Source organism: Ciconia boyciana, chromosome 2 (genome assembly GCF_034638445.1).
Source record: "Ciconia boyciana chromosome 2, ASM3463844v1, whole genome shotgun sequence".
Taxonomy (NCBI): Eukaryota; Metazoa; Chordata; class Aves; order Ciconiiformes; family Ciconiidae; genus Ciconia; species Ciconia boyciana.
This window is the reverse complement of record NC_132935.1, coordinates 122,030,441-122,101,190: the sequence shown is the minus strand read 5'-3', so window position 1 is coordinate 122,101,190 and position 70,750 is coordinate 122,030,441. Positions and strand designations below refer to the sequence as shown.

The 70,750-nt window shown below is 46.0% G+C and overlaps 1 protein-coding gene and 2 long non-coding RNA genes across 8 annotated transcripts in view; 1 reads left to right on the top strand and 2 right to left on the bottom strand.

Annotated features, from left to right (window-relative positions):
- The window catches only part of LOC140647079 (uncharacterized), a 3,196-nt gene extending 323 nt beyond the window's left edge, over positions 1-2,873 (bottom strand). Inside the window, exons 1-3 of one of the 3 annotated variants that reach the window (XR_012040659.1) lie at positions 2,269-2,873; positions 2,017-2,167; positions 1-1,489 (exon numbers count right to left, since the gene is read on the bottom strand). The exon at positions 1-1,489 is cut by the window's left edge and continues 323 nt beyond it. This is a non-coding gene — a long non-coding RNA (uncharacterized lncRNA). Of the gene's footprint in view, positions 2,168-2,268 lie in introns of all 3 variants that reach the window. The other 2 variants (XR_012040657.1, XR_012040658.1) reach the window with 2 other exon arrangements.
- A 7,891-nt stretch (positions 2,874-10,764) lies between these two features.
- LOC140647078 (uncharacterized) lies at positions 10,765-16,910 on the bottom strand. The gene is made up of 3 exons (XR_012040656.1): positions 16,713-16,910; positions 13,156-13,254; positions 10,765-10,992 (listed from the first exon to the last, which is right to left on the bottom strand). It is a non-coding gene; the product is annotated as an uncharacterized lncRNA (long non-coding RNA).
- Positions 16,911-30,069: 13,159 nt separating this feature from the next.
- POMGNT2 (protein O-linked mannose N-acetylglucosaminyltransferase 2 (beta 1,4-)) lies at positions 30,070-66,541 on the top strand. Of its 4 annotated transcripts, XM_072853897.1 has the most exons (4): positions 30,070-30,298; positions 32,620-32,747; positions 57,485-57,672; positions 64,229-66,541. In XM_072853897.1, exon 4 carries the CDS (start codon positions 64,321-64,323, stop codon positions 66,055-66,057), a length of 1,737 nt encoding a protein of 578 aa, XP_072709998.1. In that variant the 5' UTR covers positions 30,070-30,298; positions 32,620-32,747; positions 57,485-57,672; positions 64,229-64,320; the 3' UTR covers positions 66,058-66,541. The 4 variants fall into 4 exon arrangements, with proteins under 4 accessions (XP_072709998.1, XP_072709999.1, XP_072709997.1 ...); XM_072853898.1 differs by lacking the exon at positions 32,620-32,747; XM_072853896.1 differs by lacking the exon at positions 57,485-57,672.
- Positions 66,542-70,750: the final 4,209 nt, after the last annotated feature.

Sequence of the window (70,750 nt, the reverse complement as noted above, 5' to 3'; positions counted from 1 at the left end):
AATAATTAATGCAGCTGATTAAAGGCGAAGATTACACATTAACAAAGGAAGATAAGCATTTAATTTCCAGCCTTATTGCATTTCAGACTTGAATATTGGTTCCAAAGCTGGCTGCAGACTTATTTGCCTTTCTATGTATGTATATACATAATATACATATGTACGATTACAATCTCCTGCCCTGCTTTAATAATATACTTAATTGCTTTCTGGCCCCACCCCAAGCTGCCTAAATTCATTTCACAGGGAAAAGATTATTTGCTGTTGGCCTTTAGCAAACAAATTGCCTGCCATCCTTAATCTGGGTAATAAAAGGTACTGCATCAGCCTGCTCGCAGTTCTGCACGTTGCATCTGCTTCCACACAAAGTATTACTGACAGCTATTTTCCTTGTGCCATCCCCAGCAAATGGAGTGAGTACGTAATGTAAAATGTAAACCCACTAGATGTGCTGAGAGTCGGATTCTTTGTCTTCCATTACTCTTCTGTGACACTAAGTAAATTATTTGCATATGATATTTGCATTACATATTACATCTACCATGCTATCTTTTAAAATGGCATGCATTATAATAAATGATAAATATACAGGTGCAATACTTTGATCAGCTCACATGTTTGCATATATGCATATTTACACATGAAAGCACACATGCGCACACGAAATACGCCCGTACATCCACGCATCTGCAATCATAGAAACGATGGCTATGGTTCACACTGTTCATGTCAATAGGCTTTTCCCCCAAAGTATCATACAACGGGACACAAATTGAGCTGGAAAGGGGAGAAGACACATAAAAGAGAAAGAGGGACCAGTGTTCAGGTCAGATTTTTCCATCCGAGAAGGAGTCGCTGATGTAATATTTTTCATTACAGGAGGGCACCAGGAGGCAGGATTGACCAAGGATGGGGGGAACTTGCAGCCCTTCACTCTTATCGCTTTCATGTGGGGGACTGTGGGGAGGTAAAAGGTCCACAGTGGTATAAACATCATGGATAGGCAATTCCCAGAACATCGGGTGTGAGGCTGCAAAGATGAGAAGCACATTGCATCCTTTAAAAGTAATCCAGCGGGAGGAAGGAGCTCCTGAAGATATCGTAATCTCCTCCTTGGGGTGCACGCTGTGCATCTGTGCTTAAGCATTTAGGCGGCTGTGAGTGTCTTTGGTGGAAGAGTACAGGGCACTGAAAGCTTCCAGATTGCTTTTCTTTTTTTTTTTTTTTTTAATATATCAGGAGGAAGGGGTAGGAGGTGACATTTTTTCTCCAGTAAATATCAGACACATTCCACATTCGACTTACCAGAAAATAAGGACAATGCCAGCAAATGTCAGCACAAGTTTTGCCATAGCCTCCTTTTGTACTGGTTTTGTTCAGCTCCCCATCAAGTCAGATGGGGACTGATGGGGTCAGATGGGGACTCCCCAACAGCCAGAAAGGGCATAAAATCACGAAAGGCGGGACATGGTCAGGACTGGGACACAACCTGCAGCAGAGAAAATCGATCAAGGTTGGTCCCCAACATTGGCAGACACAGAGGAGGACGGGATAGATCGTGTATGGGTTTGGTCCTTTACAGCTGGTCCCCATTTAAAGCCAGGCAGATATGAAAACATATGGGATATTGCCGGCCTGTCTGGTTTAATGATGGTAAAATATCATTCCTCACTCAAGCAGTGGGGGGTGGGCAGCTTCTCAAAGGCAGGAGGTAAAGGCAGTAATTAAAGTAAATTAAAATACGCTGATGAGCTCAGGAACAGCAGGGCAAGAGGGGAGGTGGGTGCCCAGCAGGGGAGCGCTCCCTCCGCTCCTCAGGAGAGGAAGAGCTGCGCCCGCCCCTCTCCAGCCCCTTGTATCTCCCGAGGAGAAGCATCCTTTGCCCACGATGTGAAGCAAGAGATTTCCTCTGTGGTTGCCCCTGAGCCTTCCTCGCGTATGAGCTCTGTGTTTGCCTGCTGGGTGCTCTTGGGCGTGGGCTGAGTGATCGAGGCAGTCGTGCTGTTCCTCCTTCACCTGTGCTGTTTTCCAAGATGGGCCGAGTGATGCTCAGCTGCATCCCTGCTGCATCTGCACCGCGGTCGTTCAGTCGTGCCAGGAGCTGGACCCGGACAGCCTGGAGCTGCCAACGTACTCACAGGCACGTCCCGCAGCATCATCCCCACGGCTGAGCATGCATCAAAAGAAAAACAGTGAGACTTTCCTTGTACAGGGCGATGCTGTGCACGGCATGGTAACAGAGCGTCGCACTGATGTGGCTCTTTCTACCTGTATCTCCGTTGCCTCGTTGTGAAGTGCCTCGGGTAGATCAATGTGGTTAGTGCTGCACTGCTGGGCAAAAAAAGGCAGGCAAAGGTAGGGAACGGCTTCTGCAGGAGCATGGGCTGGATAGGCTGGGATGTACGGTATCGGCCTGGAAGAGAGAGATGGCTGCAGGGCAAGGGTGAGTATGCGAGAGGTCTGTGAAAGAAAGGGAAATAGGAAGGAACTTTAATTCCTTCTCACCAGAATTAAAGTCATATTAGGCAGCAGGTTTAAAAGAAGCAGGGGAAAAAAAGGTATTTCAGCACTTAGTTGCCCTTTGAGATTGTTGGCACAGGATGGTGTGGGTGCCACGAGCTTTGTAAGGGGTCAGAAAGCAGCTAGACAAATTCAAGAAAGCAAAATCCTTCAAGGGCTGCTAAACACACGGATGTCACCCCAAGCCGGTGAAGTCCCTGAGCCAGCGGGTGGGATTGCCCTGGGCAGACTCGTTGCATGCCTGCACTTTCCTTACGCCCTCCCCAGACGTCTGCTCAGGCCGCTGGGTAGGGGCTGGGGGGACCGGCTGCCCAGGATGGCTGTTTTCTGTCCTTGCAGCCTGCTGTGCTGTTCTGACATTCCTCCCGAGTGAATCACCTCGGCCAGCTTTGCCTCCTGGAATTAGACATTGCAAGGGCAGGAGCTGAAGGGACCTGGCGTGCTCAGCCCGTTGGCCGAGCAGGGAAGTTCCCCCCCACCCCAAGCTCCACCAGTCCCACACTTTGGGGAGGCCCCAGTGTATTTACATCCCTGCCACACACGAAGGCTGCAGTGAGTAATTGCATGCTAATGAACAGGCTGCTTTGCAGATTGCAAGATACTCTAGAAGATGTTGCACACATTTGTCACAGGGCTCCTAACTTGCTCTGGCGCTTTTTTATTCCCGCTTTGGGAGTAAGGCGGCCTCGGTTTTGCAATGGAATATTTTGCTCCTTATGAGTAGCGTGCGCAGCAATGATTAATGGCAGATTTTAAAAAGCCAAATTAAATATGAATTTCAGAGTTTCTCATCTGGCGTCTTTCGATGCCATTTCATTGTGCAGCTTGATGCCACTTAAAAAAAAAAGTTTCATGAAAACTTTCTGACATTGCTGCAGCTCCCCATTCCTGTAGCTCTGAGCTGAGAAACACCAAGGCTACAAGCAGCCCTGAGCTTGACTAAGCTCACAGGGACAGAAAACCAGAAAACTTCATAGCTTGGTGCTCAGACCTGCTGCCTGTTAACAGCAAGGAAGCTGGTTTTAATTTTAGAGGTGCAAATTAAACCGTATGGGCACAAATTGCGAACAAAACCTAAAACACACAGGTGAAACTCCTAAAAACTAACGTGTATAAGAGGAAAGGGAAGGCAGGCTGTGCTGTCTGGGAAGAGGCTCCCGGAGCCTTCACTGCAAGAGCCCCCGGACGCTGCCCCAAGGGAGGTCCCCGAGGATGCTTGCGGGCCAGCCAGGGGCCGGCTGGCTCATCAGGTTCCCAGTGGCTTCAATTGCGCTGCATCTTGGATTTTCCTCCTTCCTTCCCCTCTTTCTCATAAAGCGAGTCCCTCGGGACAAGTGAGGGGTCACGAGGAGAGGCACACTGCCTTGGCAAGCCCTTGCAGAGCCCCAGAGAGCGGAGGCAGACAAGTGATTCTCTGGACTTACCCTTTATCTTTCCAGGTACAGCAGCCATGCCTGGCCAAGGGCTGGCTGAGGACGTTGTTTCAAAATCATGCTGGAAAGGTGAAGGTGCTGCACAGCATAGCCCTTGCCCAGGGCTCAGCTGTCTTCTCCGGCTGCTGGCTTCGTGTCTGGGCTGGCAGAGTGGGGGGCAGCAGGAGCTGGTGGAGCGGCCGTGCACGCTCCCAGCCGGCAGAGGAGACCCAAGGGAGTGCTGCTTGCTTTGGGAGCGGGAGAGGAAGAAGAGGTGGTGGGTAGAGGTCCTGGGCAGCCTTGCCAAGGCGAGGAGAGGCAGGGGAGGTGGGCTGGGGTGTACCCGTGTGCGGTCACACCATCCCTGCTGTCACGGGTGTCCTTGACTTGGACCCCTCGGGACCTCCCGTGGGATGGAGCTGGGGATGCTGGACACACCGCTGGCCTACCCGCTCTGGGTAATTGGGCCATTCTCCTGCCCAGAGGCCATGGCCAAAGGGCAGGTGAAAGGGGCCAGATTTGTCCTCACCAAGTTCATTGAGCACACAGGAGGTTTGGGGGCTGCTGGCAAGGCAGCCACGTTTGGGGCACGCTGGGAGCTGCTGGGCTCCAGCTTTCAAGGGAGGATCATCTGCATCACTTAGCATCGGGGCTCAGCTTCAACTTTAAAATCTTAAAACCTAAGAAAAGCTTTTTCTTTCACTTTCTGTTGGAGGGGGGCTCAGACTGAAGCCCTGGGCGCACGCTCTGGCTCAAACTTGATATATAAATGCAAATCTGGGGTTCCCAGGCTCCATCACTACCCAGGGCTGCAGCAGCATCCTGGGCGCAGGCATTAACAATGCTGGGAGCGCCTGGAGCCGGAGCTGGAGAGCTGCTTGCATCTTGAGTTTCTTTACTTCATTTATTCTTAATGAGAACTGGAGTTGCCTGTGTATGTAAATCACTCTGACTATTGTAGTTTTACTACAGCACCATCTGCTTTCGTGGGACTTTGTGGCCATAAAGACGGTGGTTGCCACGAGTGTGCATGTGCATATTTACACAGGGTGTACGGGCCAGGGAGCTTCAGCTCTTCGCAGGCAGCAGCCCTGCTGGGAGTCTATATAACCCAAGAAACTCTGAATTTGGAGGCAGTGCACCTCCGCACACAGAACAGGTGAGGGACCTGAATTGTTTCAAGACAGTGACTGGAGCACTCGTTAAAAGGACTACGTTTCTCGACACCCCTTGCTCATAACAAAACCACCTTCCGTGGCACCAGTAGCCTGATGCCAGGAATTTTTCTGCCCTAAAAGCTTTCTATTTTAATGCTTTTAAAAATGGCTAGTATAAGAGAAGGGATGGGTATTCTTTCCCCCAGTTTAGGACTTTAGAAAAAAGCTTGCTCCGGCCCAGGCAAGCAGGTTTCTATTCCTGAAACTGGCGTTTGCACGAGGGCTGGAGCAGCAGTGGGTGACTGGTGGAAACATTGGGTGCACCCAGGCCTTAGAGCATCCCGAGTGGAGCCGGGCAACATTGGCCCTGGTGAGACGAGCGAGCCCTGGACTCCGGAGATGAAGCACAAAGACCTGCCATTGGAGAGAAGTGCGAGAGGAGTGAAGGAATAAATCTCTTAAAAGAACAAGGTTTTGTATAGCCAACAGAAATAACATTTCAGACCTGCAATAACACATAGCATTAAATTGAGCAGAGTGTTTGAGCTGCTAATATATCTCGTTGTCATGTTTCTTCTAGGTTTGCTTTGTGCTGAAGGGATGCTGTCAGAGAGCTGAAGCCAGGAACTTCAGGCTTATAAAACAAAAGGGTCTTTTAAATTTTTTTTTCATTATTTCAATAAAATAAAATGTCTGTTGCTTGTTTAAACATCCCTGGCTGGTCTTGGGAAGAGAAACCAAGCAGGGGTCTCTGACGCAGGAGGAGCAGAAAGCGTCAATGGCAGCTGTGTGTCCTTGTCCCGGCCGAGCAGGACACGAAGCATAAGCCCACCGCCTCAGCCCTGGAAACAACATTGCATCCTGAAACGTGCTCGGATAAACACACATCCCAGGTCCGAAGGGCAGCTCAGGTGAGGACAGAGAAGAGGAGTTAGGGGGCTTTCATCCCCTCCCCAGCTTTAGCAGGAGGCCTCTGTGTTTGGTAATATTCTGCATATCTCAAAATGCAACTGCCGTGCTGAAGAAGTTCAGGGTTATTTTTAGGCATTTGGGATTGTTTTTTTGTACCCAAAAGCTCTCTCTAGGACTACAAACAGGAGGCCAGCTGGAAAGCTCGGGTTTTAGGTTTGCTTTGGATGGCCAGCGCTTCCCAGAGAGCTGGGGAGGCTTTGCCCCAGCCCCTGGTCCCCCAGCAGGGCGGTGGCACCAGCAGCAGGGGTGCTGGCCGTGCAGGCACCCCACATCGTGGGGACAGGGCACGGGACCGCTGCTGGCCCCAGGGTTTGGATGGGGAGCGGGGATGATGTCCTGGAGCACCGTAGCACAGGTACCTGCGTGGCAGCCATGGAACATCTGGAGCAGGTACCTGCGCGGCAGCCATGCCATCTGGATTGTGCTTTGGGATGGTGAACTGCTGCTTTCCCCTGTCCCTGAAAGAACCAGGATGGAAACATCCTGATCTGATCTTCTGGGGCTTTTTGCTGATTTGGTTTCTTTACGCTCGACGCTAACGCTCTGCTGGAAGGTGCGATGTCTGTCATGGGGGCTGGCGTGTATCCACCAGGGCCGTGCATGCAGCCTGCGCAGCAGCTCAGAGCGATGGTTGCAGTGCCGTGGCCGTGCCCCATGTGAGGGTGGGAAGACGGAACGCCGTGTTTCCCATCTGCACTTCTCACAGTGATTATTTACAGCCTTTTGAAGAGATGCCAAAGATTTTTGTAAAAAATGATCAAAGTCTTTGAATTGGGGATGGACCTCTGAAAAGCCAGGTGCTACCTCTGGCAGAGCTCGTGAGCTCAGCGCAGGAATCGCTGGGTGAAGCTTTACAGCTGAGTTGTGAGGAGATAAAACCAGATTATGGTGATGGTCTCTTCTGGCCTGAATACCGATGGGTCAGCAAGTGAGAGAGCACCAGGCTTTGCAGGGAGCGGGACAGAGCCTGGCTTGGTCAAACCAGGGCACGGGGGAGGCTGTGCCGCCCTGCAAGGTGGAAACAAGGCTGTCCCTAAAGCGGTACCTCCTCCCAGGGACTCTCCACCAGTTTTGGCATCCGGATGGGGATCCACAGAGGACATCGGAGACGGGAGCTGCGGGACGCTGTGCAGCGCAGCCCTCCTTCGCACTCCTCGGCTGAGCTCGGAGCTGTGCTTTGCCCGTCCCGCTTGGCAGACCCGGGGCATGCAAGGAGACGGGCGGGAGGGAGGAGCTCCAAAAGTCCATTGCTGTGGCTCCGCTTTTACAGCCAATTAATAATGAATCACATTTGAGCAGGCTGCAAACCGAAGGTTATAGCATTGCCAGAGGAGGAAAACCCAGCGGGAGCAGGTGGCAGGAGAGCTGACTCCAGGTACTGTCAGCTACGCCGGCTCGCAAGCAGATGGCACAGAGAAGTGGAGGCTCTGAATTAGTGAGGTTTTGGTTTATTTTAAGCAGGGGACAAAAAGCACTATGGAAAATTGACCCAAGGTGCATGCCCGTAGTCGTGATTTTTCCCTGTGTGTTTCCGCGGGGCTGCACTAGGTTGTCACCTCAGGTGCGGTGCAGGTTCCAGCTCTATATTTACCACACAGGGAGATAAGCCCTGTGCTGCTTGCACGTTACGCCTTCCACTTTGTGGTTACTACCTGCCAACAACAAGCGGGACGTTTGTTATAAAAGAGAGACATTTTTAGAGCAGGAGGCCGATTGCCGGTTGCCTCCTGGTTATCTCTGGAGAGGCCAGCAGCCGTGCACCAAAGCATTCCCCGACCTCCGGAGCAGGCGGCGGGAAGACGAGGAGGACTTTTCACCTTTAAACTTTTCCATGAAGCGTGCCCAGGTGACTCGCAGCAGTAAAAGCTATTCCCAGCACAGGCTGGGTGAGGACAAGTGCCGGCACAGCTCTCCGGCAGCCCATAGCTGGCATAGCTCGGCCCCGCGGGGAGCATGCTGCTCCAGCCCCGACTCCTGCACCAGGCATGCTGCCCCGTGCTCCTCCTCACAGCGTCTGTTTTGTCTACAGGGTAATATTTTCCATTTGGTGCATCCAGAAGAAATACAGCCCAGCTGGGCTGGAGAGTCCCCTGCACCCTGACGCCTTGGGGCTGCAAATACCCCCGCTCCAGCAAAGTCCTGCCGCCAGAGCTCTGCGTTCCCCACCGCCCCGGGAGGCAGGTCCCACAGCCAGTGATGGCGTTTTTGCCTCCAGGCACCCCTAACACTGGCTCCTCAGGGCGGATGGATGCTGGGAGGAGAGACAGCTTTGCCCATCTCCGGGCGGATGGCTGAGAGCTGGGGCGAAGCGATGCCCCAGCTAGCTGTGGAGCTGCCAGGCCTCTGCGCTGGCAACCGGGGAAGGTGGCAGAGGATGCAAGTGCCATCCGTCCTGTGTATTAAAGTACAAATTGCCTGACTGGGGTTGTGTGCCTCTCTTTAAGCCAGCTGGTGGAAAGGAAAGCCATAGTCTGAGGCTGGCTTTGGGCTCTTCTGCCTCCTCAGGGCTATATCCCACGGTGTATTTTTGGAAAACATGGTTTTGCACAAGGGGAGGTTTCCCGACAGGTTCTCCCCCACTTTTGGGTAGGAGGAATGGCTCAATGTGCCAGACAAAACCAGCACGGCGGTGATGGCCTTGCTGAGCAGGAAGGCTGTAGGTGTGCAGCTGCATAGCATGGCGAGCAGTTTAATAAACTACCCATCCCTCACAGCGAGCTCAGGACCGGCCCCTCAAAAATGGCAGTAGGGGGGGAAACCCGGGGTGCGTAGTGCAGACCCCCGCCATTGCACATCTGCCTCGGCTGTCGCAGAGCAACCCCGTGGCTGCTGCATGAGGGCATCGCGCTTGTGCCCACCCAGCAAACAGCCTGCCCCGGCACGAGGGCATTTGACCCGGCAGGGCTGATGGCCAGCCAAAGCAAACGGCAGCGGATGTGAAACTCATGGCCCCACAATGTACTGAGAAGAAGAGTGGAGGAAGGAAAATGAATATGTGCCAGGGAAGCAAAAACTACAGTGGGGAGGGATGTTGGTATAATTAAAACTAATTGCCTGGTGTGGCGGTGACTCTAGTTTTGCTGTTTATATCTTTTCTTTCCAGGTTCTGCCTATCCCAGATTGCAGGTGCAACACAGCTTCCTGCAAAAAGCCGCAAAGCAAACCAGCAGCAATGGGAAAACTTCCCTGGGTGCCTCTCCCATGCCTCTGGAAGAGTTGCACGGCCCGACCTTGACACACACAGCAAAGAGAGCAACCTTGCAGCACGGCTGGGAAGCCGGCAAGCACAGCAGCAGCACCCGCTCCTCCCCAAAGGCTCGTGAAGAAATTCAAGCCCTGATTCTGTGAAGGACATGAGGGATCCTGATTACGGACACACCTTGCATAATCATGACTGGGAAATTGCCCCATCACATGAGGGAAAGCATGGCGAAACAGAGACGGAGGCAGAAAATAAGGAGCTGGGATCATTTTCATCAGGATAGCTGTAGGAGTGATTCGCAAATTCGTTGAGAAGGCCAGTGGTGTTTAATGTGTGCCTTAATGATCTGGAAAAAGAGGTGAGCAGTGAGGTGGCAAATCCACAGATGGCCCCAAATTGTTTAGTTCCTTGGGATGAGGCTGTGAAGAGCATTTTTATGGTGAGACCCCTGCCCAGGAACCTGGCCCCAGATTTGGAGTGATGAGGGGGTCCCACTCATTCAGGGCACCCTTTGGTGGCACCCTTTGTATTCTGGCTATAGCACACAAGGCAGCGGGGCTTCAACTGCCCCATCTTTCAGATGGGTCCCAAAATAAAGCATGTGACAGCAAATTTTTGAGTCCTCCACCAGCTGGAGAGCATGTACCCTGGGGTGCAGTGTAAGCGGAGTAACAGGCATGGGGGGCAGCTGTGCGGGTAGATGGGGAGCTGGGAATGAAGAGATGGGGAAGGTTTTCCTGAGGCCCAGCCTCTCAACTGAGGTCTGAACGAGAGGGGCTCCCATGCCCTTATCTCCTTAACTCTGCCCCCATAAAACCACCCTTCATTTATCAAAACCAAAGGAGGCTGCTGCTCTTTTCTAAAAAACAGTGAGACTCTCATCCAAGGCTGAACTTCAATGCACCACCGGGAATCAAAACAGGCAGTTTTGCTGGGCCAGAAATGCCTCCTTTCCCATATGTTCCCTATACAGTCGAGCGGTGGCCAAGGAGGGGTCGGATGGAGCTTGGAGCAGGCTGCATCCCTCCACCTGTGTGCCTGTCGTGGCCCCCGCCGGGGCCTTGGGCTCTGTCCAGGCGGCATGCATGCCCGCTCACTGACAGTGAGTTGCTGCGTGTTGCACCTTGCCAAGTCCAAGGAATGCAAAAAGTCATGTGGAAATATAATGCATAATCAGAGCTTAGTCATATATATATATCTCTCTCTGTAACTAATATATTTATATGGAGTAGGTATAAGAAACAGTCATGAAACATTGGAGAGAGGAATCAAACACTCTATGTCACAACATTTTCTTTGATTTTTCAAAGCCTGCGCATAAAATGGAGATAGTGCTTTACACAGTGGTGGCCTGCTCGTTGGTGTTTGTAAGATGCTCAGACATTGCTAAAGTTGCAACCACACAAGCAGGCAATGGAGTGGCACTGTGATCCTTTAATAAGAGTCTCATTAATCTAAAAATTAAATATAAGGCATTCCAGATTTACTGAGAATGGAATGGAATGGAATGGAATGGAATGGAATGGAATGGAATGAATGGAAAAGAAGGAGAAGAAGAAGGAGAAGAATGAGAAGAAGCAGCTTTTTCCTTCTTCTTTCCCATCGTTTCCACTGCCTTAAGCCATACTGTGTCTGAGTATCTCCTAGTTATGCCGGCATGCCTGTTCCAGCAGGTCGCAGAGGCAAAGCCCAGTGCGGTCCTGCACCTTGGAGCGTGTGAGGGATGTATCTGCAGAAACAAAGCTGGGTTTATTGTACGGAAGGTGATCACTGTCACTAGCTGGAGGGTGAAGCAGCAGCATGTTCTCAGTAAGTTGGCTTAATACCCTTACCCATTTTCCTGCTGGCACCCATCACTTGAATGCCAGGCAGGATGAAACAGACAGTCATGTGCCCGTGCTGGCCAGGGGAGGAACCTTCAAAGCTTTTCCCACCTCAGCACAGAGGTAGCTCATACAGAAAACTGTGATTTGTTGTCTGCTAAAGGTTTGTACACCGCCCTTAGCCCTGGCACTGGTCTGGGCCACGCTCAGCCTCTGCATTCTCCAAGTGTGAATTTTGAAGGTTGTTCTTCCAGGAGAGGAATCATCTGCTCGATGGTGCTGTTTTGCTTTCCTCTGACATTATAGCTCTTCTGTGGCCCAGTTTGCTTTGCTTGCTACTACAACCACACAGTATGTTATCAGCACTTAATAAATGCCACAGCCATCTCGAGGTGAGATAAAAGATATGAAATATGAATGCATGACTGGTTTTTTGGTTTGGGGCTTAATCTATCATGGCATCTCAAAAGGTGGCATGTTTGCTGCTGTTTAAAATTTGTGGTTTACCCTGTGAAATGGGATCCCTGCTGTTTGCTAGCATTTGACATAGTAAAAATGACTACTGGAATGCTACAGGTCACTAAAGGATGTTGGCAACAAAACTGCAAACATTTGCCACCTTTAAAAGGCTTTTTTCCATTCAAAGCTTAATATTTATGATACCGTAGTATTCTAGATTTGCACAGAAGATAAACAGAGTTGCTGATTTTGGTCTCAGCAAAGCTCAGTTCTCATGAACCTGATGATAGACAGCAGCATGGTAGTGCCATTGACATAGTTTTATGCTTGGTTGAGCTACTGGTGACTTTGATCTCTCCATTTCTGCATGGTGCCCACAGGATAAAAGTGGCCTCTCTGCTCCCCTTTTGGGGGAAAATGCAAACATGTTCAAATTTAAGCTGTCCTAAGTCAACCAAAGCCTAGATGGCTCATTGAGCTAGAGCAGTTAAGGCACATAAGAACATGGTGTGGCTAACATCTTCAACCACCTTTGACCCCATGGGCCAGATATGCATTTATAGAGGGGCAGGCAGCGGAGGCAAAGGCGCAAATGAAGCCTAGCGGTTAAAAGCACATCTCCAGACCCATAAAACCTGTCATGCACCCCTCTGTACAAATACTGCAGTCCAGAGGCAAAAGCAGTGGAGCTGCAAGGATTTCACCCAGCCAAAGTTCCCTTACAAAGTAGGCAAACTATTGGCAGCTACAGCCAAAATGTTATGTTGCTCCGAGCACGCAATTGCTCAAGGTCCATTTGGGGTAGGCAGTGATCAAAGGGACAGCAATGGCAGCTCAGTGACACACCTTGGGCCATGAGGTGCCGCAACCAGACATTGAGTGGGGTCTGGCAGAAATCACAGCAGAAAGGCAGTAACTGGCAATGTGCAGGGGAGGGAAGGGAGTCGATGGGTGCAAGGAGTCAGAAAGAGGGCACAGCAACCTCTCCCCCCATGGTGACTGGCCACCAGCGCCATAGACAGTTGGCAGTGCCCATGTCAGGCCATCCGGCTGCGTGGCATGAGGGGTAACAGGGCTGGAGAGCAACCCCACTGCCTCGACCCAGCTTACAGCAGAGGAGCAACGAGTAGCCCCAGGACCCACACCCTCAGCATATGAGACCTGACAGCTCAGCTGAAGTTCCCTCTACAGACCCTGGCCTGATCAGGTCCAATTCGACCTCCAGGTAAAGCTGTACAGACGCTTGCATCCTTCCTAAGGCAATGGGGGGCTGAGTGAGGCAGGAATACCCTCATTTCCCTTTCATTGTCCAAACAGCCTTTGCCCTGGAGGGGTTGCACAACACCTGCCTGCCGGGACAGCTGGACAATATCCATCAGCCTGCCTTGGCTGTGCTGCAGGGAGTATTTCCAAAAGCAGCTGGGTGACATAGGTCCTCATATCGTCTTGCAAGTCAACAGGACTTGTGTTCCTTTGAAAACTTTTACTCTGCATGAACGAAGGCCTTTAAATATTTTTAAAGCCGCTCAAGAGGCACATAAATATTTGGGTTCGGTCAGCCCTATTTTAGACAAATAAAACTACCTACAGGGACCCTCAAAGATGCTCACATCATGCCAAAGATCAGTGTGGGGCTGATGCCTCCTCTGAAGGTTGCTTGTTTGATCCGTTCGCTGTTCTGATCCCTCTTTCCTCCTCCTCTTCAGCCCCTGCAGAGAAAAGTGGTGACATGATTTATAGATGTATTTCAAGGTATTTGAATATTTCCAGCCAGCTACGTCGTTCCTGCTACCTGCTCTAATGGCTGCTGTGCCGAGGGCTCTCTGAACAAAGGCTCAGGACAAATGAATCCTCGTCTTCACTCCCAAGAAAGGTTTAAAAAGAATCACCTCCTCCTTCTATTATTTCCTTGTCTTGTTATTTTAATTTTTTCCCCTGTGCAGACAGCAGCAGTAAGCCCACTAGAGAATGAATGAATATCAATGAGATAGGGCAAAGATGGAATACACAGCAGTTTTTTCCCAAAGTTACAATGAAAATGCCTACAGGGAGGTGGCACACGCAGCAGACAGCACACACACACACATACACACACATATACCCTATTTTTTGAAAACATCCATATTTACTGAAAAATATTCCTATGTGGGCAAGTTTCTAAATGTCTATTCAAGTTCATGGCGCGCACGCTCTTTTAGCAATTTTATATAGTGATTGCCTTCTCTCTGTTACAAACAGAGGGCTGCAACAGGCTGGGAATACCAGAAAGTCAGACCCAGGCTTTGCTGTGAACTCCCAAATCAAGGACTGTTTCTAATTATAAAATGCATTACTCGGGTATTAAAGGAATTGATTCCTTGCTGGCAGGGAAAAAAAGAGAGAGATGTGTTTCTAATGGAGGACAGAGACAGAGAGGGAGAGACAGTGCATCCTCCCTCCAAACCTTTCTGTTTGCCCTCTGTCTGAGCCCAGCCATTTGCCCGGGGTGCCTTTCGGCAGCACCCCCTCCTCTGCAGCCGCGGGGATGCCCTCGCAACTCTCCAGTTTTATTAAAAACCAGGAGGGAACCGAGTGTTTTAGTGAGACAGGGACTCAAGCTCAAAGCTGGGGCACAAAACCAGTGTCCACAGCAGGAGCTGGTGGCTCCCCGGATACTTTCTCTGTTCCCTCCGGCCCCCCTCCTTTCCGTAGTCTGCCAAAACAGAGGAACAACAGCTGGGAGTTACAGGACATGTTCCCCTTACAAGGCTGCCCAGGTAGTACCCAGCTCCGGAGGCTTTCATGGCCTCGGTGAAGGAGGAGTGGCACAGCCCTGGCGAGGGGCAGACCAGAAAGCAGTGTTTTCCATGAAGCTGTGAGCAAAGAAATCCAGCCCTGCCCTCCCCCACCGAAGTATTCACAAAAAATAGCCAACTTTAAAAGGAAATTTTAGTTAAAAGCTAGTTGATAACACAGTTCTTGAAAAACGCGAGTGCTAGGCTTTGCACTGCAAAGAAATGGCTCGCAGCGGAGTAAACATTTTGTGAGCACCGCCAGCATTTCTTGCAATGGAAACAACATTTCCCATGGAAATTTCTGATGGTGAAAACAGGCCTTTCTGACGGAGAAGCATAAACAGAATTGGCTTCTGGTTTCGGTTCTTCGCAAGCTGCTGTCCCCTTGCCAGGCACAGCAGGGGCAGGGTAGCTCCCAGGAGGGCTCTGCAAGGGCTCATCAGCCCAAAGCTCTGCACAACTGCCTCCTGAAAACCACTGTGGGACAGGAGGGACAGAAGCAGTGGTGCAGTGCATCCCATTCTGACAACGCTACGTATGCAGCGGGCAAAGACACGAGTACCATATGCATGTAGGGTTTGAGGATGCGATGGGGAGGGAGGGCTGGGTGGCTGCGCAGAGGGGCCGGTCAGTAGACAGCAATGAGCTGGACTACAGGGAGGGGGAAAAATATTGGGAGCCATGAAGCACAGCACAAAAGCTTGCCAGCAGCTGGTGCAAGGGGTCGGGATGCTGTTAAAAGAGGGGTAAAAGAGCTGCTGGGGGAGGGAGGACCAGCAAGGGAGCCCGAGGAAGGACGGAGGAGGCTCTGCCAGGGCGGCAGCGCGCACAGATGCTCCTGCCAGCCGGTTGCGACACTTCTCTCATCCAAACGCTTGCTGCTGCCACATCTGCTCTAAGTGCGAGACCGGCTGCGAGCGTAAATGTGGCTTACTCTTGTGGCTCCAAGCAGAGGCGGAGGGGGCTGCAGGAGCACATCAGCAGGCTGGGGGAGCGCACAAGTGTGGGCAGGAGATGCTCCCTCTCTTGCAAACCAGTCCTCATATTAACTCTGCAAGGCTGAGAGTCAAAGAGCAAGAGGTTGCCAAGTTTTGGCAGAAAGTACACTTTTTGCAACTAAGCAATGTCGATTGACTTGTGCTTTGTATGTAAATACTTCCCTTTCTCTGACTATGGTGGCAGCCCCGCTTCGGGGTCATCCACACCTAGAACGCTTTGAGCATCACTAATAGCAAACAGCAATTTAATTGTTGCTTCTGTCGTGACCGAAAACCATTTTCCCTTTATCTTCTTTCTGAGCTGCGTAATCACCAGAGAGCTAAGAAGCGGTGGTTTGTTTGGGTTTTTTTTCTTTTGTATGATAAAAAACTCAATGCTGCCCTCTGTCAGAAATGCAGCAGTACTGGTCTTAAATTGCTTGTCCTTAACAAGTACGATGGGTTCTTTCCGTGGGGCTGCTTTTAACCATAAATCCCCCTCATCACATCTGAGCCTGCTCATAAAGACGAGGCGGCGATCCCATTGCTTTCCGCTGCACTGTTTCATGTGCTAAACATCTGACGGTGATTAATAACACACTTCAACTGCTCAGCTATTTACGGTGACGGCTAACCTAAGGATGACTTAATGAAAAGAAGACATATTACTGCCCAGGTAAAAAAAAGAAATAGTGCTGTTACCACTTGTGTTTAGTGCAATTTAAGTGGAAGAATACATGGGCTCTCTTTTAAATGCTCATTAACCTAGCGTGCAGGATAATTTCCCATTTCATGAAGGCCAAGTTGAGGGCAAGCCCCCCATGTATACTGGGAGAGAAACTCCCCCCAGTCTGGCACAGCCCCCTCAGCTGCTGTATCTCAGTCCCTTGCAGCATGGCTGTAAAACATCTGTATGGTGGTGGTGTCCGTCCTGCCTGCCTGGGGCGCAGGGCTTGTGCCGTCTGGACCTCTGCCCAGGGCTGGGTTTAACACACCAGGAGAAGCGATTGCCTTTAAAGGGATAAAATACAGCTCTTAGCAACATATCTATCAAATAAATGGCTAAGTCCAGAGCTGTTTGGTCCCAGCACACTGTGCTGTAGTCTCTTAAGAGCAATCAAAAAAAGAGTGCCGTTACAGGGGATGCTGCCTGGCTAAGTCACCTCTCAGTGGGGGCTGGCGACGCTTAAACACTGCAGACTTACAGATCGCTACCTGCAACCCCCAGCGAGCGGGATGCACGCACCGGCCACCCCACAGCTGCCCCCGGAGCACATCTGAGACACCTTTTCTCCAGCACCGTGTCCTGCAGGCACGAGAGTCTCTCTCTGTAAGTGTGTGACAGCCGTGGAGGGGATCAGATAGCCAAGAGGGCGATGAGAGCCTCCCTTCTCCTTGCACCCCAACACGACTCACCTTTGCACTCCTGCTGGGGTCACCAACATGCAGTCCGTTCACCTCCCTACGATGAGATGCTACGGGGGAGCCCACCTTGCGGGCACTCTGCCTGCAGCCAAAGCAGGTCTGCCCTCGGAGGCCACTTCAGACAGTACGGCCACGCTCTCCAGTGCGGGCTGACAAGGCCAGCAGCCAAGGGAAGGAAATCTGCACTTGTAAAACACCACATTTGGTCTGGAGCCACAAGCACAAAGCACCAGGATGTGTCGCTTGTCAGGCGGGTGTTGCCCTTGAGAAAGTGCAGAGGTCTGGGATGAATTTTCCTGAACACTGACTGAAGACGCTGCAGATTTCACTTGGTTTCACAATGAGTCACTGAAACTCGAGAAAGGCAATTCACTGGGGAAATCAAAAGGAGTAATTAAGAGAACATAGTAATTAAAAATGTATCCTAAGAGATCCTGTACGTGACATCCGCACCAGACGGAGAAGCATGCCTTTACCCACCCCAGGTTACACGAAGTCTGGGGAAAGCTGTAGCCACAAAGTCGCCATGGTTACAGATGCACAAAACTGAGAGCGACGAGACGTCCTGCTCTGCCACGGCCACAGCGTGCATCTTCAAGCTGCAACTATTTAATTGACCCTGGATTATGCAATTAAAAAAGAAAGAACCCCAGAAAGCCCTAATATATTCAGGGATATAAAAGTAGACAGATTAGAGAAGAGATTTTAATATATGCACACTGTACAGGGTGTGGGGAGGAATAGATATTATGTTATTGGACTGTAAATTGAGGTACTCATTATGCAGTCCTCATTCTGCATCCAACACTTCTGCTTAGATTTGTTTATAACACCTTCTGTCCTAGAGATGCCTGCATTTAACACACTGATGTATTACGTGTGTATTTGTGTGCACGTATACTAAGATGAAGTTGTAATACATCATAAACCCTACGTACTAATTATCACATGCTAATGTAGCAAATTAACCATACGTTAGTTTCCATTAAAAGCAGATTTCCTTTGCATACAAGGTGCCAGATACAAACCCATGTGGCCTGATCAGAGTGGAAATGATGGGTGCATAATAACCACTTGAATACACTTTCCATGCTATTTTGCTGACATAAATCCTGGTAATGAAAGTATAAGAAATCACTGAGGGTTTTAACATCACCGTGTTTACTGCACATGATAAGGAAACTGGATTTCACTGTCTGAATGCATTCCCAAGGGCACACTGATACACAGACATGGTTTTAGGGTAGTGGTAGTAAAATCCATCCTCACTTTTCAGATTTCTTAAGGTGGCTTGCTATTTTCCAAACTCTAGCTTCATCTGATGCTGAAGGGCTGCCCTGAGTTAAGGCGTAAGCACTGCCACAGCAAACTTAGCAGGCAGTATCTTGACTCTATAAGCAAGTCTATAGGCAGGAAGAAGCTGTCTGGAAACACAGGCTGTTCCTATAGTAAGAAATAACTCACCTAAGGGTAGGACCAGAGCCAGGTCCTATCTCTGTTCCTGAGGCTCCCAGTCCTCAGGACTGTATCGACCCACCTTCCTTGTCCCAGTCACCGGAGAGCAAGCAGCTTTTCTGTGGCAGTGGGAAGGCTGTTCCTCCCTCCTCGAGCATGGATACACATGGGACAAGCAAATTACATCCTCATGCTCGTACTTCTTGCACAGATGTGTCTCCTAGCTATGATTTAAGGCTTGCTGAAGGTGCATGGATGGAGGTACAGCAGCTTCCACTGAGCCACAGGATTGATTGCATCTCACCAGCAGTTTACAGGAGTGCTCTTCTGAGATGAGGCTGGCTCTCAGCAGATGCAACAGGACAGCTGGCCTTGTTTCTGGGAAGAGAAGGAAACTAAACAGCAGCCTTTTTGCTCAAAAATCTGAGAGCTTTCTTTTCATTTTCAAAATACAGGTTTGTCATTCCTAAGCTATGGATATGCAATATAAAAAGTAAAATGGTTTTCCTTGGAAGCACTGGAAACACCTGCTCTATAGATAATAATGCATCATGACACAGAGCAACCTGAGTTTCAGACACTGAATTTCAGTAAACCTGTTACAAGTAGTGGTTTGTAGGCAATGAATTTACTGGCAGCATTTGGCAGTAAAGGATTACAACTGCTAGGCTGGTAATAGGACTCAGGCATTACATAAACCCTGATTAGAAAGGGAGTCATTTGCCTACCTGTACATGATTACACCTTAGTCATGTCACACTGCCGTCTCCACTCAATTTCCCTGTAAGTAAGGTGACCAGGGACTGTCATATCTGCCGTGACATGCGTCTGCGAGCGTTTTGGTGCGAGCTGTGCTGTGCGGTGCCCCTGCAGCTCCCACGCAGCCCATGCACACGATTCCCTTGGGCTAGACAGGACAATCCATGGGCTTCTGTGGCAGTTGAAATGGGTGCCAAAAATTTAACTTTCAGCTACTGGGGCTCCTTCATCCTAAAAAACAAGGTCTTGGGACCAGCCTGTTCTCAAAGTCTGAATTTTTATGAGCAGTTACTTTCCTCTGTGCTACCCCGTCATTCAATCATCCAGAGCATCACGCTGCCTGTCTGTGCTCCTCACACAGGTTCTTGCTGCTTGTATCAGCCTTGTTGCCTTTGCTGGCTATTTAAGACATCGCTTTCCCCTTGAATTGTTCAAATGTCAGTAGGGGGCATTATTGTCTGTGGCTGCCTAGTCTCACAGCACTGCCTGTGATTCTTTATTTTATTCTAATGAAGACTGTGTCCATAACCAGATTGTGTGGCGACTAGAGAACTAAGCCCACTTTGGTGGGCAATCCTACCAGGAGTTAATGATCCTAGTACCAAAGCCACAGCTGAGAGGCTGGGACCATAACAATCATACTCACTATCTATTTGAAGAAATGATCTGTAGCATAAATTTGTCTATAATACTCCCATCAGTAGAATCAGATGTTTATAGCTCAGATGAGTTTTGTGGGCACCTTCTTTGCTGTTAAATATCACTATGTTTCATAAAAAGGAAGAGAAAAGGAATATAGTCTACTGCAAGTTAGATTCAAAAATGGAAACACGACTTGAGGTTTCCACATAGAAGAGTGGTATTTTGCAATTTTACTTTTATTACACTCAGGTTTTTAAAAGAGCCCAGATCCCATTCACCTCCAAATTTTCACAATGTGTCAGCACTCAGTGTCTCTCCTCTGGCCAGATTTTCTTTTCCTAATCTTTGACTTCAGAACTAATAAAGTCGTCTTCAACCATGACCTACAGCAGTGCTCTGACATGAGCTTGTGCTTGTGCCTTGGATCCAATTCATTCATGTACAGAGGAACTAGCAGAGGGATCTATGTGCCACTAACACCCTGAAAATAGGACTTATGGGGTCTTTTTGCATACTTTAGCCTTGAGACCACTAAGAGGGGTGAATTTCAACTCAAAATTGGACTTCATCGTCAAGCTAAAATGTGATTGCCATGCCTGGGCTTTACTTACTAAAGATTTCTATTACAGCCCCAGGACAAAAATGCTAATCCAATAGCTTTCATATTTCTAGAGTCTCTGTCCCATCTCATTCCCCAGCCATATTCTGGGGTCTGCTCTGGGTAGAAGGATATGCTGCAAGGAAGGCTGAACGGATGGCCCCATGTTTCTTTAACAGTTGTGTATTTAGCCACTAGCCACTATGAAGGAGTTGGAATTATTTTTATTGCATAGCCTTCTCTATGGAATAATTCAGTCATTCACTCCAAGAAGGAGCAAAGACTCCTCCTTTCCTCCATCCCTGCTCCAGTACTCAGATGAGACCCATCAGATCTGCACCATGCACAGTGAAGCAGTGCAGAGGATTATTCTGTCCCGTAAACTGGAACTTAGTTGGGGACGCCAGCCTCATCTAGGGCAGCACAGGAACTGCCATCAGGAATAACCCCTCAGGCCATCTCATCTGGTGCTCTTGCCAAGAGAGAGACCAACACCATCTGACTTGGAAAAAGAAGGAAGAAAACCTAATAGTGCTGCTACAAAGGTTAGCTTTGGTCTGGCACCATGAGGACTGGCAGCTTCTAAACGCTTTGAATGGTACGTTGCTGGTGAAAGTAACTCTCGGCTGTTCCAGCTCTCCATATGGCAGCGGCTTCTTTCAGACCGATAATAAAGAAAGCCAATGGTAAAAAATGGGCAATACTAGAAAGCTGCAAACAATTCACACATTTAAATCAAGCTCAGGTGAAAGAAGCAATTTCCAAAGTATTGGTTTGCATATTTACTGTATTGTATGTATCCCATACCAAGAATCACTCATTCCTCCATACCAAGAATCACTCATTCCTGGCAGCATTCTTGCCTGTGAAGCACAGTAATTGCAATTACACTTCCTAAAGAAGTCCAGCACTTTACCTTAAACAACGCAAACGCCTTTTGCCAAACTCACCTGCAAGGGACTATTTTTGATGAAATGTTTGAGAAGTCACGACAGCCATCAGGTCTGACTTCAGTGTAAGCATACCTTCACATGATGCATAATTTTTGCGCGTGGAAAAGAAGATTAAAGCTCTTTTACCACCGGGTGCTACTCTATAAGCTAATTACTACGCTAATGTGCAGCTGTTCTTTTGATATGACCTTTTTTATACTCCACACAGCGGGCTGTTTAGGTTTTCTGTGAAGAAAATGGAAAGAGACCCAGTGGGTGCCTGAAGTTCTGCATGTTTGTTACCCACTTCACTCATCATAACATCATATGAGTTGACGTGCCTGTGATTTCTTTTTTTTTGAAGATCTAATGCAGTCACTAGGAGTTGCCACTGCAGCGGTGCTGTCGGTGAAAAATAAAAGGATTGAGGAGAGAGGACAGGTTTAAAATCTACAATTTAAATCCAAAGGGCGCAAAAGGAAGAGCTTAATTTTCTATATCATTTCAGGTGTGAAGCAGAAGGTGACCCCACGGAAATCATTTTAATAACATAAATGAGATGGGATGTGTCATCTGTAAGTGAGGAAGCAGGGGGAAGGCAGCCGCGGTTCACAGGGGGCTGCAGCTGCGGGGAGACAGAACGGCTTCAGACGGAGCTGATTCTTCTGTCAGCACAAAACGCAGGAGGGGAGAGCTGGGGCACGCTCACAGGCAGCAGTGCTTTGAGAGAGGAGGGAAATGATGCTGTCTGAGAGATGCTCTGCCTTTCTGTGAGATGAATGCAAGGAGCCAAATTCCCTGCCCAAAATACAGGGACAAATGTTATATGTTTTTGGCTACAAGAAAAAAAAAAGAAAAGAAAAAAGAAAATTAAATAAAAATAAAGAAGGGGGGGGGGGGGAAGAGTGCCCAAGTTGCTGTTGCCCTGGAGACTCACCATCCATCCTATGTATAAATTCTCCAGTAAACAGACAGGTGCTGAATTCATGTTACAACCTTGAGGTCCTGTGTTCCCAGCAGAGCAGAGCCTTATTCTTTGTCTTGTTTTCATTTCTTTTGCTGTGTTAGTTAAAAATTGAGTTCCTAGGAACATACTTCCTGGGGCAGGCAGAATGCAACAAGGGAAGCCAGCTTTAATAACAAAAGGGGCATTAGCTGGCCGTAGCCCTTCCAATTCACTATTCTCTTCAACTCATGCAATACCTAGGGCTGCTATCGAGGAGGGCACGGTTCTAGTAAGTCGTGTGCAAGTTCACAGGGACCAAATATTCCCACTTCAAAGCAATGCTACGCAAGGATTGGCAGTGAGCATGTTTGCCTTCTGGCTGGCCCAGGTCAGGATCACCTAGAAAAATGAGACAGCCGGTTTCCCTTCTCAGTCACAGTCAAGCCCTCAGAAGAGGAGACAAAGAGAGCATTTGCTTTATGATCACTTTGGGCACCTGAGAAGAAAGATCTGAACCCTTTCAGGCTGGAGCCAGCCAGCCCAGCCTCCTCTACGATGAGACCTGCTGGGGGAGCGGAGGGAGAAGGGTGGATCTACCAGCAGTTCCCCAGGAGGCAGGCAGTGGGGATCACTGATCAGAGAATTGGCCGTAACTCGCGCCCGCTCAGTTTTGGGAACCACAATGTTTGTGCTTGCATGAGAACAACTAACAAATTGCTGAAAATGAAAGTAATCTGTCAGAAGGAAGACTGGAGTGAAAAGCAAGGATTTCTTAGCATTAGGTTTGGTGTTTCCCATTGTTTTTCAGGACGGACACAGCTCCCAGCTGCAGCCAGTGGAAAGCTGCAGTCTTGGAAGGGGGTATAATGCCTCCTCACTTTCATAGCCATGTGTCATTAAACGAAGGTGATGAAAGTTAGGCTATGCTACACTGGGACAAAGCTCACATCATACAAAAAGCAGGTACAAAGAGCAACAGGCCGGACTGCTGCCACAGCTCAACCGTCAAGTGAAGCAGGAATGGTTATCTTCTATGTCCCGACCTCGTACCTTTGCTATGGAGGTGTAAGACATAAAACTGTTTGCCTTACCTCTAAAATGACTTCCTAGAAATAGGATATGCACCCCCAAAACCGTACGTGAATGAAGGGCATCATAGCTCATTAGAGATGCAGAAGGGATTCAGAGAGTGAGGATGATCTGCAGGATAAATACTCTTAAAAGAAAAAAATCAAAATTCTATCCTGTGTGATGGCTCAGTACCAATGTCAGTAATCACTCAGAATTTCAGACGGGTGACCTGGAAGAGATGGCTGAAGAGAGACTGTCCAAAGGACTGCTCATCTCAGTGAATTTCAGATGTCAGCAGGTTAAACTTCAGCATCTGAGCTAACCAGTGACATGGTCACCTGCTCAAATTAGGCATCCTAAAATACATTCTAGCTGCAAGCTACCAGATATTTTCCTGAGAGGTACAGATGGATACTTGGGAGCCACAACACAGGCTTAAAAAAAATGGAAAGCAAATATTCTGCTAACCACAAGTGGCAGAACTGTTAAAAATCCTGTCCCGAAGAGCTCATGAATAAAGGAAAGAAGCTCTTTGGAAAGAGAGATGAAGCGTGTGAAAGCTGAGGTCAACCACATCTTTACTTGTTATCACCAGCCTGAAGAATTAACCACTCTTTTATTTTGTTACAAACAGTTACGTGTAGAGAAAAGGAAACTACTCCTCTGTGAAGACTTTCTTTTGTTATTTTATTAAAGAACAAATGCCATTTCAAGTTACCATTTGCTGATGTTAGTTTTGTTTCTTGAACAGTAGCAGGAAGCCCTGTGGTACTGAAACCCAGCTGATACATTGCCCTGGTACTTTTAGCAGTAACATGTAAGTGGTATTTTATTCAGTTTACAAAATCGGGTGCTTAAGGTTTGGTGAAGGCAGATCCGTAGCCTTAATGCATCACTTTGTGACTACAGACTGGAATCAGCCTTTACAGATGCATAGTTTACAGGAACAGGTGGAAGGAATAGATGGGGCATATTATTAAAAAAAAAAAAAGTGAATTGATAAATTATACTTCATGATATATAAATAAGAAGGTAAGACCAGGTGTATCAGGCCAAATCAAAGGTCTGAATTTATGAAGTCACAGTTCAGGTTGCAACAGTCTGGTGAATACAAAGATACATTGCACATTTTTAGTAATGTCTCTTACCAACAGTAATCCTCATGGAAGCAGGACACAGTCCCATGTTAGAGGAATTCCTGTCAGCAAGGACGGGAGGATGAAAGAAGTCGTGGTGATAGGAGCCGCTCTTTATGGAGAGCAGCAGATGTGAGAGGGTAGGTCAAGGCACACAGGGCTGGGAAAACTGAGTTAGACAACCAAGAGGCAGGTACATCATCAAATGTGGGGGTCATTCTCAATGACAGGGACACCAGGCACTGAAGTTGGAGGGCTCATAATGACAAGACAAGGTTAGCAGGTCTCATAGCCATCCCGTATGGAAGAAGAGTGATGAAATGCATCGCATTCCCCCCGCGTTCAAGTGATCACCCCTCTCATGCCCTGCCAGTGGCAATGGCCAGCATCGCTCCTGCCACTTCCAAAACTGCCTCTGGGTTGGACATTGCTCAGTGCAGAAGGGAACCGGTCGCTTAGGACCTGTGTAATGCTTCTCATGGGATCCAGGCCCATGTTCTCCCATTTTCTGCCAGACAGCTCTCCACCTCAGCAGTTAAATGCGTGACGGCATTGTCATCTTAAACGGGCAGATTACAGAACACCAGAAATAGCAGAGCATCATCAATTCAGTCACTGAATGACACGAAGTACTAAGAGTGATGAATTTTTCCTACCTGGACAAGAAAAGATTGATTTGAATAATTGCCCAAGAATATTCACATGACACTTGAACACAGTTGCTGTCATGATTACCAATGTCTCTCTTCCTCACAGCAAGTCTATAATTGGCAGGAGTGTCTCAGATAATTTATACAGCAACAAGATTTTCACACTTTCTCAGTTCTGGATAGTTGCTAATATTTCATGAGACAGTCACTTTATCATACAAGGGAGCTTTCACAAGCTTTTGGCACATCTATTGATGCCGACTGTCACTGAGTTTCTCCATTTTCCTGTCTTTTTTGTTCATTGTCACTAGTAACTACCTATTCCTTCTTTGTATTGTGGAGGTTTGTATTTAGTCACCGTATTGGATTAGGGCAAGTCTTTTTCTGTGTTTAAGAGGAACATCTGCTTAAAGTCCATATATGAATCTCTCTACAATCCTGTTACGAGGGAAAATTCCTTATTTCTCAAGTACCTTAATAGCTTGCCTGTACCGTGTTGTTAAATAAACAAATGGCTAAATAAATAAGGTGTTTGCTTATCTAGCTGTCCTGCATTCCACACTAAGCAGACCACTCCAAAACCAAGCAGAAGCTGCCACTCCACAAGGAGCTAGAAAAGAGCTACCCTCTCTGTTGCTTTGCTGTCGCACTGGTGCAGATTGCCACATGCTGCTCACTTCTGCAGTCAGTGGGATCCGATTGCGAGCGGTAGAAAGCAGGGGTCGGTGCCCTGGTTGTGGGACTAGTAACTCTTTTTGTTCTCTTAATACCACCACAAAACTACTGGATAGCTTTAATTGACATTCTTAAAAGTTTTTCAATATCTCTTTCAATAGAATAGTCATGGTTGCTTACCTGTTTAACAGCACATGTGCTCATTTCACCTCGTTTTCCCTGCAACAAGAGAAACAAAGCCTTAACCTTCCTTGGCAACACCAGCAATTACCCAACCTTTGAGCTTTAGGAGCGAAACACTGGGATCAGAGCTGCACTTTCAGAACACCAAGTGCCCTCACCACCTCATAGACACAAGTCACTTCAGTGGCAGCATTGCTCAGCAGCAGGGTTTTTTTATTTCTTTTTTTACTCTTGCATGTGTTTGACAGCAGCATGTGAAAAATTGATACCGGGGTAGGTACTGATCATGATACAGCTATTACTGGCTGTTGGGTACTCCAGAGAGTGGGGCCACTGCTTGCATTTTCCAAATGAGAGACAGCTTAATGAAATCTTGCTCTTCGGAGGCAATAAAGTGTCTATCCCCTCCAAACAAATTCATACACCTGAGATAGAATGATATGAATATGTATAATTTCTTTAGTGAATTATGTGAATTTGTAAGAGAGGTTTGAGGCATGTAGCAGTTTCAAAATCCCTTGTTCAGCTCTCTCTGCTGTCCACGTTTAGAATATGCCAAGCCGATGTGCAGAGAGTTACATGCTGCCTTTAGTCCCAAATGGCTTCACTGACGTTTTTGGCTGAAACGGTGCTCTTTGGCAGCAGCCAAAGAGTCTGATCATACAGCAGCACACTCCATGGATGTCGCTTATTACCTTTTACAAGACTTGAATCACTGGTGCTCATCCAGTTTTACATACTGGCTGGTTGGCCCACAAGCTCTGCTGAGCTGTGACTACACCACAGGCAGACTGCCACATCCTTTGGGCTTGTGTGTCCCCCTATCTCCATCTAATAAAATTTACAAAGCTGACATTTAAAAAAATCTGGGTGGCTCAATCCCAGCAAGATCCTGCCAACAACTTATGTAGATGCTTCTGTCTGTCCTGGTAGAGAAAGGTTAACAGTGCCAGTGCCCACCAAGCATTCATTTGTACAGCACACACAGACATAGTGAAAACCAAGGGAGAGCAGAGGCATCAGGTAAACACACAAAAGAGCTGAGGCAACATCGCACAGAAACACACAACAAAGAAGCTGGTGGATCTAGTTGGCTTCACTGAGCAAGGCTTGGAGTACTGCAGTCCAGCTTGTTGATGTTCATGAGCAGGCACATCAGCGGCTCTGCTGGATGGCGGCAGCTTCCAGGATCGAGCCCTCTGATATTTTCTTATTCAAAGAGGCTGCACATACAAAGGCAGCTATAACCCAAGTGCAGAAGGTGAGGTGAGGACATATGAGGTGGAAACATTTCAATGTTTGCTTGAGGTTGGAGAAACAGCTATGTCTATTGGACTGTAAAAGGTGGCTGAACTGTTCTAGCTCCTAATTGCGAGCCCATCCTCTGCCTGTGTCTCTAAAAGCTGATTTATTCCCTGAACAGTCACATTGGAAGTGATTCGGGCAATGTAAGTGTGTGGTACCATGTTAAAACTCAAGTTTGGGCCAGGCCTCTAGCTGCCATTACACTGGTTGAGAGTGTCTTATAGGTCCCATGTCGTATCTACCAGCCTTGTCCAGACGTCTTGGGCAACCTAAACTAAAATGGCACTAGGCACCTATGTCTGGCGACCTGAAGTGACTGTCTCTGTCATTAGCATATTCACACTGCTTTCACTAGGTATGCCCTGTAAAACCTTGTATTAAGCAAAACACTTCCCTACCCCTTACAGGCGGTAGACTTAAACAGATGTGGGTCTATAAACTTGATACTCCAGGAATAACGAATGAACTATTTTGCATGAAAAGTTTATCAGATTATGCTCTTTTCGCATTGCAGGTTATTCTGAAGCAGACATGACAATAAATCATGGCAAACCTATGAATATTTCATAGCAACACATTTCAGCTTATGGGTGTTCTTTTTTTTCTTGAACGATTATGTCTGTGTCTTTGGTCATTCATCGTCTGCGATATGTGACCGGCCACTTAATTCAAATTACTGTAATGTCTGGCTTTTTGACTGGTTCATTAAATATTTCATAACAAGGAGGAAAAGTAGTACTGCAGTTGACATTTATGTGAATATGCAAACAGGCATTCGTGAAATCTTTGTTTCCAGGGAAGGTTTCTACTCACAAATGCTTTGGAGAAATTAATAGAGAACTCTAAATATTGTTGAAATAGTGACTTTTTATTCCAACAAATGTTAATGAAAGTGAAAATGATGATGATGATGATTTTGTACCGTTGCTGTAGTCATAAGGATGCGGATCCAGCATTCTGAAATCTCTGTCAGACTGGAGTGTAACTCACAAACTTAATGAGAAATGGAGTAGATGGGATCTCTTGCAATGGACTTCATTAGTGTAATAGTTCTTGAACAAATTCTGGAAAACGAATCTCAGAAGCCTGACATTTGCCTTATCAGTCCATGGGAGCTCAACACTAAAGCTCACAGAGACTGTAATGAAATTAAATTTAGAGTAGCAACAAACATTTCTGAAAACCCTCAGTTCTCATGTGTATAACACACTCTCTTATAACACAAGATAGTTCTTTGGATCATTAGCTACAAAATCTGCAAGACAGAAAAAGAGGCTGGAGGAAGGAGTACTAAGCTATTAAATTTGATTTCCCCCAAATGACTATCAGCTTTTCAGGGGCAAACATTTCAACGGTTAAAGTTTTACATTAATTTCCTGCACGCAAGTTTAGCAATCCTGTCACTCTGGGAGCACTTAGTTATGCATACAAACACCAGCTAATGTGAAAGATGCTACCAAGCCATTAATTGTCCTTCTCCTTGATTGAGAGCACTGCGTGGGTGTGGAAATGGAAAGCTCCCATGAGAAATCAAAAGTCTCAGTGAAGTCAATGACAAAAGCGCCGTTGACTTTGGGAGAGGCTGGGTCAAGCAGAGGTGCTGTACGCACACATGTCCACATGCTCAGCTGATTCCACCTCTTGTATTGGACTCAGGATGTCCTCGATGGTTTATTCAAGCTGTAATAATCTCAGGATTGCTCTGGTGAAGTCTGACCTTGTTGTCTCACAGACTGAGTTCGTTACCCGGTGTGCAACACCCAATATGCACACAGAGCCGAGATACCGGTTTATTTCAAGTTTTGCACAAGACCAGGTGCTAGGTGGTAGCTCCACAAAGCTAGCACACTGCTCGTTCGTGCAGGTACAGTATTTATACAGTCTAGTTATACATATGCATAAGTAATTACGCAAAGCAGTTTTCTATTGGTCTACATTTTCTTGTCTCAATCTTAAAGCTACAGTACTACTTTAATATTCTGAGCATGCCCAAAGGTGAGGGGTCTCTGCTTGGGCCGGGGTCTCCAGCTCAAGGGGTGTGATTTTTAGTATTATAATGAGGATAGTTCATGTAAGGGTGCTCCTTATCACACTTCTGCTAGCAGTTTCAGATTGTCAAAAAACATCTTAATTTGCTTACATATTTCTCCAGGATGTGCTTTACTCCCAAGGACAGGAATCCTTGATTAGACATTCCACGTTCCAGTAGGAATCCCCCTTATCAACTTTAGGTATGTCTTGGCCTTCCATTGTGTTTAGAGCACTCATCGTAGCTAAGTGCTTAGGTCAGACCCATCTTCCATACGTACTTGTGTAACACTGAATCTGATTGACTGCGGCCTTACCAAACCTCACGACGTGAACGTGACCTGCCGCTGCTGTTGCACTTTCCCTGGTGGGAAGAACCTTCCTCCGGTAAAGATGCAGGTGTCTGCTATCTGTCAGGTTTTCCTAGTGGATTTGAAGCCATGTACTCATAATAAGGATGGTTGCCCTCCACTTTAGCATCTATATTCTGAGCGGAAGAAATTGAGAGACCAGGGAGTGTGGGCAGCAAACAAGGCGGCTCTTGGGCAGAGGAAAGCTGAGGGTCAGGGAGGGACCCTGAGGGACAGGGGAAGGTCAGTGTGGGAAAGCAGTGGGAGGACAGCAGAAGGAAGTGGAGGTTGAAGGAGATTTGGGGAAGAGATGAGGAGCGGGGGTGAGGAATGCAGACGACTGGGAAAAGCAGAAGGGTTAAGGAAGTTGACTGGATGGGCAGGCAAGGACTGGGCAGCCTGGGGAGAAAGCTGTGAGGGGAAACCACCGCAGTGAGGTGGGAGCAGGGGTGACTTGGGGGCGGCGAGAGGGTCTGTACTAAACACTCCGGCAGGAAGCCCGCCCTGAGGAGACGTGGCGCCCAGGCAGCCGCAAACTACACCCCCCAGAACGCCTTTCGCGGCGCCCGGCACTGAGCATGCGCAAGGGCTGCCGCGCTCCCAAGCATGGCGGGCCAGGGGCCGCCCGCCCCCCTCCCGTCATCGCCCTCCCGCCGCCGCCGGCAGCGCGGGGAAGGCGGTGCCGCCCCGCCCCGCCGCGGCCCCTCGGCGGACAGCGCCCGCCTGCGAGGAGGTGGCGGCGCCGCCCGCCGCGGGCGGGGAGGCCGTGGGGGCGCGGTAGGGGCGGCGGGGCCGGGCCGGGCCGGGCCGAGGGGGCGGTTGCTGCCGTTGGCGCCGCGGGCGGCAGGTGAGGCGGCGCAGGGCGGCCGTGGGGCGGGGGCGGCCCGGGCCGGGCACCCGCAAGGGGCGGTTCGCGGGGACCGGCGGCTGCCGCCTCTTTTCTGAGGGGAAAGCGGGCGAAGGGGAGGCGGGGGACTGGGGCGATGTCTCTTGTGGTCGGCGGCGGCTCCACAGTGGGGAGTGGCGGGGCGGAGGTCCGTGTGGAAATAACCCACGGAATCCCCCCTAGGGTTGCGCAGAGCGGAGCTGACACTTCGGAGGTGGAAACCTTTCTTCTCCGAAGCCGGGGAGCGAAAGCGGTCCGGCCCGGTACCGGGGGCAGGCGACGCTGTGAGGGTTAGCTCTTGTGGGCAGCTGCCTGCACCACAGAAATGCCGTTCAATTAAAACTCTAATAACCTTCCTAGAGGTCAAAGACGCTGCAGGTTTAAAGCCTTCCAGGGCAAGTAAATATGTAGTTATGTTCTCCCGACAATTTTCATTGATGGCTGAATGCCTCGGGAACCCCCCTAGACACCTGTCTTCAGCTCTGAAAGCTTACCGGTCCTTGTGAATTTGGCCCCTGTGGATACGGATGCTGAATTTATCGCATCCTTCCCCTTTGAATTATTGTGTGCTGACTAAGCATGGTGGAAAAGTTTCTCTTGCGTATGTCAGCTCTGAGTGCGTTGCACATACATGTTCTGAGGTCAGGCTTACAGGTCTGTGTGTCCCCTTGCTTCCTTCCAGCCCCTCTCAATTAACCCAATGTTTAAATGGGTTATGAAGATAATGGCTGCTGCTTTAAAAAAAAAAAGGTAAAGAGGTACCCTCTTCTCTGGTGATGAGAATAATGACTGTATGTGAACAACTGGTAAAGGCAAGGGAACATATTGGTGTTTTCACACCAGTACCATAGTTGGATAACTCTTGACAAATGCTGACTTTTAAACGGTGACTGCTGATTCAGGAGAATCTGTTGACTTTGGTAATAAAACAGTAGTGGCTCCTTTTAATAATGATCTCAAAACACTTGAACTGATAGATTGGCTTGTTAGCTCAAGCCCTGACTTAGCTGAGAACCAGAAGAGCTCTTATTCTCTGGGACAACCTTGTCCCCCAAACAAGCCTGACCTATGCTAAACACATCAACTGTAAGGGTGTTTATTTTGCAATGTCATTTTCAAAAATGTGGTGGATACCAAATATGTGAACTAGATACAGGAAAGCTGCTCTGCAGTCTGCTTTTCTGCAAGGGCACATTTTTAACAATTTATGGTTGCAAGGTGGCTGTTTTACTTGGAGTCTCACTTTTGTGTTTTAATTAGCTGTCATCAGAGCTGGAGTTCAGCCTCCAACACTTGTGAAGTATGCCACGAACATGCACTCTAGGTACCTGGTTAATGTTTTGGGACTAATTACCTAGAGCCCATTCTCTATTAAGCAATGTACAAAATGGATTGATTATATGGAAATCTTTTTCCAGTTAAATTTCCAGTCTCCGGAGTCGCATCTCACTGTGGACTTACTGAGATTTGCTTCAATCATCTGAAAATTGGGTATTCACATTCCCCTTATTCTCACCCCCTTCTCTTCTCTTAAAAATTGTTGCTTTAAAGTCTTCAGTAAGTGCTGTTGGTTTAAACAGTTCCCTATGACAGCAGCCCACATTTAGTTACTGTTCCCCAGAGTTTTTAACAGATTTACGTCTGGCCTGTGCTCTAACACAACAAGGTCTTTAGGAGGTGTTTTAAAACATAGAGGCTTAAAGATCCTCTACTAGTAAAACTATCATTTTCTTCAAATGAACAGCGCTGTAGATGACTTCTCTCAGCAGAAGACCTGCTTTCTATTTAAAATGGCTTTTCCAGCCAGAGCATATCTAGACTGTGAAGGAGCGGATTTTTCTAGGAAGTAGTGGGAGGCAGGAAAAATCACAAAAAAGAAGGTGGTGCAAAGGAGAGCATTAAACCACAGAGCTAGAACCAGATCAAAGTTTCTGAGCTGTGCAGACCAAATTTTGCCTTTTCACACTGTGGAACAATAATTTCTTCAGTTGTTATCCAGGGTGGTTGCAGAATTCAGTTATGTGGTTTGGAGCAAGGGGAAGAATGGATCTATGGGTCCATAAAGCTCAAGGAGGAGTGGACTAGGAAGGGTATGTGGAGTTTCAGGGAAAATGGGTGACACTTCCCCTGTTTTGCTGGCCACCTTCCTGGGGAAGCCAGTGGCTGTTCCTAAGGGACTTTGCACAGTTGGCACAGACCACTGACTGAGGCTTAGCATTGGTTGGTGTTTCTGCTGTGCTGGATGAATGCATGACGTGGGACCCTCTTCCTTTTCCTTTTAGGTCTTCACCCCTTTCCTTCACCTTCTGTGGTAGGATGTGTTTCCTCCTCCATCAGCACGCCGCTTGCTTTGACACCGTTCTGCGTTCTTACCCCTGCAACTGTCTCTCCCTGTCCTGGCAGTGAACTGGTAGGTGTGAGATGCTGGAAGAAAGTAGGTTTCTTTCTTTGCCCTCCAAGTACACAGACTGGGCCTCGCAGCAGAGGCAGTGGAAAGGTGCCCACTCACATTTGGTCATGCTAGACAGCCCTCAACTCTGCTTGCGCTTGGAGCAAGCTATGAGCAGGGAATTGAACTCAGCATGGCAGAATTTAAACTGTGAGTTTTCAAAGCCAATTACTGGACGCAGTCTGTCTCTGACAAGCTTCAGTTTCATTAGCTGCCTCCCAGGAGTATCGAGCTGTGCAGCTCACCTTTGCAGAGATCAGATTCTCCTCTGTGATGTTATTAGGTGTTTTTAAAAATAGCTTCATCAGTCCACTTTAAAAGAGCTGGTCTGCTCTGATAACAGTGCCTGCTGGTGCTTTTCCAGATAAGGAACTTGTCACTTTTCCTGCTGTCATACATGCAGCTTCTGCCCTATTTAGAATACAGCTTAAAAAAAGACTACAAAATAACCACCAGTCTTGTGTAAGGATTTATGTGTTTGGTTTAGGAACAACTGAACACTCCTTATTTAACTGCTTTGGACAATATTGGTTTATGAAGAAGATAGGATCAAACTAAATGCAAAGTTGAAGGTAATAATTTCATATACTTGTGTCTTGAGGAAATCTTGATGATAAGATCTCTTATATAACAAGGTGACAACAGGTCAAAGATCTGTTCTTTTTTTCTTTCAGTCCCAATTAGAAGTTCATTAGCTTTTAAAAGAATCTGAAGTACTACATTGTGCATGTATGTGTATAATCTGTATGGTGGTGGGAAGCAACGAGATGAAATAGTATAAAATCAATTTCAATCTCCTCTGAGGGTCTGAAAAGTAGTTGTGTGCCTGTGCACATCAGGAGTATCATGGGGAAACTGCAATTGCATGACATACCTAGTAATTAATTCTATAATGGTGTATGCAGGAGCCATGTTCTAATTTACTTGTTTCTTTGATATTTTGTGAGCAGATGGCATTTTAAAAAAGGTATATTAATTCTGTGGGAATTTGATAATGGCTAATTGCTGGGGGATCAGAAGAGTGTAGCAGTCAAGGTGAGGCTCCTGACTTCTCTGCTCTCAAAAGAGAGGCAGCCCTCTGCAGCCTCATGTGCAAGCTACTATCCTCTTAGAAATTCTTGCTCAAGAATATTCACTGGTGTCCTGAGCATAAATTGGGAACTTGATCGCTCTTGATTAACTGAACTGTGCTCCGTGAACCAGTCACTTACTATTACAGGAAAAAAGGACCAAGGAGATCATGGCTTACTGTAGGACCCAGTGCACTGTGAATTTTCATAGGAAGGCCCTTTAATCTTTCCCTCCTTCCCTCGTTCTCACTTGCTTCGCGGTTCCTTTCCTTTTTCCTTTCTCTGTTTCTGTCCTTTCACCATGCCTTTCACTTAGGTCTATTCATGTACTTTAAGCACCTGCCTAAGTGTTTGCAGCATAGGACCTAAGTACCTATTTGCACTGTAACATCAAAGGATCACATTTCAAAATTACAACTTTTCCTTTGAACAAGAAGAAAAAAAGGTTCCTGGTTGCTATGGTGATGAGCGCTATATAAATGCCTATAAATAAATAAAGCAAGCAGCTGATTCTTCGACTTTGATTTGCAGTATTTTTGCTTTTCTAATGAGATATAATTAAATATCAAAATGGGAGGAGGTGACATTTTACCAATTTTATTGAATACGTTATTCTTATGCCTTCTGTTTTACAGTATTTCTGCTGAGAACAATTAAATAGTAAGTTGTTTATTTGTCTCTCTGTAGAAAGTTGATGTTTTGAAAAATCATAGTCTAGTATTTATAGAAAAACTTTTAGATGCCAAAAGGCACTGCACTAAAAAGGTGGTGTCCATTTTAAGTTTAATCAGAACATACAGTTTGAGCTAAGTGCCTATTTTACTTATCTCTAAGAGACTATTATGTGCTGTCACTACATTTAAGTTCCAGTCAAAAGTGTCTGTAAATGTAATTATGTTCCTCTGCAGTATTTGAAACCCCACTGGTGCACAACAGCAAAACTTGAAAATGTCACTGACTTTTTCTTTTATGTTAAAGTGACAAAGGCAGAGTAAAAAATTGGATATTCCTTGTGGAAGTTTGAGGAGGAGGGGAGGATTGACTTTTTTCTAAGCCTTTTGTTCTCAGGTCCATGATGTAAAAGTAGCTTCCTCTCTGTGTGAAAGGTGGTAATTGTAAAATGGATTGGATGGAGACAATAAACTACTTCTTCAGAAGTCAGCAAGTAGCCATCAACCATTGCTAACAAAGCCCTTTTCACTAGTAATCGCTGGAGCCCAGTCCACTCACTTGCAGTTGCTGACTGCAGCCCAATTCCCCGCTGGTGCACTGGAGTATTCCCCCTCACAGGTGTTTCTCACTCAGGAAATGGTGCACTTGATTTAACAGCAAAGGAGAGTTTATAATGGAAGGAACTTCCCTTAGGGGAAGGGAAATCGGTATTTATCATATACAGAAATACTCCTTTGTTAAAGGCTCAGTCTAGTTTCTTGGTGGAAACTGATTTTGCCACAGTGGCCTGAAGAGATTTCTTCAGTCCTAAGCTGTGGAGTGCAGCTTGTGCACTGGCACGGAGTAGATCTGCTTTCTACCACAGTCACAGCTTTGTATTCAAAGAAGCTCTCAGATTCCCAAAGAACTTTGAAGCAGTATCCTGTCAAGTGTGTGGTAAAATAACACCACATTATTCACTGTCTTCGTTCCCTCTGTGCATTCAGATTCATATCTACTTGCTTCACCAGTTTAAAATATATTTGACTAAAAACCTTTTACTTCAGAGTGAGTAATTGGGAGGACAAGGATACACAGTATTTTTTTCCAGTGACACACAATTACTTTGCACAGAACAAAACATGTACATCTGCACACAGCTATTGAAGGTAGGGGCAGAACAGGAGCAAGGAATGGTGTCCCTGAAGGTGTCTCTTGAGCAGTGACAGCCTGCGCAGGTTTGATTTATGTTTCATAGGCCTGTCACTTTTGTCCCAGCTGAGCTGCTGCTGTGTCCAGGTTGGTGACATGCACCTGAAGAACTGTGACAGCTTCAGTGTTTTCCTGGCAGTGAATTAACCCCAGAGCTGCCTCTGAACCTGGTGCTTTGTGCCATGGGACTGTGCTGACTTCCGAGAGGGTGGCACAGAATCCTGACCCTGACCCTGTGCCTGCCTCAGCACTGTGTTTTGTGTGGACTTGAGGCCAGAATTGGGAGCAGGTTGTGCTCTCTACCTGCTGGAAGGTGGTTTGAGCTTCATGTGTATCAAAGGCAGTTTTACCTGCATTGAGGTTGGGCCTGGACAGTCAGTGTTTGACTTGCAGATCTCACCTTCCTTTCACGGGATTGTGTGGCTGACAGTGGACAAGGCAGTCCAGGGTCTCTCCCAAAAGGACCATTGCAAAGGCTGATGAGCTTTGTAGGCAGCCTGAACCCAAACAGAATCTGTGCTGCCTACAAGAGCAACAGGGAGATGGGAAGGGAGTCTTTAAAGTGCTCCAAGTTCACAGCTACTCCCAGGGCTAACCGCTTGCATTTGATGTACCTGGAGACTGTGTTGATGCTGGAGCAGGACCAGGCTCCAGAGTGATTGAGAGAGTTTTCTCAATTGGAAAGCACTATTATTACTAGTACATACTGCCTTTTAATGGAGTGGCATCTTTATTTAAAAGCCTTTTCTTAGGGTAGGAGGATGAAATACACATATTGATATTAATGACAGGATGAGCTGGTGAGGACAAGAGGTGGAGCTATTGTGTGTCTCCTTTTCTGGCGTGGATAGGACAAAGGGTGAAACAGTGCATACAGCAAATTTTTTTTTCTTCTTCAAAAGTTCTATTTTTCTCTGGGTTTTTTTTCTTTTTTTTTTATGGATGGATGTGATCCAGGACCATCTGGTGGAATTTGCCGTTGTCACATCTAGGTTTTCTGATGTATTGCCTGTCAAGTTATATTGTATGTTCAGATGAGTTTCTCATATGATGTGCTGACAACTACTGACAGCCCTGAGATGGGAAGTTGGAAGCTTGGGGGAAAGAAGAGAGGGGCAGAGTTAGCCTTAAAAATGTAACCTTGATTGCTCTTGATGGGTGGGATTTCATTTCTGGTACCTATGGTTCACTTTTTTAGTTAAGAAAGGTGAATGAGTGAACTTTAAACCAAGTGCATCTAAGTGCACCTAAAGTACTGTAATTAAACTTGGAAGGTTTATAATCCACTCCTAGTTTTGTCATTGTTTTTTTGTTTTTTTCTCTTTGACACTGGGTTCCTCACTTAATCTTCTCTGTCCTTAACTCTCCATCTGTAGACACTCTCATGCTTAGTTAAATTGCAGCCTTTCCTTCCTCTTTTAGTCCTCAATCTTTCCGTGGTCCCACCTTAGAAAGGAGATCTCAAAATGCTTCTGGTTTTATTAGGACACCACTAGGTATCCTAATAATCATAGTATCCCAGTATCCTAATCCTAAATCCTAATATCCTAATAATTCTGTGCTAAAATGAACAAAGATTTTTGGCAAATTAGTACTAACCTTTGCAGACAGATCACATGTATGAAAGCAACAAGCAACTCTGAAATAACTACAGTAATTCTTTTCTTGCTGGTTTAATACTCAAATAATTAATTAAAGCAGGTTTCTTTTGGTGTAGAGGTCCACAGTGCAATTGCATTTCCTCACACATTGACAAAGATAATGCTGTACTTTGTAAACCAGAATCCAAACAACCTATAAACAGTTCAGTTTTGTTCCTCATTTTTTCTGCCATAATTTGAAGCCTCGAGTAGCAATTAGGCTGGTGACAAGATAAATTTCACAACTTGTTATCATTCTTCATTTTTTTAATTGGCCAGATCAGTAAAGAAGTGATTTGTATTTGAACTTTAAAGGTTCTTAATTTATATAGTACTGGTAGAGAGCATAGTACAGGTATTTATGAATAGGGTGGAACGAAGCCTGTTTGTAAACAGAAATGGGTGTGGTTCTGAATGCAGACTCTCCCCCTCCCCAAAGCTGTGGTGGTTATACTGGGTCTCCTGCTCATTAGATCCTGTGTAGGTGTTCATGAAGTTGGAAGTTGCTCTTGGAAGATAAAATATTTCTTCCATGGGTGTTTGAGGCTGAAGGTGACAGTCCCCAAGCTCAGGGCACTCTTGTTACAGTTTCTTCCAGCTAAAGAAGAAGCTGGAAAGCATTTACTTGCCTCTACTTATTCCTGTCAATAGTGTTGGAGCACAAGTAGTGTCTCCTCAGTGCTACTTCCTGACCTGAGGACTGCTAGTGCCCTTCTGTAGCTGTGAAGGGACGTCATGTTAAGCTGAGCAGGCTGGTAGAGCCTGAGTATAGGAAAAAAATCAATCACTGCTTTTTACTCTGATCTTCTGCAGTTCCATACTTTGTGAGTATCAGATGAGGAGACCTGGAAATGATCCAGCTCCTGTGCTGTTGCAGGGGAGTGACTGGGGTATGCAAGGGTCAGTGTGAGGGTACAGCAGCTCTCCATGGTGGTGGTGGGTTGTGTTGCATGGAGCACTGTTCTTGTACTGATCAAGCATCAGCTCAGCTACTGTCAGAAGAAGTGGACTTTGGAGGAAAACCCATAGATGGAATATGGCCAAATTCTCTGCCTGTAACATGGTTGATAGCACTGCAGGGAGGCGAGGCTGGTCTTCAGTCCTTAAATGCATTAAATTAACTCTGGGCGAGCTTGCTGCGAAAAGGGTAATGAAGCGGATTGGAAATGGGATGTGTGTGCTCAAGCACATGCAGGGGGCTTAATACTCCAGGCAGCATTCCCGCAGGCATGTGGCTGGGGAGCAGCCAGGTCATGGAGCACACCGTGCTGTTTGTTAAACGTATCGCAGTTCACAGATGTAGCCGAAATCACTTGTCCAGGCATAAAAGGTAAAGTCAGTTAGGAAGGAGAACAATCCTATCAGGAGAAACTTGTGAGAGGAGCTGGACACAGTCTTGTGTAATGCTGGTTGTGTAGGGCGTGCAGTAGCCAGCACCCTCTCAGGGGTTGCCTGAGTCTGGTGCAGCAAAAATTTCAGCTTCTGATAGTGGAGACTGATTAAGATCTTGACCCATCTATTCTGTTGTTTCAGGTAGAGGCAGCTGCTGAATGGATCTGCAATGTGACTGACAGTTGTGCGGTGCTTCATCTTTATTTCATGTGATGAGAAGGTGGGAGGGTGGAGATTACTTGAAGTGCCTGGCTAGAGACAGAATGTAATTTATCAGTGTTCATTTGTCTGGAGGAATACACAGCCCATATATAATTTAGAAACGTGTTAAAAAATAGGGAGCTGTTGTCTTTTAAAATCAGTGAGTGCTCAAGTCTATTGGTTTAAAATCTTGTTTCTGTGACACATAAACGTGCTGCTATGCATTTAGTATTTATTGTCTGTATATAGTATGAGCAATATGTCTAAAATGAACCAAGAGTGTGTGTATAAATAGTACTGATAAAACTAAGCCCTTCGTAAACTCAGAGTAATGTATATTTTCCATATTTAGGCTGAAATACCTGGAATGGCACATGGATTTGTCCTAGTCAGTTCTTCTGAGATCATATTTAATGTAGATGTTCTTTTCATATGTGATCTGCAAATGGATTTTTTTTGTTTGTTTGTCTCTGTTGCAGTAAGTATCCGTTTCTTCCACTTTTTTTCCTTCTCCCTTTGAGTCTTTTTCCCTTTTTCTGATTCAAGCCTGGCAATGATATGCTATAGCTCAATTATCAGAGGGGGAAAAGAGATATCAGTGTCTTCTACCTTGCTGTTCAGAAACCTTTATTTTTGTTTTCTGCAGTGTAATGAGAGCAAGAACAGGCAGGGTGTTGCCATCCTCTATCACAGGCAGAATGATAAATTACATGTCCTGGAAAGTTTAAAGATGTGTAAGAATGCAAATCCATGGCCCACAAGGATGTGTGGTTGAAAATGCTGATCCAGCCAGGAGTTAAGCACGTGCTTAAATCTAAGCACAAGCATTGCTTCCATTGGGTGTATCTACCTGGCACTATGCAGTGTGGGGTAAGCAAAGCTCTTGCTATGAAAGGAGGATTGATTTGTTTTAGTGGCTTGAAGTAGGAGAAGGAAATGAGCCGTTTCCAGTCTCCTGGAGGAGTGGTCTATGAGTAGTGCAGGTGTTGCTCTTGTGTTTTACTGTCCTTGACTCCACAGTATCAACTGATATAGATGGAGACCCTAATGGTTTGGCATTTGCTACCTTGCAGTGCATCTATCCATTTCCCCTCCTCACTTTTCACACTCTACCCATGTCTACTAACCATGAGCAGAATACCACCTTGTCGTGGTTTAGCCCCAGCCAGCAACTAAGCACCACGCAGCCGCTCGCTCACTCCCCCCTGGTGGGATGGGGGAGAGAATCGGAAGAGCAAAAGTAAGAAAACTCGAGGGTTGAGATAAAGACAGTTTAATAGGGAAAGCAAAAGCCGCGCACGCAAGCAAAGCAAAGCAAGGAATTCCTTCACTACTTCCCGTGGGCAGGCAGGTGTTCAGCCATCTCCAGGAAAGCAGGGCTCCATCATGCGTAATGGTTACTTGGGAAGACAAACGCCATCACTCCAAATGTCCCCCCCTTCCTTCTTCTTCCCCAGCTTTATATACTGAGCATGACGTCATGTGGTATGGAATAGCCCTTTGGGCAGTTTGGATCAACTATCCTGGCTGTGTCCCCTCCCAGCTTCTTCTGCACCTGGCAGAGCATGGGAAGCTGAAAAGTCCTTGGCTAGTGCAGCAACAACTAAAACATCTCTGTATTATCAACACTGTTTTCAGCACAAATCCAAAACATAGCCCCATACCAGCCACTCTAAAGAAAATTAACTCAATCTCAGCTGAAACCAGGACAGTATCCACCCCTTATTCCATACCATTTACGTCATGCTCAGGTCTCACACTATCCAATACATTCTCATTACCCACCGTCACCCTTCCCATCCTTTGATATAATACACACATATCATTCCCTTAGTCTATGGACCACCCCTACAAAATATTTGTAAAATGTCCACAAAATGTCCACTGAGTTCATTTAGTCCATGACTTTGGGCTTCATCTCTTATGGTTGTTACTCAGGACAGGAGAGGTGGTGTGTTGCTTGGAGTTATTGGGCACCAAAGCCAGCTCAGGTCAGGTCACTGCTGCACTTGCACTGCTTCTTGTAAGGCTTCTCCTCCATTGGTTCAGGTGGTTCCGGCTGTAGTAATTCCTATAACATGCAACTCAAATCATGGGTTACAACAATTTAAAGGTATATCCATTACAATCTCCACCCCTGGTCCCTTTGGACCAGGATATAGGGTTTAACATTGCAATGAACTCCTCCCCTTGCTCCTAGCCTGGCTAGCAACAAGGGGTTCCTGCTATAGTAATTCCCACAACATGCAACTCAAATCCCGGGATACAACAATTTAAAGGTATTTCCATTACAATCTCCACCTCTGGTCCCTTTGGACAGACCATCAGGTTTAACATTGCAATGAAGTCCTCCCCTTGCCCCTGCTCCAGCTTGGACTTATCCACAGAATGTAGTACCTTCAGAAGTAAACTTGCTCCAACATGGCCTTATGCACAGCCACAGATGCTTCAAGGTGTACCTGCTGCAGCATGGACTTCATCCACAGCCACAGATGCTTCGAGGTGTACCTGCTGCAGCATGGACTTCATCCACAGCCACAGATGCTTCGAGGTGCACCTTATCCAGCGTGGACTTATCCTTGGGCCACAATCCCTTCAGAGGGATACCTGCTGTGGCACAGACATAACCATGGCCACAGACGTTTCAAGATATACCTGCTCTGGCATGGACTAATCCATGGGCACAGACGCTCTGGGGTGTCCTGCTCCCACGTGGATTCATCCACAGGTCACAGTCCCTTTGACTCGAGTTCACACCGGAGTTCCAGCCTGTCCAGTACAGCAGCACAGAAACAGCAGTGATGTCCTGGCCATCTGCCAGCCCAGGCGCAAGGCTATTGCTGTTATCAAAATGTTCCCAGGCACAGCAGAGTAAGATGACCAGCAGTACAGCAGCACGGCAAGCAGTGAAAGCAAAAAGCAGCCACTACCAAGCCCTAGACTCTAACATACAGTAAGGCAGGCAAGCCCTATGGCAAGCACAGAAGCCTGCCGATTAATAGCTTAACAGCAATAACAGCTATAAATTTTATCTAGCACATTCCAATCAAATCCGTCATTATCTCAAACCCTTCGAGCCCCACGTTGGGCGCCAAAAAGGACTGTCGTGGTTTAGCCCCAGCCAGCAACTAAGCACCACGCAGCTGCTCGCTCACTCCCCCCTGGTGGGATGGGGGAGAGAATCGGAAGAGCAAAAGTAAGAAAACTCGAGGGTTGAGATAAAGACAGTTTAATAGGGAAAGCAAAAGCCGCGCACGCAAGCAAAGCAAAGCAAGGAATTCCTTCACTACTTCCCGTGGGCAGGCAGGTGTTCAGCCATCTCCAGGAAAGCAGGGCTCCATCATGCGTAATGGTTACTTGGGAAGACAAACGCCATCACTCCAAATGTCCCCCCTTCCTTCTTCTTCCCCAGCTTTATATACTGAGCATGACGTCATGTGGTATGGAATAGCCCTTTGGGCAGTTTGGATCAACTATCCTGGCTGTGTCCCCTCCCAGCTTCTTCTGCACCTGGCAGAGCATGGGAAGCTGAAAAGTCCTTGGCTAGTGCAGCAACAACTAAAACATCTCTGTATTATCAACACTGTTTTCAGCACAAATCCAAAACATAGCCCCATACCAGCCACTCTAAAGAAAATTAACTCAATCTCAGCTGAAACCAGGACACACCTTGTCTGTAATAGGTGGTACAGTAGTGTGGTGCCTCTGTTGAAAGGGGAAGGGCTGAAGCATTAGAAGAGACTGAGGATGTTACAAGGGAGTGCATAACTTTTTCTCCCTTGTAAACAGGGAAATATGTAGAAATTTTCCTTAATTTACAATTCAGCCCCTTTCTCTCCTGCCTTTGGACCAAAGCTCCATATACTGGCTTGCTGTCCACCAGCCTGAGAAATCCAGTTTTCCAGAAGGTTTCCAAAAGAGGATTTTTTTTTTTTTTCTGACTGCTGATGGTGGTGTGCAGTGGACAGAGTGGGTCTGGATCTTTTCTTTGTCTGGTTCTTTTTCTGGTTGTCCTTTAGCATAAGCACTCTTTTTGGCTCTGTTTTCTTTCCTCCACTTTAGTTCATTTTCATGCCACGTTTCTTGCTCCTTTGAATTCGATGGCATCTGTGCTTTCTGAGGAAGCAGTGTATTCTCTGCTCTGGGTGCTGTCTGCATACTCTTGGTGGTATGAAGCCGTCCATCCGCTTCCTCCTGGATTTGAGCTTGCATTCAGACTGGGAGGGGAGAAATCATTTGTGTGTACAGATGGAAATGTTTTTATTGTTTTTTTTGGTGCTGAATTAGATGTCATCCCTCCTGCATCCTTGAGACTCTAAAAGAGAGATGGGGGCTGAGTTTTCCTGATGCACTGATTTTATAGCATCGTTAGTTTTCAGTGATTTACCTCCAGCTGGTCCTACAGCATTGCAGCTGGCACTGCAATTCTGACATCCATCTCCTGTGTTTTAAGTGATTTTGTTTACTTCATACAGTGCAATGAGGTCTCAGGCTCATGATTGGAAATTCCTTGGTGCTTTACTGATAAACACAGATCAAAAAGATAATCTCCCAGTCTAGTCTTTTGTTCTCTGGAGCAGTCTTTGAAGGTTGTACATTCTTCTGCTGTACATCCTTTGTCCAAGTGTGTCTTCTTTTTGTTCTCTATTCCCTTCCTACTTGTTTCTTTTCTTCCTTCGCTTTATTTCAGTCCTATGTCTTCTATATTCTTTTGGTTTGCTTTGTTCATGTTTGAGAAGAGACTCACCTGAGTTTAAGTATAGTTGGCTATTTGGACTTGGAAGTTTTCTTAAGAAATGCTTTGTAAGCAAAGGGCTCAGTAATTTGTCCCTTCAGCTCTTAAAGCTTTTTCCACTGACAGCTGAAAAGTTTCACTAACTTTTCCCGTCCTGCCTGCAGCTTTCATTGCCCCTTGACTGTCTCACACACCAAAGCTTGCTTTGTCGTGCCTACGAGAGGCTGTGCTGCACAATTCTTACATCTGAACCAACTGATGTTTCCCTTTTCCATTGTAAAATATTTTGCCTTTTCTTTTCAAAACACACATGCAAGTGTCCTCCTCTCTGCTGGCCTTTAGGTCTGCCTTATAAAACTGAAACAGAGATGTAGATAATTATTGACAGCTGGACTCCTCCGCACAGTTGGATCCAGGAGCTCCTTCTTCAGCTGCTAGATGTTCTGAAGATGATACATGTGTAAAAAGGGGCCAAGGGGCATTTTGATGTTAAACAAGGATTACTTGGTTCTTGTGTGGAGATGGCATATCTGGAGATTGGGATTAAAGATGAGAGGAATAAGAGTTTATTTGATAACATAATTTTTTTTGTATTTGTGAAAAAAGTGTTTTTTGTACCATCCAGCTTACTTGCTGAAGTTCAACTGAGAAAATGTAATTCTCAATAAAAATTGTTTCATTTTTTAGTTGCAAAGATTTGTTTGTATATGGTGTTAATTTCCTTTCCATCTTTTTACTGGTTTACCTTAACAATTTGATTACATGTGTATTTTTGTTCTTGAGAGACGGTGGGTGTGATACAATCTCTGTTTTAAACTGTTACCGTGTAATTAGGAGGGAAAGATGTCTTTCAAGTCTGATCTGCCTGCTTCTCTGTTGCTCAAGGAGCAAAGAGGAGCTGAATTATGGGATTTGAGTCCTTGATTGGAAGTCCTTGTTGTGTAAATTTGGCATAGGCTACTTCTGTTTCAGAGAACCATCTCTTTCTTCACCTTAGAGCTGTGTAGATGCTAGGACCATGCTTGCATGAATCCAAGGAATTATAATGAGCTTCCTAGGCATCCTCTATGTACCTCCTCTATGAAGTGGGCTTGCACACAGATCTTTCTTATTCATCTAGTTAGGCTCTCTGATACAGTAATCAGTAGACCATATAGTTTTTAAAAGATTCTTTTATGAAGTCTTGTGGTTAGCACTGAAAAATAAGCTTTTCTCTCCCTTCTCAAAGCTTCCCGTCTTCAAAACCAGCCTGTTTGGGGTGTTTCTGTTAGATTCTTCTCAAAGCCATGCTGTTTTTAATTTCTTTTGGAGCTAAAATTTCACCCATTATGTTTTAGGGCCCACTTTTGCATACTGTTCTCTGAATAACACTTATTCTTGATAGTTTGGTTCCCTTCAGTGATGTACTAGTGTGAATGTGTTTTGTTCTGAGAGTGGTACCCAACTGAGGGTTTAGACCTTGATTTCTTTAAGCGCAGAAACCCGTGTGTAGTTTTAAGCTGTATGTGAATTTTGGACCACTGGTGACCAATGAAACATCTAAGCACAGTCTGTGTAAAGTACCTTGGCAATTGCAAATGCCTTGAAGGAATTTGAGCTGTGCTCCCTCTTCTGAAGAGGAATGCTTTGTATGTCAATGACTTCTGGATGCGATGGGGTTTTGCATTTGCTTCTGGCAAGCAGACAGTCAAATATAGTTACAGGATGACCACAGTCCATTGCATGGGGCAGTCACTGATGGGCCTTTGACGCACTGGAAATGAGTTAGCCATGAATTGCTTTGTGTCTTAGTTTGCTGTTGGTTTCCCCTCTCCCAGCTGGCCACCTGTAATATAAATTGAGTGGGATGTTGATGGTTTGTGAATCGAAATCCCTTTGCACTGGCAAGATTAATTTCCAGTGTTTGCTCCCTGGGCAGATGAGCCTTCCACCCATACCTGTGTGGACAAAAAGCCCTCCTCAGAAAGATGTGTGACACCAGTTTCATGACCACTTTTTTTGCACTGACGCACCATAAGCTCACTCGTGTGAGCTGAATCAGACTCAGGCTGTTCCTGCTGTTGTGAATTTATTTCAGTTTTGTTGTGAATCATCCATATTTTCCCTCATATCGTTCACAATGGATGGGAGGAGTGGAAGGAGGGAAGAGGAGGAGGGGTGGAAAATAAAAAGGTGCACAAAGATTAATTTGCTGTGTAATTTCCTCTTTGAGAAGGAGGGAGAGATACACCTGGGAAAATAGGTTATCAGACCTCTAAGCACATAGATGAAATACTGTCCTTTCTAACAGACACTCTTGTGTCGTGCTGAGGCAGTCACTTACTCGGCACTAAAACTATATGACCAGATTCATTTTGAGGAGACATGAAGTGGTTTCCTGTGCATGTGTATTTTTATTGCCTTTAGCTAAGTTAGGGCCCTTGGTGCTTATCACTTTTTAATGATTTGTTCTTACCCCTGCTCCTTGCTTCTGGCTGTTTGTTCTTTACTACTTAGGTTATTATTCATGTTCATGCAGAGACCTGAGAGCTAATAGAAAATGAAGATTGGAGTTGCTCTCCCCTTCTCTTCTCCTGTAAGGTGACCTGGGACAGCTTCACACGCATTTATATATGGCTTTGCAGCTTCTTGGCTTCTGACTGTTACAATTGTGTCAAAGGTATAAAACTGAAGCTGGGAAGCTAGCAGCTTACTGAAATTAATTTCTTGAAATTTATAAAGCCACTGATTAATCATCTTTTAATGCAAGTATAAACTTAAGAGCAATATATAGTCTATATATTAATTGTAATCTTTTACATTAATTTTGCAGTAGTCATACATATGTATTATATACCTATATATATATTTAGCACAGATGTCACAAAGTCAAGTTATTATTCAAAAAGTTCTCTAGTCCTTGCTTAATTTATGTGCATGTCTGTCCCATTGGAACACAGGGCTGTTAAGTACATGCTTGTCTTTAAGCGCTGAATATATTCAAGCAAATTAGAGAAGAGGGTTTTTATTTTAGTGTATTTTAGTTTTTAGTATATTTCATCACCTTGATGGTAAAGAAATGGTGGTTATTTTGTGTAACTTTAAGTCACTTGGCAAGATGGCTGCTTTCTAGTCAGTCCTCAGCCTCTGACTTGGGTGCTTTCATCTTTCAGATGCTTGCTGCATTAATACAGGTGCAGATTTGAGTCTTCATAGTTGCAAGAGGAGCTTTTTGTGGCTGTAGCTTTAATCCCTTTGCTTGGGAAGAAGGGTTGGCTACCTCAGCAGTCTTCCTGTCAGCCTCCAGGACAGATTATAAGCACATCATTCTGCCACGAAGAGGGTGGAGTTGGATGAGCCAAGGCAGGAAGGTTTGCCTGGGATGATGTATGTCCTCCATCTCAGACCCCTCCAGACCTGGGATGGGTCTTACTGCCTATGGCTGATATAGATGTATATTTTAGTCTTGTCTTTTCTCCAAGGTCACAAGAACCATCCTCTTTGAGGATGATGGGTGTGACAGTATGTATGTTTTTACTATGGCTCATCTTGGGAATTCTTTGCAAGTGAAAGGGTTCAGACCTGCTCCAGCTCTCCCTGTGCTTGCATAATGCTGCAGGGCTTTCATAACAATTAGATGGCTTCTGTGGGCAATGGCTGCATCGACAGCAATGCTAGCAGGAGTCTGGAGGTGGGGAAGCACATCTTGATATAGGGTGCTGCCTGCAGTGCCCTTGATGTCTCAAAATACTGTGTAAAGTAGCTGAAAGACCACTCTCTTCTTGGCTTTGCAAATATCTGCACATGGATCCAGAGCTGTACATAATGAACGGGGGCAGATGTTTTTAAGTGCAGCTGTTTTAAACAGCAGTTGGTTTATCGGGCTGATGTTGCTCTTCTCTCAGTGACAGTCAGGTTACACTTCAGTTATTTGAAGAGATTCTCATTGCCAAATACTTGACTCAGCATTTGACTCAACAGAGGCAGCAGATCTTGCCAGTGGGAAGGAACGGAACAGAAATGAGCTGCTGCGGCAGGGTTAGGTAAGGAATCTCCCATCATTGAAGGGCCACCAGTGAATAGAACTATGTCAGTAGGTTTGCAGATGTTCCCCTCCCAACAGATACTTTCTGCTTTTTCTCTGAAACTGTCACCCTCTTGTGTGTATTAAATGTCATATCAGCTATTAATGGGGGTGTTGTAACCTCAACAGAGGTGGGGTGAGAAGGAGGGCTATAGGGAAATGATGCATTGATTTATTGGTGGGATTTATGAGGCAAAAATTAACTACCATATTTTAAATTACTATTCAAATAAATAGAACTGTAAGTCTTATATAAAAAAAAAATCAAATCAGGCTCGAACCTCTTCCTCTTGCTGCTGTGCCTTTGATAAATACGCCTAGATTCAATAGTCCTTCGATGAATTTTCAGGCTGCCAAGGGCATGAAGAAGTTCTTCGTAGCTATTGAACTGTAAATTGTTGCATATGACACCTGGAGGAGTTGAAATGGTTTTGTACAAGTAACTCAGTGTATTCATCACACTTCCCCTATTGCGTGCAGTAGTTCACACTGAAGCCGAGAAAAATGATTCATATTGCTTTCTTCTCTTCCCCCTGTCAGTAGTAGCAGTAGCCCTCAGAGTAACATTTGAAACAGTAAATTCCTGGCCCGCAGCCATGTGTTACTACTGCTCTGCTGGGCCCTCTGATGATACTGTAATCAGATGAGAGACAAGGTAAGAATTGTTCTTTTCCACGGGGAAAATCAGACTAGCGTATTTAAGTACTAATCGAAAAGCAATTTTAACAAAGTGTTTAAATTGGCCAGCAGACATTTTTCAGTCTTATGGCCTATGCTGTCAGGAAACACCCTTTTTTCTGCTCCAGTATAAGTTATTTTAGATGATTCGTGAGACCTTACGCTCTGTTCTGAATTTTCATGTGAATATTAGCACCCCTGGGATATGTTGCCAACCCAGAGCCTGGATGTTTTGTGCTCCCTTAGCATCAGTCTAAGTGGTTACATGGGGCGGGGGGTATCCAGTAATACTGTGCTCCTATCAGTTGTTAATATTACACTACTATCATATGAACAGGGTTGGGTTATATGCTGGCTGCATCCCTTTAAGATGCAAGGCTATTGTGTACAGGTGTGGCTGAAGGGGATATTGGAGGTAAAACAATCTATTTGCAATTTTGAGACTCAAAATGGCAGTAAACCTTTTTATTTCCCCTGATTTGATTTAGATTCTCCTTTACCTTGGCTCTGAACTACATTCCTGTCATGCTGCTGTGCTAGGCACCTCCAGGCATTTGTCAGAGACTGGCTAATTGAAGCACACGCTCCAGCTTGGATCGAAACTGCTGTTTTGATCAAGATTGTAGACACTGCTGCTGCCTCCTTGTGGATTTCTTTCCATGAAGTACTAGGACTTTGGTTTGTAGGTTTCAGTTCTCCAGGCTTTTTAGGAAAGCACAAATTCTGAACATACCAGAAATGGGAAGCTTAGGGCAAAGATTGGTGTGGGGAACCGTTCTGCTGTAATCCTGCTTGTGAACTGAGATGTTCTCATCAGTTCTGGAACAACTGCAGCCCACTTGCAAATGGGTGCATAATCCAGTGAAGGCAGTGAAATGCTTGGACATCTTAAGCCCTGTCCTTCAGATACTTCCACACACTTGTTAGCTGTTCACCCCTACAGATCCGTCAAAGTGCCTGACAGTTCCGTTGTTTAGCCTAAAATGCAAGTTTTGTACTTCTGTTATTTCTCTTCTTTTACATACACCGGCACCCCTATGATGTTCACATTCAAGAGCTGTATTTTGCTGTCGTATTAGCATCTTAATTTCCTAAGATGTCTATGAGACTTGCTGGTTATGACTATGCTGTTTGTCTCGACAGACAGGAAAAAGGGACTCTCTTCCTTTTCCTCCACCCTTCTCAGGACAAGTTATGCTGGCAGGGCTTACAACTTCAGGCTAAGTTGTGGCTGCAGGGGGTCTCCCAGGCATGCAGGAAGCCCCACAGCCCTCTGCACGGCAAGTGTGGATGGGGATAGAAGATGGGAGGATGATGTGCTGAGAGCAGATCATGTCGGCTTACGGCTGCCCCGTCAGCAGCTCTTTCAGAGCAACAGTGACAGAGCTGATAACTTAATCCTCCCTGTCCTTTATCATGTTTAAACTGTAACCTGTGATCTTGGAGGCCCTGGATCCTGTCTTCAGCCCTGGAGCCTGTGGAGATGAATACAACCTTGGGGTACACAAGAGGGTTTGATTGTTGGTGGGTTTTTCACAGGAAGCTGCTACCATATTTGTGGCTGCTGGTGTGGTGTGTCCTACCCAGATCCCTTTGACAGTTTCAGTCTTTTCATCTGTAAAATGGGAGATGTGTTTCTTCAGGCGATGCTGTGGTGATAAAGGCCTAATATTAGTGTCATCCAAGAGAGGGCAGATGATCTTACTGATGCCTAGGCAAAAATAGTTAACAAGTAGTGGGCTGTGGGAAGCACCATTGTGAGGCCATGAGCAATACCCAGGGGTCCCCAGGCAATGTTTTACCCTTGGTTTCTCATGTCAGTCTAGGTGAACATCATTTACTTACCAAGCTGCTCTTATGAGCATGAATTATCTCTGCTTCCTTTACAGACGCATTGGCACTAATTACATTTGTAGGTGCACAGTTGGCATAGCTGTAGGAGAGGGAATTGGTTTATCTGTGTCACGCTGCTGACCTGTCATTACTGATGACAAAATGGGAACCTGAAAGAGCACAAGTGACACCTAGCTTGGGTGAGAACAGCTACCAAAGCCATCTCCTGCCTTGGAAACTAGCAGGTGACTCCCCCATGCCATTCATCTGAACAAATATTGCATATAGCTGCAGGAGCAGGCCAGTATGTCCCTGCAGTGCTGCTAGGGTGGTTCCTAATGGGGATGGAGGGATTGTTAGAGTGAATAGTTTAGCATATGACAAATTCAGATAGCTAGCGTGCTTTTCCATAACAAGTATATATTTTATATGTATAAAATATGCATATATCTGTGGAGGAGAATAAATATCTATGAATTTGTCAGGTTGATGTAGAGACATGTAACCTAACTGTGTGTGTGAAATGTGTTTGATCATACTGACACCTTTGTAAACCTAATATTTCTGTAAAACTTGGAGCCAACATCTCTTCAGCCTGGGAGTATGTCATGCTTGAAGCTGTTGAGCAAAGTGGGGTTTGGCCATTGAGATACTCTTCAAAAAATACCTTTTTCTCTGTTGAAGTGTATTCTTGCTTAGGGATTTTCAATATTTTGCTGAAGCCCTGCTCCTTTTGACGTCAGTTTTAATGTTAGCTTCTGCAGAATCCAAATGCCATCCTCCGCGTGTGGACTCCTGATCATGGTGTCCAGAAACCCAATGCTTCCTTTGTCTCCTTCTGTCTTTACCAATACAAGGACTTTTTTTTGTCAGTTCAGGCATGAAATTTTTTTGTGCTCTCAAACTGAGATGCACTTTTGGTTGAAAAGCACTGCAGGAAGAACAATTCCATATAGAGTGTAATTCTGGGACTATAAATAATAAATGCTGTGACTCGGAATGACGCAGGCACCCCTGCAACTTATACGTGCAAGGCAAAGATTCAGTAAATAATTACTTACCTTCTCTTTGTCAGTCCTAAACCAAGAGGGGTCTATTCAGACTTCTTTGCTAACTTGGTGAGTATTGTTTGTGCTGTACTGCTTTTTTAGAAGTTCCAAAAATGTTAACTGTTTTTCTTTTGTGGCGCTGTTTTTGGAGGCTGCAACTTTATGAGGGGTATTAAATATTTATCAAACTCTTAGTTCTGAGCCAAGGCAACCTATTCAAACCTCACCAACTTGCAGTAGGCTGGCGGTGCTGACTATTCGAGAAGAGCTTGGGGCTGCCACACTTAGTGCCTTATGGTGCAGTAGTAATAGACAGTTACTATTTCAGAGTTGTTTGATTTATTTGATTATGTTTCCCTCCCCCCTTTAATGATGTAATTTTGTTCAGTTACTTCGTGGTGTGGCAGATTGACAATGGGACCCTCTTCAGGACTGGGATTAAACTATCCATCTCCATGTGATGTGTTAAATTGTACCTGTGAAATCTATGCATATACCTCATTCCGGGGTAGAGAACAAGCGTATTCATAAATAGAAGACCAGTCTGTAAATGTTGTACCTTCTGCTCCATTAAAATCAAAGCTTGACTAAGATAAGGAGCCCAGCATGGTATGTCTGGATTATTAGGGGTCCCACTGATAAAGTCCCTAACCAGAGGTGAAGGTCTGTGGAGTCAGTGCAAAGGCTTCTGTTAGCATCAGTGGAAGCTAGGTCATGCAGTGGAGCTTTCCAAAGTGTGGAAAACACAAAGTCGTGTTTTCTCAAGTGAAGTCAGCTACAAATCTAACTCCACTCCTCAACTTTCAAAAGTCAGAGGAGAAACGCCTGGCTTGTTTGAGACAACACCTTTGCATTCATAGGGGCTAGAGGGTAATGAGATGAGCTCAAAAGAGAAGCGTGACTCTGGATATCCTTAGTCCCAACAGGACAGGCTGGGGTCACTGGCTGGGCCTGCCAAAGAGGGGATCTATTCTGTTTGCTCTTTTTTTTTATTTTCCTTTTTTTTTTTTTTTTTTTTAAATTTCCCCCAAGGAGCTGTGACTGACCAGTGTCCCTTTTGGATCCCTCAGTAAATTTGCAGACATCACCAAGTTGTGCGGGAGTGTTGATCTGCTTGAGGGTAGGAAGGCTCTGCAGAGGGACCTGGACAGGCTGGACCGATGGGCCGAGGCCAATTGTATGAGGTTCAACCAGGCTAAGTGTCGGATCCTGTGCTTGGGTCACAACAGCCCTATGCAATGCTACAGGCTTGGGGAAGAGTGGCTGGAAAGCTGCCCAGCAGAAAAGGACCTGGGGGCATTGGTCAACAACCAGCTGAGTATGAGCCAGCAGTGTGCCCCGGTGGCCAAGAAGGCCAATAGCATCCTGGCTTGTATCAGGAGTAGTGTGGCCAGCAGGACTAGGGAAGTGATTGTCCCCCTGTACTCGGCACTGGTGAGGCCGCACCTTGAATACTGTCTTCAGTTTTGGGCCCCTCACTACAAGAAAGATATTGAGGTGCTGGAGTGTGTCCAAAGAAGAGCAATGAAGCTGGTGAAGGGTCTGGAGCACAAGTCTGATGAGGAGCAGCTGAGGGAACTGGAGCTGTTTAGCCTGGAGAAAAGGAGGCTCAGGGGAGACCTTATCACTCCCTACAACTACCTGAAAGGAGGTTGTAGCGAGGTGGGTGTCCGTCTCTTCTCCAATAGGACAAGAGGAAATGGCCTCAAGTTGCACCAGCGGAGGTTTAGATTGGATATTAGGAAAAATTTCTTCACCAAAAGGCTTGTCAAGCATTGGAACTGGTTGCCCAGGGAAGTGGTTCAGTCACCATACTTGGAGGTATTTAAAAGACATGTAAATGTGGCACTTAGGGATGTGGTTTAGTGGTGGACTTGGCAGTGTTAATGATTGGACTCGATGATCTTAAAGGTCTTTTCCAACCTAAACAATTCTATGATTCTCTGATTCTATCCTCTCAGGACAGGCATAGGCTCATGCTGTAGTTCAAAGTCCACCTTGAGTTGGTGGGAAGAGGTGGCACAGGCCTGGAAAGCAGGGAACTGATGGAGATGGCACCTTGTCCTGTCAATCCTAGTGGTTTTTAATGTTTCCAGGTGGGGCAGAACCATTTTGCTTGTTCTGTACCAAGAAGGCAGAGGTGTAAAAGCAGCACTCCAGAGCAGGAGATGAGAAAATGTCTGTTTTACTTCTGTGATGCCCTAGTTTAGTAGATACAACAGTTGTGTTTATTCATCGTGTTGGCAGGCTCATTTTTGAAGGTCTAGCTTTGTCAAGAACCTTCTGTTGATTTTGCAGAATGTTATTTGGGTTTGTTCTTTGTTTCTTTCACCTTATTTTTCTTCTGTATTTGGCTTTTAACTGGCAGTCAGAAACTCAAGGTTATAAATTCCATGGTATTACTGTGTTTCTAAGCATGTGTGATGCTGAATGACACCCGCATTTCTCAGTTCTGACAGTGGCTGTATTCAGGCTAGCGGTCTTAGGTCCTGCCCAGGACAAGTCATGATCTTCCTGGGGCTGCTTTGTGCCTCCCAGTTCTGCCAGATCTCTGCCTCAGCGCTACCCTGTTTTCATCTTGTATCGGAGAAAATGCTGCCTCTGCCACAGTAGGCAGGAGAAGCTGGATGAGGGACGTGCTTGTTTTGACGCAGTGGATCCATGTCCTGGGAGGGAGGAGGAGACACCCAAGTGCCATCCTAGATTGCAGGTTGTCCCCATGCAGTGGCCTTCACCAGGGGAGAGTCCTGGCTTCAGTAATGTCAGGGTAATTGATGGTGAATGAGGAGCCCATCACCTGTAATAACTTGAAATGCTGGTGGATCCACACCCCAAAAGTTTCAGGATATTGCAGTACTTAATATTGTGCTCTATTGCTACTGTGATTCAAAGTGTATCATCGCCCCTCACTGCCCCTGCAAATGCTTCAGCCTGTCACTTACCGCAGATTAATTTGGCAGGACTGCTTTGCCTTCTTGCATGGAAACGGAAGGTTTCTCGGGACTGGAGTTCCACAGTAAGCAGGGGCTGTTCATGGACAGAGTGATTGCAGACTTGGTCAACAGTAGCCAGCCCAGGCAGTGTGACTCCATAGTGTAGTGAACCACCACAGATGCTGTAAATCCATTTATCCCCTCCCTTAGATCATTTCCAGCATGTTTTGGGAAGGGTAAGAAGCTGGAGATGCCACCTTGTCTGTGATGCATATTTAGAGTGAGAGTTCAGGTAACATGCTAACCCTTGGAGCTGCCAGACTCTTCTAGTTGAGAGTTTTGAATACCCCGTTTCTTACCTAATTGCATTTTTTAATGCAGAGCCATTTGAGCTTCTTCATTTTGGCAACGAGGATAATTCCTGTCATAAGCAAAAACCTAGGAATGCTTTTCTCTTTTTTCCTTATGTAAAATGGTTGCTCTTCATCTGAGAGTGTCTGTATAGACATGTGTGTACACGTGGGTGTTAAAGAACTTTTCCTCTTTTTCATCATTCTTAGTTTACCTGTTAGGTCTTACTTAAAGGGAAAAAGCCTCCCAAGATAAGCAACAAGGTGGATCCTGCAAATATATGGACAACACATTTGCAGCAAGCCTCATATGTTTCCTTGTGATCTGTCTGCAAGTATGTTCCTACAGAGCTGGGATCCCACTCCTAATAACTGTGTTCAGTGGTGTGGCTTCCTGCCATGAGCCTTTGGGCAGAGCCGTGGGCAGAACCGGGCTGCTCTTCTAATCCTAGATCCAGTTGCAGGATTAGGACTTGAAATGTTCCTAGTCAGTACTGCCTAGTTTGCCATCTTCAAGAAACTGCTCAATCCCCACAGGTTCAAGCTCTGCTGAGAAGATTGGCGTAAGACACTTTCGCCTTCATGACCTTCAGCTTGTACACAGTAAGATACTCTCTTATAAGCCCTGGCTCATTTTTGTGCCTTTGTATTTAGGAATTACTGTTTCTACCGTAAAAGATAACTTCATTTCCAAAATACGGTTCCCTGGATCTCTGAAGGAGGGCACTCACAGCCTTGTTCAATACTAAGCCATTTGCTGACCATCACAGCTGGGAAGTCACTTCCCTGGTGATGAGGGAATTGCTAGAAAGCACGCTGAATGGCTTTCATATCCTCTAGCAAGGGGCATTTTTTTCCTTTCTCTGCTATTGTTTTGTTCTTTTGTGTGAAGTGTTTGGAGTAGTAGTGGCATTAATAATATCTAAAAGCAGGATTTCTAAAATGTGTCCCCCCAAACCAGTTTGCTGTCTGTCTCCCAAGACATGCTCAGCTTTGTGAAACAGCACGATGGTGTTTGTTTCAGTGTGGCCGCCCTTTGGGGGTTTGCAGGAACACTGCAGCAAATCATCCTGCATGCAAGGCTGACCTCTGGGAGGCTAACAAATTGAGGTGAGCCAGCTGGAGCGATAGGACACTGCCCGACAGACAGAGCATGCTCAGACCTGGGGGAGAAAGGTAGTTCAGTCTGCAGATGGTGCACGGGTTACGGTGCTGGGAGCTGCTAGATACGATTTTTTCTTTTTCTTTATGGTGCTGGGGAAAGAAGAGGACTGGAAGAGTGTTCGTTCCCCTGCAAAGCGTAGCTTTAAGGTGTCTTCTTTTTTCTTTCTCCTGTGAAAGAGAGGCACTGGATAGCATTTCCTTTTATTTAGCAACACCAGGTATGCGTGCATGTGCTGAAACACTAATCTACCAGTGATAGTACTTCCAAGATGAAAAAGGTTGCAGATGCTCTGAATTACTGTGTTTCTTTGCTGGGTGTTATTGTAACTGTGCTCTGTTTGCTGTGCTGATCACATACGGCTCTGAATTCAGTTTTGTTGGCACTCCTGGCTGCAGTGTACTTCGGGGGGTGGGGGGTTAGTGTGTTTTTTGATGCTGTCTCCTTGCCCCCCCCCCCTCCCCCCCCCCGCAACTTCACACTGAATCTCTCCTCTATGGCTGTGCATGTGTGGGAAGGAGGTCAGTAGTTCATTTGTAATCCCAGGTCTTTGTAGTCCCTCTTTGTTTGACTGGTGGTTTGCTTTATCATTTTTAAACAAAAGTCCCATGGGGAAAACATCTTGCTCTGGGCTAAATTCTGTAGGTTTTAAGAAATGTATTTCTTACTGGACAGGTGCTGCTTTGGGATTACTTTTTTTTTTACCCTCCCCTAAAAACATGCTTATGTAGAGCTTGTGGTAACCAAGGAGGGGTTTTTGCTGTTCTTTTTGGCTGTGCTGTGCTCCGAACAATTTCGGTTCCTGCTTAGAATTTGCAGCACACAGGAGTGGTCTTAGGCATCATGCTGATGAGAAGCGGGGAGAGCTCAGGCTGTAAATGCTGCTAAGCACCAGTCCCAGTATCCAAATAACACAGGTACTCTTCCCAGCAGAGAATAGAGAAAAAAAGGATAGATAAAATACAGAGAATAACAAATGGCAGCTAACCCCCAAAGGCATAGTTGGAGTGGCTGAAGCTCATCTTGTCCAGTACTTTGGGATTTCTCATCATATTCTTTTAATTCACTTTTGCAGCATTAGTAAATTTTCCCTTCTGCCACCCCCAGTCTGTCTTTGATTTAGGTAGACCACTGAAGTAAGATAAATCTGCTGCTCTCTGACACGTTTTTGTTTCTGACAAAGGTATCTTGCTTACAGACTAACAGCAAGAGACTAGGCAAAAGGAGAGGTTTTTCACTCATATGATAGTGCTGTTAATGCCAGTATAACCCGATAGGTTTCAATGAGATACTTGGGTGAACAAAGATTGGCTGGAATGAACTCCGTCTGTTAAGCTTCCCCCTCTGTCTAGCCATGGTTATTTTGAGTACCTTGGGTTTTCATCTTTACACTTGGGACTGTCAAAAGGTGAAGACTTGAGGGCTGAGAGAAACAATTTTTTTTTTTCTTTTTTTAGCTCATTTTTCTTATGTCTCCCACCTCAAGCTTGTTTATCAGAAATCCATCTTATTTAGGGGAGTTTTCTGGAGATCAGGGTTGGTTTTTGTTTGGGGAAAGGATTTCATACTCCATGTCATCCTGGATGGAGAAGAGATCTTGGAAATGTGGATAGTAAAAGCCCAAGAAGTATTCTTTTTAGTTTCATACTTTTAGCTCAGTTTTGTGGTTTACTTATATGCATTGACTGCTTAGTGTTGGATTATTTTTTTTTAACCTGTTCTTTTGTAGATCAAGATAGCAGCATCGACAAATATTAAATCAATGGCTACTAGTCAACCTGAAAGTCAGGTTGGATCTCTTCCTATCCCAGCTCTCACAGCCTCTGAAATTAAATGGAAGAAAACTTAGATTTTCCATCCATAAGCACAGCTGGAAGGTGTCCAGTAGCCACCAATATTCTCCTGTTCATATTGAAGGTATGTTTGCAGTAGGGACCATTGCACAGAGCCTCAATCTTCTTTGATTGCAGTCTTGTATAGAAAGACTTACAGTTTTGCTTTCTATTCCTGACTTATGCTAAACCATAAAAACTGAAGATAAACCTAATTTTGATTACAACTGTCTATAGTTACCTAAAGTTTTTATGAGACAGTTGTTTTAAAAAAAATAGTTATGTTTCAATTTTATTTTTTCTTGAATAAGGTTCTATGTTTAAAATTCTACTTGAAGCTGCAGAGTTAAGGTATTCTTATTTTTCGTATTCCCTTTTTGTATCAGGCTTCGTTAATAATATTTGTATCTTTAACTACTGGGTTTGCTTCCTTCGAGAATCTGCTCTTTTCCTGTTTAAAAACTCAGCACTTCTACACTTGGCTGCTTTTTACAAAGAAAATGTTCCAGTATATCAATCATTCAGTGTACCATCCTTTCTTTAATGTGATATGTACTGTGAAAGATATATGTATCTCATTAAACAAATACAGTGAATAAGATGATAACAGCCTTTTGGGCTGTGGGGATTGACTTGCTTGTAATTCTGCGGGAATCTGTGACAGAGATGAGAATAAAAGCCAATTCTTGGCTGCCGAATCCTAACTCCCCCTCCTTCCAATTGGGAAAGTTGCCTTCTAGGAACTTCTGCTTCGAGCATGAATGAAGTAGGTATTTAAAACTGCATGTATTACATATACCACATCCTTAGCTATGCCTCTTGCATCAGGGATAGGAGAAAGAACAGAAGACATTTTGCAGGGGGAGTGTGAAATGCCATGTTTGCATGCTTTACTTTTCCTGTCCCAGCCTGGAAAGCCAGCCTAGCACGAGATGGATCCAGGGGTAGGGAGTGCTAATGGGGAAAATGTCCTCGAGGACGGAATATCTGCTCCCACCCCTCCCACTGTGTTGCCGTAACAAGAAAGGTCAGGGTCCCCTGCCCATTTCCTACCCACGCGGCTCTGCCCCGACTCCTTCCCTGGCCCGTGGCAGGAGCAGCCCCAGTCCAGTTCCAGTTGTGCTGCATTTCTGGGAACTGTGGAGATGGTTCTGCTTGGACACCACTGCCATGACTGGCAGCCTCTGTGGGAGCTGGTCAGCTGGGCCAAACCCAAGTTGGCCTCCATGTAGAGGCAATTCTCTCTGTGCACAGAGTGGTGATGCTTTCGGGAAACGTGTGTCCTTCATGGGTTTTTTTTTCAATTTTGTGAGGTTTTTTTAGCCTTCTGTAGCTCAGGAAAACTGAGCATTGGCTTGGAAAGTGCTTGTGCAGTTGGTAGCAAAAGCTTGGCAAGGCCTAAGTAGACAAAAACAGCACTTCTTGTTTTCTTAATACCTGCAGGACTGGGTGAGCCCCTTTTAGATGTGCAGTTCACCCTGGTGACCCTTGTTCTCCCTAATCAAGCTCTTGTTTTATTCCCCTGGGGGTCTTAGTAGTGCATGTTTGTGTCTTTTTTGTTTTTTGTTGTGTGGACTTTGTAGCTGTTCTCCCAATTTCTTACTTAGATTGTAGTTTTTAAAATGGAGAAGAGATTTAAAACATTGTCCATCATATTAATAGCTTTAAAGCAGTGATTCATCCTACCCTAGCTTCATAATTAAAAAAAGAACAACAGAACTCATCTCTTAAATGAATCCAAACAGTCCTTTATGCCAACTGCCTATTAGTATAAATTAATCTCTTCCATCCAACCCACTCTGATCTCCTCGACATGTTAACAAGAGGTGAAGAACAGCTTCCCTGTCTATGCTTCCTGTTGCTTTCCCACTTTCTGAGGATGTTTATAACATCAGATGACCAGCAGCTAACAGGCAGAAGGTGTTACTGTGTCCAGACTTCCCGTAGAGTATTATGGACCTGCAAGATGCTCCAAGTCTCTGCCAGAGGCGCTTGCTGAACACACCAGATGCATGCTCCTGAAGTCTTTACCTGCTCACCAGTAATCACTGCTAGTTAGAGCAGCAGTAGCTGGGCTGAGAGGATGAAGCTGTGACCCTTTTTGTAAGCTAGTGAGGGTGGAGGAGGAGAATGGGCTAAGCTCTTCATGCCTGTGATCTCTTGGAAAAAGAGGAAAGATAAGCTGACCAAAAATAGAGTCCCTTCCCACAGGCTCTTAGCCTCTGGAGCAGCATCCATTGAGGCCGAGCTGCAAAAACCTCAGAACACGCTCTTATTTCCCTTGCAAAGTCTTGAGCTGCCTGTATGCCGGTGTGTTCGTTGAGCTCCCCATCTTTGACCGTGCGGTGCTGTAAGTCAGCTGCCCCGCTGCCCTGTCAGCATCGCTGCAAGGGAAATCTGCCACTTCTGTCTCCCTCTCTCACTGCCGCTCCTCCCCTGCAGCCTGCCCCTGTTGGGAGTCCTCAAGGGCACGTCCTGTCCCCTCCCATGGGGCATCGTTGCCCTCTGCCAGCTTGGCAGCAAGAAGCTCTGTGCTGCTTTTACGTGCATGTCTCTTCCGGCTAGGCTCTAGTCTATCAGCTGTCGCATCTTCTGTTGCTGCAGGATGGTACTTTAGCATTTCAAAGCAGAGAGTAAAAAAATGTCAGTCCATGCGATTTCCTTGGGATGCATTGCTCACGTGGAGCTAAGCCATGGTTATCCCAGTGTCACTGGGAAGTGAGAGGGTGGATGAGTGTGGTAGGGATGGGGAGGAGATAGTCTGTGGGCAACTGGGGGTTTGAACGGCCTAGACGCTGACTTATATGTAGAAAGAAACAGCACAGAGGACTCTGCTCTTAAGGAAAGTAGCAGTGTGTCTGGCCTGCCACTTCTGCAAGTGCTTTTCAGTTCTTAAGATGTTCTCCAGTGACACCGTGGGAGGGGAGTGGGAGCAGACCCATTTTGTGAGGGAGATTTAGTAATGAAAGTTTCTTCTATTGTGAAGCAGGTGGAAGACTAAATGCTTTCACCTATTTCAGAGTTACTTGCTGCCTCCTGGGAAAGTTTCCCATCCCAGGACTACTGCTGCTGACAATGCTTAATGACTGATCTCAGCTTGGGGGACTGAGGAACCAGGGGGCATGGAGAGTGATTGCTTGCCTTTACCCCCTTGGTGCAGCCTCTCCTGGATATGTAAAAGCAAACAGTGGGATGGTTTGTTACTATTTATGTTCTGTCACTCCCTGAAGGACCAAAGATTTTAGTTCTCTAAGGTCTGCGTTCACTGAAAGCGTCAGATTAAAAAAAAGGTGGATGATAAAATGTGAGAAAACAGGCAAAGAATCAAGACTGTTCCCTGAGTACCTGTGAAATTCTCCTTTTAGTTCCGCCTGCGACACCCCTTCCTGTCCACATCCCCTTGTTCACTTCCATCAAAAGCAGCTTTCAGCCAAGCAGCATGAAGCAGGATTTACGAACTGGCAACGAGGAACAGGAATGAAGATGGATTTCTTTAGCATTGCTAGCTTTTAACATTCATTCCTGACATGGCTAAAGCACATGGCTAAAGCACATCCACTCACTTCAGCTAAGTGCAGGGAAGTGAAAGAACTGCAGTGAGGGAAGAGATGGAGGAAGGCCTTGCAGGTGATTTTTATTAAAAAGCTGAGTTGTTCATTTGTAGCCATTTAGCAGGTATTGCTGTAGCAGAGTCTGAAATGAAAATTGCTAGCCTCCGAACATTGGCCGCATCTGTCAGGCTGCATCTTTGAAGTGCCTCTTATGCCCCTCCCTTGGGGCTGGAGGGGAGAGAACAAGTCAGTCAGGGGTGAAACATTAGAACAGGCTGTTTCCAAGGAGGCCTGTTTGGCTCAAGGGGTTTGTAATGGTCGGCGGAGCTCTCCACCTCTGAGATGCCCGTGAAATGCATGGACTGCTGTCTTCTGATGCCTTTGAAACACCCACACATACACACTCTCCCTGCTGTACTGGAATAATAAAGAGGCCATGTGGTTTTCCCCCTCTGCCAAGTTCTTGCAACTTGCGTTGACTCCGTTGAACTTGTAGGTGCTTTGTTCTTCTGACCTGCAGTATTTAACTTTCACAATGCCTGCAGACTGGCCTTCATTTGAAGCATGTGCTTGTGGCAGAGGACTTGATTGTTAAAGCTCTCCTTCCCATACTGACTAGCAGGCTTTGCACGTGGATGCTTGGGCTCGGTCCTTTCCTTGGTGATGCTGCTGAAGTCGTTTAAAGCTGTGCTCACAAGATGAGAAGTCTGTAGTGGAGAGGTTATGTGGAGAGTTGGATGATATTGTTAGATGTCTTTCAAAAATAGTGAAGAAGTAAAATGAAGCTTTGGAAGTCTGGTACCAACAAAATAACTTAAGATCTGTCCCCATCAAAAATTTCTTTTCCTGAAAACTGGTTTGGTTGCATTAGCAGAGCCTACCGAGTGATGTACTGCTGTCCCCAGTAGGTTTCCATTCAAGGCTGTCCATGGAACAGCCATGGTTGAGAGTTGCAAAGCCATCAGGAGCAGCAGTCATCCCTTGCTATAGAGAAGGAAAGATTGAGAGGTGATGTGACAGCCATCATTCATCTGTGCAGGATATCTGTGGCACCTGGGACAAGACCAGGTTTAAATTGCTGTGGTGGAAACAAAGGCTGAGTGTTAGGAAAGAGTTTATCACAGTCCTTCATGCCTTTATTGCTAGAGACTGGATGAAGAGATGAATCAGTATTAAGAATGAGATAGATAAGCATATTTTGGGAGTGGTTTAGGGAGAGCTGATCCTGCCCTGGTGATTAGATGACCACTCTGGGTCCCTTCCTATTTCCTTTTCGATAGTTGAAATCGAAACAACACCTTTTTAATTTGCTGCTTGCTTTTAGGGAGCTGCTAAATGAGGCAGTTTTTCAGACCACTTGCCAAAGGAGGTGGACTTCATTTCTGTTTAATTTGAGTAGCTAGAGCTGTGCTGAAATTGAAATGAATTTGTTGCTCAGATCCCTAGAGACCACCTCTTGAATCTGTGTGGCTTACAGCTAGCACTTGTTTCTTTGGCATTATTCAGTCTCCCACGCACCTTCAGTTCTTCCGAAGACAGGGATCCCGCAGGCTGTTGGGATCTCACAAGCTGTAGGGATCCCTTCTAACTTCATTGAATTCCATGTGTGATTCTCCATTCAATTCCAAGCTGCATGAGCCAGATTGCAGGATCAAGCTTTTAGGCTGCAATAACTCTTTTCAAAAGAACTCCCTTGACAGTAGAGAAGGTGTTTGCATTGATCCTAAGTATGCCTTGCTGTCTTCCTCCACTCTGGCATATAAAAACACACATCTCTGGGTTAAAATGCTAAGGGACTATTGCTTGGGATGTCAGAGCATGTGCTTGAGACATTGCTTTTTTTCCCTCCCTCCAAACTTGCATCAAAGGGAGTTTAAATTGCTACCTTTAAAAACTGCCGTTAGAAACAGTTTAATCAGGTATATACCAATCAGAAATTTGCCGTCCTATAGTTCCCCATGAGTCATGGCTGCAATTATTTACAGCCTGACTAGCAGTGAACCTTGATGCATAATGAAAATTTGAGTCCATAAATACTGTAGGTGAATGAATATCTCAACTGAAGTTCACAGTTGAAAATGTAATCAATACTGTGATATAAGCCAGTAGTGTTTCTACATAGAAAGAAAACAGTGGCAGGCTCTCTCCCATAACAGAAAAAGAAACAGGGAGGCCTTGGAACAGCACAGGAGAGAGTCTTAGGTTGGGATGGGAAAACACCAACACTAGAAACACTTCAAATGTATTACCTTCCCATTTGTATAAGGGATGGTTGTGCTGGTGCAGCTCAGACTCTCACTAAATGAAGGTTCGATTGCTTTAATGAAACATGAGTTTCTTGCATGAAAAGCGGAGCTCTCCTCTCTTCCATGCCAATATTTCTTCTGGAAGATGATGGCAGCTCCTAGCCTTTGATCCCAGATTGCAGCCAAAGAAATGACTGAGTGACTTGGGACACAGGGCAGTTCATAGACCTGCAAGTCCTCCCCCACCCCCACAATAAAATTAAATTGAATGTTATGTTCACCAGCTCACATTTCATGTTGGAATGGAGTGCGGCAAAATCTATACTTGGCAATACTTCTTGTACTATTGTTATCTGCGCGGTAGAGGCGAGAAGTAGAGTTGGGTACTCGCAGACATGCAAAAGGCCTATGGCAGATCAAGAGAAGGAGCTAGGTCTCCCAAGCCCTGTGCGAGTGGCCCAGTGATTGTGGCGCTGTCTTTCCTCTCGCTGTTGGACTGGTCTGCAAAAAGCAGTGTGAGCCAAAGTCCCAGGGAACCTGCCATTTTTTCTGACAAAGCTTCATAGAGCTCATCCTCAAACTCTTTTACTTTTTCCTCTCCAAAAGGATAGAAATGAAAATGAGAGAGGAAGCCTTCCTGTAGAGCAGCTTCCAGTTCTGTTTGCTTTTTTTTACGGTTTTGGATAGTTCTTTGGCACTCTTTTCTTCTTTTCCTCATTCCCTGGAAGGCGGAAAAATTACTGAAAAAAGCCTCAACTCCCTCGAATAGTCCATAAAATGTGATTTATGGTAGAGCTGTAAACCTGATGTTTAAATGGTTCCTTTCTTTTATTATTTTCCACAGGTCTTTGCCCTCACCATGTCAAGGAGTGTTAATGATGTGTTCCCTCTCCATTGCATTCCCCACCTGCCATCTTGCTAGGATCTAACTACAGAATGAACATAGCAGCTGTGTTTAATGCCCTGCTCGTGTCTGTCCTTGCTGCTGTGCTGTGGAAATACATCAAACTGCGAGAGCATGTCTTCATGGTCGAAGAGGAGTTGGTCCTCACACGTCAGTCTCAGGAACTCTCTCAGGTTCAGATTGACTACCATGCAGCTCTCCAGGCATTGGTGGAGGACGGTACCAGGATGGTGTGCACTGGCAGGATGCACACCGACCGCATCTGCCGCTTTGAGTCCCTCTGCTACTCTACCGAGGCTGAGGAGTTTGTCTACTTTCACAGCAACTCCTCGGTCATGCTACCCAACCTGGGCTCCCGGAGGTTCCAGCCAGCTCTGCTCGACCTCTCCTCGGTGGAAGATCACAACACCCAGTACTTCAACTTTGTGGAGCTGCCAGCTGCTGCGCTGAAATTTATGCCAAAGCCGGTCTTTGTGCCTGATGTGGCGCTGATCGCTAACAGGTTCAACCCAGACAACCTGATGCACGTCTTTCACGACGACCTCCTCCCCATTTATTACACCATGCAGCAGTTCTCTGATTTAGACCTGGAGGCACGGCTCTTCTTCATGGAAGGGTGGAGTGAAGGTGTTCACTTTGACCTCTACAAGTTACTGAGTAACAAGCAGCCGCTCCTCAGGGAGCAGCTTAAAACCCTGGGCAGGCTCCTCTGCTTTACCAAATCATACGTGGGACTGTCCAAAATCACCACCTGGTACCAGTACGGATTTGTCCAACCGCAAGGGCCGAAGGCTAACATCTTGGTTTCTGGTAACGAGATCAGGCAGTTCACCAAATTCATGACACAGAGGCTGAACGTCAGCTTGGAGGAAAGCTCCAGTGAGGAGTACATCGTAGTGTTCAGTCGAACAATCAACAGACTTATCCTAAATGAGGCAGAACTAATCCTGGCTCTCGCTCAGGAGTTTCAGATGAAAACCATTACCGTCTCTCTGGAGGAGCATTCATTTTCTGACATCATCCGGTTGATCAGCAATGCGTCCATGCTGGTGAGCATGCATGGGGCCCAATTAGTCATGTCTCTCTTCCTGCCAAGAGGTGCCACAGTGGTGGAGCTCTTTCCTTATGCTATCAACCCTGAACACTATACCCCTTACAAAACCCTGGCAACCCTTCCTGGCATGGACCTGCAGTACATTGCCTGGCAGAACACCGACAGGGAAGACACTGTTACCTACCCAGACAGACCTTGGGATCAGGGCGGGATTGCTCATCTGGACAAAGCTGAGCAAGAGCGCATCATCAAGAGCACAGAGGTGCCGCGGCACCTCTGCTGCCGCAACCCCGAGTGGCTGTTCCGTGCTTACCAGGACACGAAGGTGAACATCCCTTCTCTCATCCATGTGATCAGACAGACTGTGAAGTCTAAGCCTGGACCCAAGAAGCAGAAGTGGTCTGGTAGCCTCTACCCTGGCAAAGTGAGGGATGCCAAGTGTCAAGCCTCTGTCCAGGGCACGAGCGAAGCTAAACTTGCCGTGTCCTGGCAGATCCCCTGGAACCTGAAGTATCTCAAGGTCAGAGAAGTGAAATACGAAGTGTGGATACAAGAGCAAGGGGAAAACACTTACATGCCTTATATATTGTCCCATCAGAATCACACCTTCTCAGAAAACATTAAGCCCTTCACAATATACCTGGTGTGGATACGCTGCATCTTCAACAAAAATCTCCTGGGACCTTTTGCAGATGTGCTCTTGTGTAGTACATAACCTGTTGCGCTACCTGTACAGCTCTGCCCTGCTCTCCACTCCATCTGTGGTTTAAAACTTCTTGTCTTGTAGTTTGTAGAGGGCTGAAGAGGACTAGTCTGTATCAGTGCCTAAGTGTCCATTTTATTGCACTCCATGTGTATTCTTTAAATGGTATTTATTTCCAGTGAGTGTTAAAAAAAATCCTCTGTGTTCTTCAAAGTAACTTCCAGAGGTTAAATTACGTGCTGAATACATGTAATTGAAAGCAGAATGGAAGTGAATTGTGTGTACCTTGGTCGTGATTTAAATTCGTTTCTATTGTGTGGTGAGTATTTAAGCGCAGTGTTAAACCGCAGTTAATTCCATGGCTAGGTGGGCAATTCTCATCAGCTTTTTCATTGTAAGTTATTTTTTTCAATAACTGACTGTAACTTTGAGTTCAAGATTTGGTATGAGAGCCTTCATTAAACTGCCATAAACCTCCTCAATATTTTTTTGCTTTTTATTATCTGTCAAAATGGTTATTGTGATAGATTTATCTATTGCTGTGATAAAATGTGTATATGGGTAGCTTTGTATTTTTCATATTTTGGCTGAAGAGAATGAGACTACAGTGTCAGCTTCATGTTTAAAATCAGATTTACTGCACCCCAATAGCAAAAGACCGGAATAGCAGATGGGAGATAGAAGGGATGGAGTGGATAAAATAATTTATTGTGTTTTAAGATCTGTTTTCATTTTGTGAGTTATGTACAGGTCTGTGGGAAAAGAAGGGGATGGTTTGGAAGAGATAATGGGGAAGAGATTGCACTTACAGCAATCCGCTCAAGAAAATAATTTTTTTGGTGTTCGATCAGAATAATCTGTTGATAATGGCTGCTAACAGGTACATGCTTTGCTAAGTAATAGGCAGGCGGTCGCCAAGGAAGCTTTCTGCACACGGGCTTTCCTGCATGTTGGTGGGAGGAAGCGGAGTCGGGGGGGGCAAGTTGGGCCCAACAAGTCTGTTGGGCTGGACAGAACGCATGGCAGGGGCTGGACTGATGACACTCGTACCTGTGTTGGTCTGGTCAGGGGAGTGGTTTATTCTAGACTTATACTCATTTTCCCCAAGATCAGAATCTGGCTTCATTGCTGGGGTAACACACTGCCTACTTAAGACCTGATCCTGCGCATTTCTCCTTTAGGTGGAGATCTTAAATGACGCTGTCTTTGTAAAACAGCTCTGTGTCAAAAGTACAGGCCTTGGGAAGGAGAGGAAAAAGGGGGCAGGAGCGTGAGATGTTTCACTGATAGAAGTTAGCATCCTCCATAGTTTATAACCAATGTTAAAGCAACAGGAAAAGTGCTTTCTTCTCCTTTCCCTCCCTAGCCCCCACTGTCCTCCATCCACGGTCTGGATGGATGTTTGAACAGTAGGATAAATGGCTTGCTTTCTGAGTGATGAGCTGATAGATGAGCATCTCAAGGCAGGGTTATAATATGAGTTCTAGAGAGTGGGGGAGAAAAACATTGCTGTACAAATCAGACAAGAAACAAGAGGGCTGAAAAATGAGTGAAACACCACAGTACAGCATTGGACCTTCAGGCAAGTGCTACTTATGTATATTCATTTTCATTATGTCTTGCTTTGTTTTCAAGCATGTTTATGATCTAAAGGGGGGAAAAAAAAACAGAACAACAATCCCAAAGTCTGTGTTTGCTTTGCCATTGTAGCCTCGCCAACTAATAATTTTTGTCTTGATATTTTAAAGGCGCGCATGAATACTCCCGCTGTTGTTTTCTTAGGACAAAATGGGCTGCTTGCTGAAGTGAAGTGAGTTTCTGAGCCGTGCCCCAAAGTCTCCACGTGGCTGCACATCACATGCCACGTATGTCAGAGCTGAGGTGAGAAAAACTTCATAAACAGGTAACAGACGTGCGAGCAGGCTGTTTAGGGAAGCCACCAGGACCTGTAGCTCCCCAGGGCCTCACTGGCTGATTAGCTCCCACTCACGGCAGGGTTTTGCAGCAACCTTGCATCCCCGCGGCCATTCAAGTTGCAGGTAGGCCTGTGGCCACTGGCCATCCTGCTGGCTGTTGCAAGTGTGGTAATGGTGGCACCCTATGAAGTCGGTATTAAATGAGCCTTCTGAAGGATGAAGTTTGGTCAGCATTTGTTTTGCATCAGTTTTCAGAAGTCATTTTCTTTGGGCGTGTGAGCTGCCTGTGTTCCCCTAACCACCTTTTGTCCTGGGCGGGGTATTGGTCTGTGTGTTGCTTTCCTGCCTGTCTTTCTCAGTGCCTTTGGTAGCAATCCTTTGCCTGTAATTTGTAGACCATCCCATTTCACTTAAAATTGGTTTTATATGATTGCAGATTTTCTAACATTTGCAGATTAGTTACAGCACATTAACTATTTTCTTCTTGTATCCTAATGATTCTAATCAACAAAATTGGCTACAGAGCAATGAAATATCATATATGTGGGTTTCCATGCTCTTAACTCTAGCATAAAGCGGTCTCTTGCGTTCAGACACTCACTTTTTCCAGAAGATAATCAAATGTGCTTTCCAAAAATGTGCATTCAGGTTCTGTCTTCCTCATCAGTGCTATGAGTACTTTACAAGGTGGAAAAAAAATTAAAGGATTTTTCCTTTTCAAATTCTGAGATAGCTGAACACTGAAGTTGTGACGGTGATGTGGCCATTCGCCTCCAACGCCTGCCCAGTGTAAGAATGTCCGTACCAGAGCCTCACTGCTATACCTGGATTCCCCCTCTGCTGGGGCATACAGCACTCAAGAGTACGTGGCCCAGCCTGTAGCTGTCATAAATTGGGCACAGTAATGTTATGCTGATTTACACTACCTCAAGAACTGCTCTGGAGTGCTAGCATCTTCCCGTAGTTAATTTTCTTTCCTTTTAATAACTTTGCCATCAGTGCTCTGCAAGCCCGTTCCATTTTTCACCCCTGATCCTCCCCTGTCCCACGGGCTGTTTGTTTCCCTTGCTTCACACGAATATCCTCTTGCACAGTCTCCAGCCTTTATGTTTCAAGAAAACCCAGCAGGGCTTTTCTCTGTCAATGCCACTTCTTAATTGATCAGAAGGAATGCTTGCCTGGCATTGCTTAAAGTTTAATCCTGTAACGAACGCAGGCTCTCCGTGCACAGGGGCTGGGACTGCATTTCTAACGTGCGGCAAGGCAGGGCTGGAGCTGGGTTACTGTATTTCCAAAACAGCCTGTTCCTCTGGCAAGCTTATGGGGCTCCTTTTGACAAGTCGTGTTGTGCAAGAGACTCGCGCCTTCCACCATTGCATAATTTGGTTTTGCTCCCAAAGCAAATACATTAAGCTCTGTGGTGCTGTCTGGCCCCATTGTCCTGGAAGAAGAGAAATAGCTGGGATTAAATCCAAAGCCCTCTGGGGGCAGTGCAGGATACTAATAGCAAGCTGGTCTCGAACTCGCTGCTGTCGGGCTTGGCCATGCTTATGGAGATGGATCATCTAGGAGGATTTCCTCTGGCTGCAGTTTCATCTCATTTTAATTAGCCAAAGTGCAGCCAGCTGCTGTGGGAAGGCTCCTTACCGACACGTACGAGGGTGAAGAAGGACTGAATGGAGCACTTACCAGCTCGCGCACATGAGGTGTTGGAGCAGGAGCTGCAGGTTGTATGGTAATATGGTTCCCTACGGGACGGGACTTCTCAAGGGTGATAGTGACTTTAATAGAGCCAGAGCAATTCATGCTACTGTTATTTTCAGTTGCTCATAGCCCAAACTCGCCCTCAAAAACCATATCCTAGAATAGAAACATTTCTGAAGAGGCTCAACTCTAATCTGGCTTGGGTGTGTTTCTCGAGAAGGACATCCTGCCACCGGGGCTGTGGAGAGTTGAGACTTACAGATGGCGCTTGTCTTAAATGGACCACCCCTTGCTCAACACCGTGGAAGACCAGTTGACCTGGAGGTATTGCCTGAGGAGCAGGTTAGAGTAGCACAAATCGAGGGCTGAAAAGCCACTGAGACAGACCCTCTCCAGGACTATCAAGTGGCAGGAGGGACTTGTTCCAACCAGCCTGGCAGGTGGCATTTCTCATGATCGCCTGCGGGAGCTTGTGTCAGAAAATTTCTAGAGCACTTGTGTGCCTGCTTCTCAGGAACCTAACACACTGGGAAATATTAATGAAGTCCAATTTTTTCTTTTGTTTTGTATGTATATTTTAATAGTCCTCTTGAGATAACCTGTGTCCTGCCAAGGCAACTATCAGCATCCTCTGTGTGGCTTTTAAACCCTTGTTCCAGGCAGGAATTGTGGTTTATATGATGGACAGTGGCTTAGAGGTGGGTGTCCTGAGCTTGCTCCCTTGGCTGGGTGTGGCATGAAGAGGTCACTGAGCTATTGGCCAAGCGAGAAGCAGTGAGGATGCTGGTCCCCTGTGAGCGATGTTCTCGTATGGGTACAACCTGGCTCCTCCTAATCTCCCTCTGCGCAGCCAGTGGGACGCCTTGGTGGGATGCTGGGGCAGGGGAGCAAGGTGGTGGCCACCGGCTGATCATCATCTCACCAGCCAGAGATGCTCCAGTGCTTATGCAGTGCACTTAGACCTTCACAAGCATGCAGAATCCTAAACCTCATCCAGAAAAATCCATGCCTACCATAAATTATTACTGGATAGCTTTTGCTGAGCAAAATTATTGCACCATTTTTACTGGCCCTATGGATTTCTC

Coding starts and splice junctions, on each gene's coding strand:
- POMGNT2 (XM_072853899.1), top strand. CDS start 64,321: ATGAACATAGCAGCTGTGTTTAATGCCCTGCTCGTGTCTGTCCTTGCT.